Source organism: Neltuma alba, unplaced genomic scaffold, assembly GCF_004799145.2.
Source record: "Neltuma alba isolate B1F8T4 unplaced genomic scaffold, ASM479914v2 tig00004560_pilon, whole genome shotgun sequence".
Lineage (NCBI taxonomy): Eukaryota > Viridiplantae > Streptophyta > Magnoliopsida > Fabales > Fabaceae > Neltuma > Neltuma alba.
Genome location: NW_021633766.1, coordinates 8,404 through 80,492, shown reverse-complemented (window position 1 = coordinate 80,492; position 72,089 = coordinate 8,404). Strand labels below are relative to the sequence as shown.

At 33.0% G+C, this 72,089-nt stretch overlaps 9 protein-coding genes and 1 pseudogene across 11 annotated transcripts in view; 8 read left to right on the top strand and 2 right to left on the bottom strand.

The window, feature by feature from the left end:
• Positions 1 to 11,078: 11,078 nt before the first annotated feature.
• LOC114745224 (L-type lectin-domain containing receptor kinase IX.1-like) lies at positions 11,079 to 16,583 on the top strand. The gene is made up of 2 exons (XM_028933375.1): positions 11,079 to 11,278; positions 14,708 to 16,583. The coding sequence occupies exons 1-2, from the start codon at positions 11,079 to 11,081 to the stop codon at positions 16,581 to 16,583; spliced, it is 2,076 nt and encodes a 691-aa protein (XP_028789208.1).
• Positions 16,584 to 19,482: 2,899 nt separating this feature from the next.
• Positions 19,483 to 22,910, top strand: LOC114745223 (L-type lectin-domain containing receptor kinase IX.1-like). Its single transcript, XM_028933374.1, has 2 exons — positions 19,483 to 19,539; positions 21,020 to 22,910. Exons 1-2 carry the CDS (start codon positions 19,523 to 19,525, stop codon positions 22,908 to 22,910), a joined length of 1,908 nt encoding a protein of 635 aa, XP_028789207.1. The 5' UTR covers positions 19,483 to 19,522.
• Positions 22,911 to 25,768: 2,858 nt separating this feature from the next.
• LOC114745217 (lectin alpha chain) lies at positions 25,769 to 28,562 on the top strand. 2 transcript variants are annotated; one of them, XM_028933368.1, is made up of 4 exons: positions 26,053 to 26,125; positions 26,998 to 27,140; positions 27,414 to 28,034; positions 28,061 to 28,562. In XM_028933368.1, the coding sequence occupies exons 2-3, from the start codon at positions 27,061 to 27,063 to the stop codon at positions 28,030 to 28,032; spliced, it is 699 nt and encodes a 232-aa protein (XP_028789201.1). In that variant the 5' UTR covers positions 26,053 to 26,125; positions 26,998 to 27,060; the 3' UTR covers positions 28,033 to 28,034; positions 28,061 to 28,562. The 2 variants fall into 2 exon arrangements, with proteins under 2 accessions (XP_028789200.1, XP_028789201.1); XM_028933367.1 differs by lacking the exon at positions 26,998 to 27,140 and having other exon boundaries at positions 25,769 to 26,125; positions 27,414 to 28,035; positions 28,063 to 28,562.
• Positions 28,563 to 29,430: 868 nt separating this feature from the next.
• On the top strand, positions 29,431 to 38,754 carry LOC114745222 (L-type lectin-domain containing receptor kinase IX.2-like). The gene is made up of 2 exons (XM_028933373.1): positions 29,431 to 31,170; positions 36,823 to 38,754. Exons 1-2 carry the CDS (start codon positions 29,431 to 29,433, stop codon positions 38,752 to 38,754), a joined length of 3,672 nt encoding a protein of 1,223 aa, XP_028789206.1.
• Positions 38,755 to 48,578: 9,824 nt separating this feature from the next.
• LOC114745221 (L-type lectin-domain containing receptor kinase IX.1-like) lies at positions 48,579 to 50,367 on the top strand (annotated as a pseudogene).
• Positions 50,368 to 53,409: 3,042 nt separating this feature from the next.
• LOC114745220 (L-type lectin-domain containing receptor kinase IX.1-like) lies at positions 53,410 to 55,579 on the top strand. The gene has a single exon (XM_028933372.1). It carries the CDS (start codon positions 53,492 to 53,494, stop codon positions 55,577 to 55,579), a length of 2,088 nt encoding a protein of 695 aa, XP_028789205.1. The 5' UTR covers positions 53,410 to 53,491.
• Positions 55,580 to 60,240: 4,661 nt separating this feature from the next.
• On the top strand, positions 60,241 to 61,411 carry LOC114745228 (protein FLOURY 1-like). The gene has a single exon (XM_028933379.1). The coding sequence runs from the start codon at positions 60,308 to 60,310 to the stop codon at positions 61,250 to 61,252; it is 945 nt and encodes a 314-aa protein (XP_028789212.1). The 5' UTR covers positions 60,241 to 60,307; the 3' UTR covers positions 61,253 to 61,411.
• A 1,757-nt stretch (positions 61,412 to 63,168) lies between these two features.
• Positions 63,169 to 64,986, bottom strand: LOC114745219 (pentatricopeptide repeat-containing protein At4g31070, mitochondrial-like). Its single transcript, XM_028933371.1, has one exon. It carries the CDS (start codon positions 64,984 to 64,986, stop codon positions 63,169 to 63,171), a length of 1,818 nt encoding a protein of 605 aa, XP_028789204.1.
• A 630-nt stretch (positions 64,987 to 65,616) lies between these two features.
• On the top strand, positions 65,617 to 67,362 carry LOC114745227 (uncharacterized). 2 transcript variants are annotated; one of them, XM_028933377.1, is made up of 3 exons: positions 65,617 to 65,703; positions 66,751 to 66,959; positions 67,069 to 67,362. In XM_028933377.1, exons 2-3 carry the CDS (start codon positions 66,771 to 66,773, stop codon positions 67,162 to 67,164), a joined length of 285 nt encoding a protein of 94 aa, XP_028789210.1. In that variant the 5' UTR covers positions 65,617 to 65,703; positions 66,751 to 66,770; the 3' UTR covers positions 67,165 to 67,362. The 2 variants fall into 2 exon arrangements, with proteins under 2 accessions (XP_028789210.1, XP_028789211.1); XM_028933378.1 differs by having other exon boundaries at positions 65,634 to 65,703; positions 66,739 to 66,959.
• A 3,338-nt stretch (positions 67,363 to 70,700) lies between these two features.
• Positions 70,701 to 72,089, bottom strand: part of LOC114745218 (RAP domain-containing protein, chloroplastic) — a 5,255-nt gene continuing 3,866 nt past the window's right edge. Inside the window, exons 3-4 of the mRNA XM_028933369.1 lie at positions 72,020 to 72,089; positions 70,701 to 71,124 (exon numbers count right to left, since the gene is read on the bottom strand). The exon at positions 72,020 to 72,089 is cut by the window's right edge and continues 13 nt beyond it. Of these exons, the coding sequence (XP_028789202.1) occupies positions 71,029 to 71,124; positions 72,020 to 72,089 (166 nt within the window). The 3' untranslated portion in view covers positions 70,701 to 71,028. The remainder of the gene's footprint in view (positions 71,125 to 72,019) is intronic.

Genomic DNA, 72,089 nt, shown 5'->3' with positions numbered 1-72,089 from the left:
CATTTGCTACTTGAAATAATTCATTTCCTCTTTTAATTGTGAAATCTCATTTCTGCTGTAGCGCTTTTGAGATCCAAAATAAGATGTCAGTGTCTCTCCAAAACCAACACCCCGAACACGACCAGGAACTTCAGGGACATTTAATGCTCTACTAAGCAAATCATCACGTCTAATATGTTGGGCTTCATCTGGTGATTCTTGTGTGATTGATTGCTAGCACAAAAAGAATGATAAAATTATTTCTTATAAAATAGAATCATATAAATAAAAAACTACTCAATGGAACATATAATACTTACACAATACTCTGTAACACTTCTAACTTCATCATGAACAATTTCACCTTTCTTGTTAGTGCAGCCAGCCAGCCACAACACATGCTGTGATAATTGTGTAGCATCTAAGTTTGATTCCTTTATCTACATATTAGAATTATTTAAAGTTAAAAATTATTGTAACAAATGTTACACATATGAAGTAATTATTAGTGCATATACCAGTCTTTGCTCTATTTGTTCATATGCTATTCATCCTTGTCTATAGCGATATTTCATGTTTATCGCTCGGGACCCATTTTTTGTCACTTAATTCCTATTTAGATAAAAATTATTAATATTAACAAATGTGAATTATATATAAATTATAGTTGAAAAAGTCTATTATTACCTGAAATTACTTAGTTGTATGTGACTCCAAAAACATATCCTATTGTTCTTGATTGATGATACCATCATATAAACTAGGTGGTGTTAGGATGATGTTCTCATCATTATCTCTCATGTAGTATTTGACTAGATCAGCCTGAAACTTTCTTAGAAGATTGCCAGTTTTCATTAGCACATACCTCTTTTGAGTCTCATCAATAACAAAACAGGACTACAAGAAAAAACCATATTTAATTAGTTGAAATTTGATCTTATAAGAAAAATAATAAGAATGTTAGAGTAATTAATATTTTACCTGCACTTCATTCCAAACTAAGTTCTTATACTGTTCCAGGACTCCTCTCCAATTGTGAAATGTATAAGGGACTCTATCTCGAACTGCAGTACCAATGAAACTAGTAAATTTGCTACAATTGACTCCAATTAGTTGCTCCTTGGAATTCCACTCAATTAATAACTTGATTCCTTTATTTCTCAACTTGATCAATTTAGCCATAATGGTCCTGCTACGGGCTACATCGTACTCATATCTCTCTCTTTCAATATGCAAAGGAATTGGGACATTATCCTCATTCTCCTCAGGAATATCAATATCATCTTTAATTGGAGAATCCATTTTCTTACAAAATAATTGAAGTAGACAAAACATTAGTTAATAATGAGAAAGTTGAGAAAAGTAAGTAAAATAATTTAAAACTAAAATGAAACATACAAGTAAATTTAACAAACTCATGTTCTTTTTCTCTTTCTTGTTTGATTTAAAATTGTGTTTCTCTTAAATCTTCTAGTTCTTTGAATTGATATATTGACCCAACTACCCTCTTTATGATCATGTCTAACATATAAGGGTTCGCTCTAATCTTCATCTTCATCAACATCAAAATCTTCTAATCCTAATGTCTCAAACATAGGATTATCCTCATCTTTTGATTCATTCTCATCTATATTCATGTATTCATTACCTTCAGTACCATCTTCTTTTTTATGATTTTTGTTTGACGGAAGTACAATGAACCAATTCTTCTTAGCAGGATCTGTAATGAAAAACACTTGTTCTGCTTGAGAGGCTAAAATGAAAGGATCATCTTTATATCCTACTTTGGAAAGATCCACCTAAATAAACCCTAGCTCATCTATCTGTAATCTATGGTTGTTATTAACCCACTTGCATATGAAAATAGGGATCCTGAACATTGAGTAATCTAACTCCCATATGCGTTCAATGACGCCAAAATCTGACACGTGAGCATAGATAGGGTTTATGTCTTTAGCACTAGATATATGCCACGACCTAGCAACAAGTGTTACACCACTATTTTACATTGTGCTATGTTCATCCTGGTCTTGTGTATAGAATGTGTACTTTTGATTGCATAACCAGTGTAAGATAATACATGAAAGCTTGGTCCTTTTGATAACCATATTAATTTTTTAGAAATTGAATTAGGATTCTTGTTCAACTCATCAGTGATGTGTCTTTTCAACCACTTGGCAAAATATTGATTGTGTTCTTTTGTTACCAAATTTTCATTTCTATAAGCAAACATACCACGAAGAATATTCTTATGTTCTTCAACAAATGGTTCAACTTCGTCAATGTTATGCAATATATATAAGTGAGCTTGCTTCTATTCAATCACTGATATGCTTATCACATGACTCCTACTTGTTCCTTTCCCTAATCTCTACCCATCATGATGAGACTTTGAGATCCCTACAAGTTCAATATTGGAAAGATAATCAGCACATAAGTCACTTGCTTCCTCAACCATATACCCTTTTACAATACAACCCTCTGGTCAATATCTAACTTTTGACATATCCTTTTAAAACTTTCATAAAATGCTCAATTGGATACATCCATCTCAAATAAACTAGGCTGCATATTTGAATCTCTTTGACCAAGTGTACGGTTAGATGAACCATAATGTCAAAAAATGAAGGTGGAAAATACATTTCAAGTTCACACAAAGTATAAATAATTTGTCTTTGTAAGTCTCGCAACTTTGTTGAATCAACTACTTTACTGCAAATTAACTTAAAGAACATGCAGAGTTTAGTGATGGTGTTTCGCACTTTTTTGAGTAAAATAGACCATATACCAACTGGTAAGAAATTCTGTATGAGCACATGACAATCATAAGACTTAAGATTCTTTAACTTTAACTCTTTCACTGATATAAGGTTTTTTACATTTGATGAGGAGTAGCTTTCTGGAACTTGAATTCCATGTAGAAACTCACAAAAGGCCTTGTTTTTTTCCTTCTTTAAAAGTGTGTGAGCTGCAAGAGGTAAATACATATGGTATCTGTTCTCAATTGGTGCTAACTTTTCTCTTATTCCCAGGGTAACCAAATCTAACCTCGCATTGACACTATCCTTACTTTTTCCCTACATATTGAGCAATATGCCAATTAAACTATCACAAATATTTTTTTCTATATGTATCACATCAAGAAAATGTCTCACATGTAAAAACTTCCAATATGGAAGTTCAAAGAAAATTGACTTTTTCTTCCAACCAGTTTTGACAACCTGTTTTGTAAAATACTTGCCAAAATTGTTATCCAAGTTTTTAACCTTCTCAAAAATCTGCTCACCAGTCAACATCTTTGGTAGACTACCTTCTTCTGAGTCCTCATTGAAAGCCTTTTTCTATTTCCTCCAACAATATTTTGAAGGTAAGAATCTCTGATGTCCCATGTAGACATTTTTCTTACAATGATCTAATCGCATAAAATGATTGTTATCTGCACATATAGGACATGCATAATATCCTTTGATACTATATCTAGATAGATTACCATAAGCGGGAAAATCATTAATTGTACCAAACAATATGGCTCTTAAATTAAAACTTTCCTCCCTATAGCCATCATATGCATTCATCCAGTCTCCCACATCAACTTTAGGTCATCAATCAAAGAAGCCAAGTATATATCTATATCATTCCCAGGTTGTCTCGGCCTAGAAATTAACATGGACAAGATCATAAACTTATGTTTCATGATTAATCGTGGTGGAAGGTTATATATCATCAATATCATAGGCCATGTGCCATGAGTACTACTTTGAGCACCATGAGGATTAATTTCATCAGTTGCAAATGCAAGTCGTAGGTTTCTTTCTTCTTCCCTGAAGTTAGGGTACTTATAATCAATTTTTTCCATTATGGAGAATCTGCAGGGTGCCTAAGCTTCGTGTCTTCAATCCTCTCATTTGCATGCCATGTCAACTGCTTAGCACTTTTTGCATTACCGTACATACGCCTAAATCTTGGAATAATGGGAAAATACCAAAGGAACTTTAAAGGATTTTTGCCTTTCTTCCCATATTGTAATGCATTGCATGTATGGCACTTCTCCAACGATGCATATTGATTTCGAAATAAAATACAGTCATTAGGACATGCGTGAATCTTTTCATAACCCATCTCAGTAGAGCAAAGAATTTGCTTAGCCTCATATGTTTTGGTAGGAAGTTCATTTTTCTCTAGAAGCATGCCTTGTAAAAGTGTAAAGAATGTAGTAAAACTTAAATCACTCCATCCATGACGCGCTTTCAAGTTATACAATTTTAATACCACTAGCAATCTTGTATATTTTATGCATCCAGCATACAATGGTTTTTCTGCATCACTTTTCAACTTCTCAAATAAATTAGGATAATCATGAAGATCCTCTTCAACTGTATGTAGCATTACTTCAAGACCATCGTCTTCATCACATATGCTTGTCCCAAACTCATTTGAAGCACCACTTGCACTATGAACTTGATCACTACATGTATCATAAGTCTCACCATGCCTTGTCCATCGTGTGTAAGATTGATCAATTCCATGACACACCAAATGATCTAACAAATCAGATGGGCTAATTCGCTTTCCATAACAACAAGCTAAGCATGGACAAACAATTTTTTCAGGATCTTTTGCATGCCTCATTGCAAAACTAATAAACTCTTTCACCCCATTTATATATTCGATTGAACACTGATTAGATGACATCCATTTTCAATCCATGTCTTCAACCTATTATAAATAAATAGTTAAGTACATAATTATTATTATACCTATTAATAATATAATATATTTTTATTTATCTCAAAATAAAATCGGCAGCATAACATCTTAAAAATGCAAGTTTTTTGGATTCAACTCATCTCTTTTAACTATAGTCAACCAATTAATCCAGCACAACTCAATGATTTTTCACAACTATAAATAAAAACAAAAAATCATATTTGCCAACAACATGTATCAAATTTAAAATAAAAAGCATTAAAAGCTAACAAAAAAATATATTTGCCAACATATGATTCCACCTAAAATAGAAAATAGAAAAATATAACTATCACATATTTCTACATATAATAACCTGATAACAATTAATCCTATCTCATTAATTTTTCCAACATATTTCACGTTTTTACCAAACAACAATTTTACAAAATTTAACCAACTAAAATAAAAATATTAAGCAAATTCACATATTTATCACTAACAAACTTAAATTTGCAAGTTTTTAAATAATTTAGTTGAAAAAAATACTTACAGCGTGTTGAAGACTGACTTAAATTATATTGGTGTCCTACAAAAAAAAATGTTAAATGAAAGTAGGGAGGGGAACAAGCAGCTAAGGGCAATGGGAATGGGAATGGGAATGGGAAGGGTGTGGGGACTGTTGGTGTGGTTGGGGACAGTGGGTTGGAGTTGGGATGAGGGGTGGGGGTGGGGACTGTGGTGGGGACGAAAGGAGGAGGTGGCAACAAAGAAAGAAAAGGGAAATAGGGAGCTTAGGGAAACATGTAGTGGTGGGGACGCATGGAGAAAAGTGTACAGTACGAGCTGTGGGGAAAAGGGGAGCTGAAAATGGCGTCTTAATGAAGCTGAAGGACAAAGAGTTGAAAATGAAAAGCAAAATTTCCCTAATGTATAGAGTTGTTATTATAATGTTTTTAAAAAAATGAATTTAGATTTTTTTTAAGATTAAACTTAACAAGGGAAAATGACAAAAAAATTTTCCTAATCTATAGCGTTATTTTTATAATTTTTTTAAAAAATGAACTTAGACTTTTTTTTAAAATTAACAAGGGAAAATGAAAAGAAAATTTCCCTATAGCGTTATTTTTATAATTTTTTAAAAAAGTAAATTAAATTTTTTTAAGCCTAACAAAAATTATGAATGGAAAATTAGCAGGGGATTTTTATAATTTAAAAATTATGCTTTAAGCTTTTTTTTAAATTTATAGAGGGAAAATGAAAAAAAAAGAGGGAAATGCTGTAATCAAAATGCTATGTATATGCAGCAGGTGATTTTTATAATTTTATTTAAAAAATGATTTTAGCTTCTTTTTTTTTAAACTTATGAATGGAAAATTAAAAAAAAAAAAGGAGAGAAACATGTCATTAATTAGCAAGGGATTTTTATAACTTTAGAAAAAAAATTGCTTTTAGCTTACTTCTTCAAATTTAAATTGGAAAAATGAAAAAAAAAAGGGGAAATGCTATAAACAAATACTACAGCAGGGGATTTTATAATTTTTTTTAAAAAATCATTTTATTTTTTAACTTAAATATATTTGTGAAAATGAAAAAGAACAAGGGAAATATCATTAGCAGGGGACTTTTTTACTTTTTAAAAACAATTCATTTAGCTTTTTTTAATTTAAATAGATAAATAAAAATGGACTTTCTGTAGTGTTTTAAAACAAAACGCTACACTAAGTTTAATAATTATTTTTTTTGAGAAAATGCTCGCCTGTAGCGCTTTTCTCAGAAAGCGCTATAGGAAGTGTTGTATCTTCTGTACCGTTTTATTAGAAAATGCTACAAACTGTTTTTATATTTTTTTTTTAATAAACTAAATGGATGCTGTAGCGCTTTCTTGAGAAAGGGCTACGCTAGAATATGTCTTTTTTTCTTTTGAATAATTTATTGATTACTAGTTGTAGCATTTTTGTTTTAAATGCTACAAAATGGGTGCTACAAATCAAGTATTTTGTAGTAGTGCATATTGAATGAAAATAAAAGTGAATAAACTAGTTTAAAATTTTAAACAAAGAGGATTTAGTTCTTGCATTTTGGAACGCCACAATGAAAGTGATTGTTTCTTTAAAAAAAGATGTAAAGAGTAATATATATTAGTGTTATATAAGAGTATTTTTAGAGAGATCATGTCACATATGTCAAATTTAAATAATTTATTTAGCTTTTTTAATTTAATCATATTAGGTAAGCTCACTACAAAAAAAAAACCAAATCAACGATGGAATTTAGCGAGAAAATTTTCTTCACTAATCAAAATTAATAATGGATTAGTGACGAAATTTAGTTAGCGACAAAAATTTTTCCATCACTAATTCCATCATCACTAAATAATTAGTAACGGAATTCAAAATTTCGTCACTAATTAGCAACAGATTAGTGATAAAAATTAGTGACAAAAATTTTTCATTACTAATCCATCACTAATCAGTGACAGATATCCCACTAACACGAAATAGTGATAGAAAATTCCGTCACAAATTGTTGACGAAAATTTTCGTAACTAATCCATTGCTAAATTTTTTTTATTTTGTAAATTTAAAATACCACATGGCAAAAATTGATTACCGCCACGTGTCATGTATATGACCGCCACCTCATCACTAGTTGCCGCTTCACATTCTCCTCTCACCCATGCAGCTATATCATCCCCTCATCTGTATCATGGCCACGTGTCCATCACTTGAGTCGCTACATCATCAATGGCTGCCACTGCTACGTGTCCATCATTATAAGCCGCGATGTCATTACCTTGTCCACATTATCACCACGTCACAAATTGGCTCAATTTTATGAAGGAGTGTTGGTTCGATCCTGAGACCTTCTAGACACGTGTTGAAACCTTTGCCAGTTGAGCTGAGAAGCACCTACGAAATTGTTATGCAGAAATAAATATACATAATATTTCTAATAACGAATACGAATATATATTTAGTATATTATTATTTATTTGAAGTTAATTTTTGTATTTTAGTAAAAAATTTTCTAATAATTTATATTTTTGTTCATATATTTAACAAAATAATAAGTATATTGTATATTTTTATTTTTATTTTCTTTTATAATATTTTTATTTTTTTAATTTTTATATGATATATTATTTAAAATTTATGATATATTTTATTTTTATTTCTGTTAATAAGTTTAAAAAATAATTATTATATATTTATATTATATGTTTTTGCAAATGTTTAGAGATAGAATTGAGACGAAAATTAGTGATGGAAAAATTCCGTCACTAATTTCCGTCACAAAAATGTTTTGTGATGGGAGTTAGTAACAGAATTTTTCCGTGTCTTCTTCACAGTATACATATTATGACTTTCTAGTACTACGGTGAATTCTCTAAATATGATAGAAAAAGAATAGAAATAAGCAAGGGGCTTTTCATAATCTTTTGATTATATAGAATTACATAATTATCAACAAAATTTTTTGTTATTTTTATGAACTTAATCCGTCACCAATCATTTAAAACAAAATCAGTTATGGACTTGTGATAGAATTTAGTGACGAAATAAAATTCCGTCACTAATCTATCACTGCTTTAGCAACGGAAATATTCCGTCGCTAATTTTAGTGATGGAATTTATGAAGTATTAGTAACGGATTAATGACGGAATAAAATTCCGTCACTAATTCCCTATTTTTTTTGTAGTGAAATAGCTCTTACATTAAGAATCAAATAATATGTAAGTGTTATGCACATTTAATAAATAAAATATCACCACACTACTGTAGTTATTTCAAGTCTATGATAATGACAAGATGCATAAAATCGACAGTCTCCAAACAAATCATATTCAGGATCAAATTGAGACTCTATCAAGTTTCTCAGACCTCCAGGTACTATTCATTGCACTAAGAATTAGTTACATTTCCGATCTCCTTGTTGATTTCCAAGCTGACTAATAATTAACCCCATCTATCTGACATTTTCAAAAGAAAATAGGGAGACTTATTATAAGGTTATAAAAAAGAAATGTAATCACAAAAAAATCTCATAACAATTGAGTAATAAGCAATGAAAATGACAAGATATTCATGCTATTTTCTCGTTATTAGGATTTCTTAGCGATTTTTTTTTTTAGACCTCACCGTAATTTTCCTAACAAAATATCTTTGATTGGATGTACCTTTGTCAACATCAACCATGCATTTATCTTGCAATTTCGCACTCCATCTTCATCGTACACAAGAGTTGGCCTATTCTAAGACTATACTATACTATACTATACTATACTATAATATAATAAGGGGTATATTTGTACATGAGATAAAGTTTAGGTACCTATATCGTGTATAACTCAAAAATATTTTGCCCCAGATAACTAATTTTTCTGGTTCCAAGCGCATGAGTTTCTCTAAGCAACCAATATAATCTATGTATTGATTAGTTTCATTGAATTCTAACCAGAAACGAGGGCCTTAAAATCTTCAGCCAAATTTTCCAACGATGACTCCCAATAGTTCAATCCATCCACATCATCACTAGATGTTGAAAATTTGCAAGATACGTACGATACTGAAGAGGCATTGCATTTTCCATTGGGAAAGCATCCGATCAGTCACAATCCATGTGTGAACAGTCATTTTGTTTTCTGGACTTTGGAGAAGTTTGAAAGCAACATTTAGGAATCAACCTGAGACACATACCATCGGACGAAACAGCCGTGTTGATCTTCTTGGCTTTCCATCCGTACGAAGAAAATGAGGTCAAACAAGTTTCCGCTTTGCTTGATTCATTAAGGGTATATTAGTTCCTAAATTTCATGAAATATGCAATGTTATTTTTTAAAATATATGGATTAAAGTTTTACATAATTAAAATTTTAAAGATTGAATTGCAATGAATAGTCAAACCTATATGATTGAGATACAACAGAAAGGATTAATTTTCCTTTTATTAAATTCAATCCTATTTGATGCATCGGCTAGATCAATCCATGCCACTTGTCCATCGTAGAAGAAGTCAGTGGACTGGTTAAATTCCCAAGCACTTACTTGAATAACGACCATAAAAAAATAAAAAAAAATTAAGTCAAGTCAAGCAGACCCCTGAAGTCGCGTAATTTAAAAAAAAAAAAAAAAATTTAAGTCAAGTCAAGTAGATCCATAAAGTCACATCAAATGATTTGGATTGCTGCCTAAGTGCTAGGTGAAAATTAAAGGTAAAGATGGCTTTCAAAGTACTATTTCCGGCTATCATATTGTATTGATAACCCATTTAGTTAGATTATAAAAATCAATTTAAAAACACTTTTAAAGGATTTTTTATATAATTGAAACAAAATTTTTCTTACATACTCACTTTATATATCATAAAATTATTTTTAAAAATATTATTTAATTTTCACTCAAAGACATCCCATAAAACGTAAAAAACTATAAACTTGAAGCTAATTTCAAAATCAAAATCTAACCAGGGATACGCAAGAAAACTTGAAAGGAGTGAAGGAACGTCAGGATGGGCCGTGAGAGTATCGAACATGAAGGGCGGCAACAAATTGATTAAAAAATTAACAACCAAACTGAAATTATTGTGGAAAATAATAATGAGGAAAAGAAGAAGGAAAGCAAGGATCACGGATTCAAGGCAGGAAAAACGGTGCAGGGTGAATAAGGAGAAAGGGTTATTTTAGTCTTTTTAACTTGTGCTATTATTGAATTAAATATAAAAAATTATATTCAATTTTCTCATTCCCAACATCATACCAAACAAACTTATCTAATCCTAATTACATTCCCTTCCATTCCCCATCAGTGCATTCCAGGGAGGGAAAGCCTGAACTGGAATTCTGAAAGTATGAAGAAAATGACCAATATGCCTTTATGTGATACTTAGAAAAGAATATTGTATTCTGTATTCCAAACTTGTTAATTTATGTTTCAGCTTGTCATTTTGATATCAAATTTAGTCATTTTTCTGAATGGACAAATGCTTTCAGTTGAGAAAAGCGTGTTGTTATTATGTATTGTAAACTTGTTAGTTTACGTTGCTATCTTGTTATTTTCAGATCAAATCTAGTCATTTTCCCAAATTGACAGAAGCGCGTGTTGGTCATTTCCCTACATTGTCATACTTTCAGTTCAAGTTTTCCCTTCTTTCCCACCATGTGCAAGTATTAGTTGCCTTCTTCGAAATTTCCTGTTTTTAAGGTTCTTTTCGGTTCATTTTTTTTTTCCTAATACATAAAAATCAAAGAAAAAAAATTAAATAAATTTTTAACTCAATTTATTCATTTTTGGCAGATCGATTTTAATTTGAATATGCCTTCCTGAAGCAAAACCGGTGGTTCTTTATATAAACCGAGTCATCTTTAAACTGCCTCCAATTTGAACAAACAAGTCTTTATTATATCAGCTATATGGAGATATCTCTGCACAAGAGTAAAACCCATCTGCTTTCTCTTTTGTTCATAACCAAAATTTTCTTGTTTCTCACAAACAATGCTAGTGCGACCTCAATAACCTTCAATTATGAGCAATTTCGTGATGTGGATCATCAGAACTTGAACCTTCAAGGAGATGTTTTCCAAGAAAATGGGATGCACATCAACCTCACCAGGTAATTAATGTATACATCATCAGTATACAAGTAATTGTAGTTTCTTTCATTACATTCTGATGGCCTGATCATTTTAGAAATATGCTTTTATCATATATATTATAGCTTCTTCTGGCCCCAAAAAAAAAATTGTATTCCTTCGGTCCTTAATATAGAAGAGGGTTGATATTGGTCCTATATATAAGACCTATTTCATATACTTATCAAATTAACCTTATTATCATTCTTTCAACAATAATCAAGAAAGAGAGAAAGGAAGGAAATCAAAAAAGATGCTTGGAATATTCTAAAAAAATATCATATTGACTGATTTAATTAATTAACATCCTCAATTTACTGAAATTAGTTAATTAAGTCTTATATTAAAGACGAGAAGAGTAGTTATTTCTTTTGGATTTCTTAAAAATATATATATTTAATTTTGTCTTATGATACACACACTCAGTTCTTATTTATAAATCATGCAATCTATAAATACTTTATATGTTTCTGTTTATAAGTTATCTTGCAAAATCCATTTACAAGTTGAATATGGAATTTATACAATCCCTCTTTTAAAAGAGTACTAACCTCACTTGAAAATTGGTCTATTTCAAACTTTAAGTGAACAAATTGTTCTTGGTGGTTGAATAAATAAAATTACTAAAATGGTGTAAGGTGGGTATGAAATTTGCTATCACTTGGCTCATGAGCACCAAATCTCAACGATATGTCTAGATTAAATTGAATGGTCTGAACTTAATATATATATATATATATATATATATATAATATAAAATAAAGATTATCTCTAAATTATAAATTGAAAAAATGATTTTTTTTAAAACAATGATCATTTAAAAATTTTAAATTTAAATTATTAAAACTGTATTTAGACAATATGGATATCACCGCAACAACTCATCATTACACGAGCACTATAATACTCATCATTACAATTCACAAGTACCAAAACTTTTTCCCTTCCTGTTAAAGAATACCAAACCGAACTTATTTCAGTACTCATGGCAATAATAAACGCAATAAGATCTGTACTGTTTAAATACAATTTTAATGATCTAGCTTTAAAATTATTAAGTAATCAATTTTAAATAAAAAGACAATTAAAAAATTATTTTTTGTTTAGATCATACACATTAAAACCCTTTTTTTCTAGAAAGAATAGAAGTAAAAAAAAGAAGAACATTTAATATAAAAATTCAAATTCAAATTAATCTATACGAGGTTAACGGGTTACGTTATCGCATAACACCCCATTGCTGGAAACCGAAAAGGGTTCTACCGAGAGAGTACAAGGCGGGTATGAAATTGGCGCATCTCCTATACTGGAGGGTACCAACTTCAGCTAATTAAAACCTATTTTTAATTTCGACTTGTTCTCTAGGACTGAGAATAAAACTATTGAAACCAACATACTGTTTGTTAAGATGATAAGTGATTTCAACCCGTAAAGAGTAATCTTAAATCCAAAATAACTTAAGGATATTTTGAGTTATACCCGGAAAAAAAAAAACTACTGAAAATGTACTGGTATGAAATTTGCGCAGAACCAGCACTATAAACAGCACTAACTTCACTTAAAATTCTCTTGTTCCAGTCTTGAACTATAGAAGAAGTGTCGAGTGGGTATTAAATTTACACAACTATGCTATTTATAAATCACCAACCTGACTTGAAAATTCAACTATTTTACTCGAGCTAAATTATTTTAAAATAGGGTAATGGCTTTGGAGAAAAAAAAAGTGACCCCACTGCTAGCAGGTCTCCGATGACCAAATGAGAGGCAAAAGGCATTTCTATCAACATGTGATCTTTTTTTTTTGTTTTGGGTAAAAATTTTAGCCAAGGATCTCGTTGATTCCTTTGGATTTCACTAATTTGAGGTAATCAACTGTAATTGTTTGTCTTACAAGTTCCATAATTATTTTTAATATAAGAGCTCAAATAACTAATTTAGGAGGATTAAAAAACTTAGTAAAATTAATTATTTGTAATAAATATGTGTTAATTTTTCTAAATTATCTTATTTAATCATGTACCTCCTTGGTGAAAACCCTTTACAATCAAAAGAGATATTTTACAAACAATATTATAAATTAAGGAGACAAAATAAATCGAGATCTTATATTAAATCCAACCTTGACTAGCTTTTGTATTTAGGGTTGGAGTTAGTATTTAGATGGAATCGTCTATTAAAATGAATCCTATGTATTAATCTTTGTGATTGTCAAGAAACAAAAAGACAAATCAATCGTACTTGATTCTTTTAAGCTAATTTTCGAGTCTTGGGAATAAAATAAATTACTTAAAGAGAGTTGACCATATTTGGTGGTCTAAAAACTTAAATTTTGATTAGTTGATGGTATTACATAGGAGATGGTTAATTGTGAAGGAGAACAGAGAAATAGAGTTCAAAAAGGTCAAGTGGGATCTAACAACTGAAATTATTTTCTGATGTGCATCTAATATCTTGATCTTTTTTTATGGTATATTTATCACCCTAGTCTTATTTTTCTGGTGCATCCATTTTTATATACCAGAAAAATAAGATCAAAATGCTAAATGCACATAGAAAATAAGATTAGGGTGTTGGACACACCTTTTATTCTTAAAAAAATAGGTAGCTCTATTTATTGCTCCCTCTGGTCCTAAATATAAAAGTTAGTTATGGGTTAAACTTTGATACTAAATATAAGACTTAATCCACTTTCTTTTTCAAATTTATAAATTTATTTCTCCAAATTATCTAATTGATTGCACATATCAAGGGTTTTCAGTGTAGATGATTAAAGATGATATACTAGAAAAACCAACACATATTTTTAACAAATAACTTAACTAATTTTTTTTTAATACCCACATATTACTTTTGGTCCTCAATATAAAAGTTAGTTGATTAATTTTAGTATGTTAAGAAAGTTTGTTAAATTAATTATTTGTAATAAATAGATGTTATTTTCCTTAAAATATCCTTACTAATCATATGTAGCTAAAACTACCAATTGATGAAACTTCTAATATGTGTAACTATTACAAGCACTACTTTGAAAAAAATGGATTAATATGACGGAGAAAATGGATTAGCATATTATATTTAGAACTAAATTAAAAGTTAAACTAGTTTTTATGTTAAGCACTTGAGATAGTATTAGTTATCTAGCTATCTAAGCCACACAACTTCATCAAAAGCTGATGCATGCAAAGACTACCTAATGGCCACCAACACAAGGTCAAAACGTATGTAAGCTTAGCTTACTCGAATCATAGATTTTGGTGTCATTTCCCACGCACACGCTTAGTCATATAATTTGATGTTATCTCAATCGCTACAGTTCAGTTGAAATGAAAGATATATATATAATACATAAAAATAAAAATGCCTATTATAAATTTGTCATGAACCTGACAATGTGATTCTTGTCGACTCAGATACAAGAAAGAAAGTGCAGGGAGGGTAACAGACAACAACTCATTGCAACTTTGGGACAATAAGACAAGAACACTCGCAAACTTCACTACTCGTTTCACCTTCATCATCCACGTACTAAATGAAACTCGTGATGGGAAGGGAGATGGCATCACATTCTTCTTGGCAGAGCCTGGTTTTCCGTTTCCATCTCCCCCATATGGCACAGGTATTGGCCTTGTGAGTGGCGCACAGATGCAGGATCAAAATTATCTCGACGAACATCCATTCGTAGCAGTGGAATTTGACACCTTTCCCAATACGGATGTGGGTGATCCACCCTATGATCACGTAGGAATCCTTGCAAAAACAATGCAGACTAATCATAGAACGCAAGGGTACACTATGAATGATGGTAGAAAGTATGATGCTGAGATTACCTATGAGTCTAGCTCTTTCCAGTTAAGTGTCATGTTTACAGGATATAAGGATAACATCAACATAAGACAAAATCATTCCCGTACGATTGATTTGGGAGACTACCTACCAGAAGAAGTTCAATTTGGAGTCTCTTCAGCCACAGGGTTACGGTTTGAGTTACATACACTGTGTTCATGGTCCTTTAATTCAAGTCTTGGAGTGGCCGGAGTGATGCAAAGGGGTGAAAACAATAATAAGCGTTCGGTCATTGGATTGAGCATTGGATCAGTTTTAGTGATTGGCGTGTTATGCATGGCTTGGTTTCTGATATGGAGGTCAAATTGTAGAGTGGAAGGACGTGATCGCTTGGATCTTTCCTTGGACGAAGATTTTGAATGTGTCGGACCAAAGAAGTTTTCCTATAACGAACTTGTAAGAGCCACAAATAACTTCTCAGAGGAACATAAACTCGGAGAAGGAGGTTTTGGTGGGGTCTACAAAGGATTTATCAGAGGCTTGAATTCTTATGTTGCAGTAAAGAAGGGTTCCCATGAATCTAGACAAGGAGTGAAGGAGTATGCCGCTGAAGTAAAGATCATCGGTCAACTGAGGCACAAGAATTTGGTGCAACTCATGGGTTGGTGCCACGAGAAGAATGATTTTCTACTTATTTATGAGTTCATGCCAAGTGGAAGCTTAGATTATCATCTATATCGAAGCAGAAACCTTTTGACATGGCCAGTCAGATACAGTATTGCTAAAGGCTTAGCCTCAGCAGTACTATACCTTCATGAAGAGTGGGAGCAGTGTGTGGTTCACAGGGACATAAAATCAAGCAATATTATGTTAGATTCAAACTTCGATGCAAAGCTTGGAGATTTTGGGTTAGCAAGGCTCGTAGAACATGGAAAGCGCTCAGAAATAACAATTGTTGCAAGAACAAAAGGGTACATGGCTCCTGAATGTGCAACCATAAGCAAGGCAATAAAGGAGTCTGATATATACAGTTTTGGAATTGTTGCTCTAGAAATAGCTTGTGGGAGAAAGCCAATTGACCACTATGCTCCCAATGACCAAGTCATGATGGTGGAATGGGTATGGGAACTATATGGCAAAGGTGAGCTTCTTGAAGCAGCTGATAAGAGGTTTGATGGAGATTTTGATGAGCAAGAACTTGAAAGGCTAACGATTCTTTGGCTATCGTGTGCTCACCCAGATTATACTATGAGGCCTACAGTTAGACAAGCACTTTATGTACTTAACTTTGAAGCTTCACTGCCTACTCTCCCACCTACAATGCCCAAACCAACATATGTTGGTCCATCCTTTTCTGATATTGGTTCTTCAATTTATTCATCTGCATATGCTAGTTCTTCTGCAACCAATGACTCTAGGCCTTCAACCAATTGGAGGTCATACACTAAATCCTCACAATATTCATCCAATTCAGGCCACTCATCTGCAAAGGAAAAATTCTGACTGAATTAGATTTTCCAAGTTACAATTTCAAACTTGGACTAATGCTGGTTTCACTCGCAATTGATTTCCTTTCAATTACTCATTAGTAGTTCTGCAGGTAAGCAATTGAGAGGATTTAAAGTTATTCCTTCAATTTCTCTTTTATGGTCTCTAGTCTTTATGTGATCTCAGCTTATTATATATAATAATTTCCAACAGGCGAACTTCAATCATCTAAGAAACTTTTGTATCTTTTGGTAATATGAATGTTATTTGACCAAAAACGTGTGATTTGTTTATTGCTTTAATTTACCTAATTTCGTTTTTAGCCTTTTGTTTACTGGAAACTTTAACATGGTTGCATTGTCTGAGTTTGTATCTCATTGGAGTGTGGGTGTGTGAGAATCAAGTTTTGCATAACCTTTTTTCCCGTTTAATAAGCATTTCGAGTTTGAACCAATCAGCATTGATGATGCATGGAAAACCATTGGAACGTTTTTCTTTTCTTTTTATTTTTATTTTGTTCAATTTGCAAAAAATAATTTCTGTCAAATATTCTCATATTAGAACTTGGCCAATTAAAATATCCACCCTCTGAAGAATTCTCAAGTAGACCATGGATATAGGCCAGTTCATTGTTATCGGAAATTGGCCTCGTTTGTCCTATCAGTGCCTAAAATCTGAGCTTATAATCGTTCCAACATGTTCATTATTGAGTGTCATGTAACCACTAATATAAAAAGTAGTTTTCTTGTTAGTCTTCTATGTCGGTTTAGGAAGAAAGCAATAATAAATGCAGTGGCATTTTCATAATAAATTTATGGCTTTTAAATTGATTGTTTAATTGATATAAAATGTGAATAAATTTATGGCATTTTCACTGGAGTAATGAACTTTTAAATATATTCTAATCATTCGCAGTAAACATATTTCCGTTAAATATTATCAACTGCTTTACAAGAAATTAAAGCTTTAAGTACAATTTGTTACTGTTTTAACTGCTATGATAATTTCCTTTTTTTTTTTTATATGTGTTGGCAATCAAACCAAGGTAAGAAAAATGACAAAATAGTCTCTGTCTACTGTTCTTATTCTCAACACCTCCCTACTACTCTGTACTACTCTTGACAAAGCAGTCCATGAACCTCTTTCTGGAAAAGACTCCTTGGCTAAGAAGCCATCAACACTACAAAAAAACAGACTTTAAGCGATGACTTTCGGCGGCGACAAAAAAAGTCGCCGCTGAAGACTTTCAGCAGCGACTTTTTTTGTCGCCGCTAAAACTGAACTTTTAGCGGCGACTTTTTTGTCGCCGCTGAAAGTGAACCTTCAGCAGCAACTTTTTTGTTGCCACCGAAGGTTCTTTCAGCAGTGACAAAAGGTCGCCGCTGAAAGTGGACCTTCAGCGGTGACTTTTTATGTCGTCGCTGAAAGTTTACTGCTAAAACTAAGACTTTAGACTTTCAGCGGCAATAAAAGTGTCGTCGCTGAAAGTCCACTTTCAGTGGCGACTTTTTTTGTCGCCGCTAAAAGTGTAATATAATAATATATATTTTATTTTATAATATTAATAAACAAATTCAATCTGGCTCAGCACTAAGAAGATTGGACACGAAAGGAAGCGGTCATGAGTTCGAACCCTGAAGAAGACACATTTAAGATGAAAATATTTGGATGATGACGTGGCGGGGAGGAGTGATGTGACAATGATGTGGAGGTGGCTAGTGATGATGTTGCGGTCGGCAGTGATGACGTGGTCGCCGGCCACGATGACGTGGCACTAGCGATGATGACGTGGCACCGGTAGTGATGACGTGGCGAGCGGAGATGATGATATGGCACCAACGGTAATGACGTGGCGTTGGTAAAGCCAACTCTTCTTAGGCATTACTTTCAGCGGCGACAAAAAAGTCGCCGCTAAACATACCTTTGTCGCCGCTGAAAAGTCTTTTAGCAGTGACATTCTGAAAAGCCTTTCAGTGGCGACAAATGTCGCCGCCGAAAGTGTTTTCAACGACGACAAATGTCGCTGCCGAAACTTCTAAAAGTCTACTTTCAGCGGCAACCTTTTTAGTCGCCACTGAAAGTTTTCAGCCACGGCTGTTACGGCAACGACTTTTTAGCGATGACTTGTCGCCGCTGAAAGTCAATTTTTTTGTAGTGCAAGGAGTCAACAATCCCAAATGACTCTGCATGCTTTGTTTTTTTTCCTTTTCTGAAATGGAAAAAAATTCCATTAAAGAATGAAATTACAAGAAGTTAATACAAAACCCAGACTAATTACAATAAAGGAGGAGACTTTGCATGCTTTTTCTTTTGGGGAAAAAAAAGAGAAAAATTAAATTCTAAAAATTGAAATTGCAAAGGCACCGTGTACCACCGGTTAAGTGTGAATACTTTGCCCCACCTCATGTGGTTAGCAAATGGTTAGTGTCAACCAAATGGGGTCACTGATTGCTATATCAACAAATTTCTACAAGAATTTACTTCCGTGGCCCATAGGGAATCCATTTTTAAGCCAAGTGTGAACAGGTGGAATAACGTATAAAATGTGAGAGACACATGGGTCATAGGGTGTTTTGAAAATTAAAAAATTATAGAGATCAAAGTATCAATTATTGTAAATCATAGGGATCAAGTGAAGAATTTTCTCCGTGATTCATTAATGGCTAAAGAATTATATGCTTTTACGGAACAAAACCCAGTCTCTTTATATAATACGAGTCATTATTTCTCAAACCACCTCCAAACATAAGTCTCACTTCTATGTGATATGCTATATGGCGATATCTCTCCACAGGAGGAAAACTAACCTGCTTCCTTGTTTGTTCATAACCAAAATTTTCTTGTTTCTCATAATCCCTGCTCGTGTCACCTCGATAACCTTCAACTATGGGAAATTTCTTGACGTCGATCATCAGAACTTGAACCTTCAAGGAGATGCTTTCCAGGAAAATGGGATGCTCAACCTCACCAGGTAATCTGTACATCAGGAGACAATACTGGTGCTTCTAGTTTCTTTTATTACATTTTGATGGTTTCATCTAAATGATATTTTGTGTGTCCATGTAAATTATAGCTGCTTGCGTTGGATTTGTTAAAAACATTTTTTTCACTTCTGTCTTATGATATACACGCAGAGTCCTTGTTTATAAGTCAGTGCATAAATGTTTTATATATGTTTCCATTTAAAAGTGATTTCAAACTTGGACTAAATTGCTGTCTCGAACGGAAAGTAAAGCTACTGTATGAAACTTGCAGAAAACCAGTAAAGATTCTCCTATTTCAGTATTGAACAAAATTATTGTAAGGAACTGGAAGTAAAACTACTGAAAAAGTTTGGAGTGCGTAAAATATAGGTTAAAAAGCACCAACCTGACTTGAAATTTCTCCTATTTTACTCGAACTAAATTCTTTGAAAATAGGTTAACGACCTTGTTTTTAAAAAACACAAAAAGAGACCTCACCGCTAGCGGATCTCCGTTAACCAAGTTGTCATTGCCATTAGGTTCTTAGTGACCAACAGGACAGCATATGGGCAGGGGAAAGGCATTTCTATCCTCGTGTCTTTGGGTGAAAAAATTTAGACAATGATCTCGGTCCTTCCATTGGGTTTCACTAATTTGAGGTATTCAAATGTTAATTGTTGTCCTCACAAGGTCTGTAATTATGATTTCTCTGTTTACTATAAAGACAAGCTTGTATATCAATTATGCATTATTTCTTTATGGTTGCCAAGAAATAGAGATAAAGCAATAGTAGTTAGATCAAGTGAAACGTACTTGATTCTCTCTGGATAATTTCCAAGTCTTGCGGATAAAATAAATCACTTGGAAAGAGCTAACCTTATTTGATGCTTAAGAAAAAAACACAAATTTGGATTAGTCGATGGTACAAAATAGCAAATTGTTAATTAAGGACAGCAAAGAAATAGAGTTAAAGAAAGGAGTCTGAGGTCTCTCAATTACAATCTAAGCCACACAAATTAATTAAAAGATAATGCATGCGAAGACTTGCTAGAGACCACCACTTAGGGTCAAAACGTGCGTTTACTCAAAGTTTTTGGTATCCTTTCCCAGCCACCCGTCCAGTCATATAATTTGGCGTTATCTCATATCCCTAAAATTCAACTGATGTTAAAGATATATGATAAAAAAAATTCGGGTTAATACAGATTTTGGTCTTTTAAGTTTATTCGCAATTTGATTTTAGTCTCTCAAATTTTAAACCATAGGTTTTGTCTTTCGAGTTCTTTTTTTTTTTTAATATTAGTCCCTATAATCTAATAAAAACTTAAACCATTTTGCCTCTTAAGGGACTAAAAGCTATGGTTTGAAACTTGAGGTATCAAAACCAAAATGAAGACAAACTTGAGGGACTAAAGATTACATTAACCCAAAAAATTCCTATAAATGTATAAATTTGTTATGAATCTAACAATCTGATTTTTAACTCAGATACAAAAAAGACAGTGCAGGGAGAGTAACGTACAAGAACCTGTTGCAACTGGGGGACAAAGAGACAAGAACACTTGTAAACTTCATTACCCGTTTCAGCTTCATCATCAATGTACTAAATGAAACTCATGATGGGCATGGAGATGGCATCACATTCTTCTTGGCACACCCGGATTTTCCATTTCCAGTGCCCCCAGATGGCACTGGTATTGGTCTTGTGGGTCGTAGAGAAATGGGAGATCCAACTTATGCTGATGCACATCCATTTGTAGCAGTCGAGTTTGACACCATGCTTAATGCAAGAGATCCACCTTATGATCATGTGGGAATCAATGTAAAACAAATGTGGTCTCCTTACACAACACAATGGTACACTATGAATGACGGTAGAAAGTATGATGCTGAGATTACCTACAATTCTAGCTCATTGCAGTTAAGTGTCATGTTCACAGGATATAAGAATAACATCAAAATCAGACAAAATTATTCCCATCAGATTGATCTGAGAGACTACCTACCAGAACAAGTTCAGTTTGGGTTCTCCTCAGCCACAGGACTTCAGTTTGAGTTACATACGCTATGCTCATGGGCCTTCAATTCAAGTCTTAATAAAGTGTGGGGAGGAGTGGTGCAAAAGAGTAAAAGCAATAATGAGCGTTTGGTCATTGGATTGAGCATTGGATCGGTTGTAGGGGTTGGTGGGTTATGCATAGCTTGGTTCCTGATATGGAAGTTAAATTGCAGGGCAAAAAAAGATGATCGCTTGGATGTTTCTTTGGACAGAGACTTTGAAAGTGTTGGACCAAAGAAGTTTTCCTATAATGAACTTGCGAGAGCCACAAACAACTTTGCAGAGGAACACAAACTTGGAGAAGGAGGTTTTGGTGGTGTCTACAAAGGATTCATGAGAGGCTTAAATACTTTTGTTGCAATTAAGAAGGTGTCCAAAGAATCTAGACAAGGGGTAAAGGAGTATGCCTCTGAAGTAAAGATCATCAGTCAATTAAGGCACAAGAATTTGGTGCAATTGATGGGTTGGTGCCACCAGAAAAATGATCTTCTACTCATCTATGAGTTCATGCCAAATGGAAGCTTAGATTATCATTTATTTAAAAGCAAAGACCTCTTGACATGGCCAACTCGATACAATATTGCTCAAGGTTTAGCCTCAGCAGTGCTCTACTTGCATGAAGAGTGGGAGCAATGCGTAGTCCACAGAGACATAAAATCAAGCAATATTATGTTGGACTCAAATTTCAACACTAAGCTTGGAGATTTTGGATTAGCAAGACTCGTAGAACATGGCAAAGGGTTAACATCAACAATTGCAGCAGGAACAAAAGGATACATGGCTCCTGAATGTTTGGCGAGGGGCAAGGCCACAAGAGAATCTGACATGTACAGTTTTGGAGTTGTTGCTTTAGAAATAGCATGTGGGCGAAAACCAATTGACCCTAATGCTAGTGATGAACGAGTCATGATGGTGGAATGGGTGTGGGAACTCTATGGCAGAGGGGAGCTTCTTGAAGCAGTTGACAAAAGGCTTGATAATGGAGATTTTGATGAGCAAGAAGTTGAAAGGTTAATGATTATTGGGCTTTGGTCTGCTCATCCAGATTGCACTATGAGGCCTACAATTAGACAAGCACTTCGTGTGCTTAACTTTGAAGCTCCATTGCCCACTCTCCCACCAACAATGCCCAAACCAATGTACGCTGCTCCAACTTTTCCTGATATTGGTTCTTTAAACTTTTCATCTGCTTATGCTAGTTCTTCTGCAACCTATCAAGCTAGGCCTTCATCAAGTAATAGGTCATACACTGGATCCTCACAATCATCCACATCAGGCACAAATCAAGGAAGGAAAATAGTCGAGGAAGTTTCTCTCTAGTAACAAGTTTCTTGCTTGGAAGGCTATATCTCAAGTCAGATTTCCTTTTTATGGTATTTAGTTATCTGACCTTCTAGCTTAGAACAGTAAGCATACTTTAGTACTAGTTGACGTATAATAAAAAAATACTTTTGAATCAATACAATAAGATATATTATTAATTCATACTGAGAATAAACGTTTAATTTGTTATAGAGGAGATTTTCTTTGTTTGGTCCATGGCGGATCTGTTTTCGTGTATGAAATAATTTAGGTTAATTTTTATAGAAAAGTTATTTACCTCACATTCCAATATTCTTATACTAGTTGTTACCCCCTCATATGTAAACTGTATGACTTTGATATTTGCAACATGCAAACATTTTTTTTAGGACTTTTCAAAGACCGTCTCTTATACATTATCATATGTTTTCTTCCAAATCAATTAAAACCATATGCAAGCCTTTTTCTTTGCTTTGATACTTTTTCATCAACCCCTTTAATAAATAAATCATTCTATTGTAAATCTTCCTAGCATGAACCCGAATTGATTCTCGAAACTATAAATCTCCAATTTCAACTTGTGTTTTAAAACTTTATTGGTCATACATAAATATTTTTGTATATTCTAATTAATTAAATCATAGTATTTGAATCATGATTGGGTTTATTCCAATCACTACTTCAACTGATTCAAAAACAGCTTTTATTTTCAATATCTTGGTGGGAATACTCAGCTTCTCTGTCATGCCTTCAAATCCACAAAATCGGGTCAACAAATGCATAATGTGGGGGTTGAAAATTCAATTATATGATCAGCGACGGGACAATGTAGTGATTCCAAACACAATTAATGCAAGCTTTTGTCTTCAGGGGGAAAGTCAACATTCAATACAAGTGGGCGTTGATTTTTTAATATTGACTCAGTCAACTCAACTCCTCCCCCTCACAATTATTATCCATTTTCATTGATCATTTTCTGGGCATTTTTTATGGTCATTGATGAAACCCAAAATTTATTATCCATTTCAAATTAAATCCAATCATATTTCATGAAATTTTTTCCCATTAATAAAATGAATGTAGATAGTATACTATTTAAAAAGGAAAATAACATAAAACACTGAAGTTATGCAAAAAGATGAAGTCATATCTTGTAAAAGGGTCCACTAATTTCTTTTTTTCCCCCCTCTTCCCAAATACACATTGTACATTTATTTTGTTAAGGACTTAAAGTAGAAGAACCAAACACATTACTAACTTTTGAACAAAAAAACCAATTCCGAACCACTAGTATAACATCATAAATACATAATAATCTGGTGAGATGTGTTGTATTGGCTCTATTTTAATTATTTTGAAAAGAACAAAGATTTTTTTATTATATACTCCTCCAATCCTAAACAAAAGACTTTTATACTACTGTGTATAAGGATCTTATATTTAAGATCGAAGGAGTAATATATTGATAAAATATCACTCCAATCAATCACTTCACTGAAGAAGCAACTCTCGTCCTCCTTAAACAGGAGATTGTGCAATATGGGCATGTGGTGGGTGTGTATATGTGTGCGTATCTCTTTTCGCTATGAGATAGGATTAAGTTATGGGTAAAATTCATCGATCTTATCTATAAAAGCTAGTTATAGATCATAGATGCCACCTCAAGTCACAATATCTCTGGAAATTATAATTTTTAAAAATTATTCCTGTTAATTGCACACACACACATATAGATTGGATTTCATATCAAGAGGTAGTTTAGTTTCAATATAGATAATTAAAAAGAGTATTTAAAGAAACTAACAAACTGTTTTTAAAAAAAACTAATTTAACTAATTTATTTACCTCAAGAACATAGTTTTGTAATTTCTACATTTAGTGTTGAATTGAGTATTAAATTAAGAAAATAATTACTTATTGTACTCCATCTATTCTCAGTTAACTACTCAATTTTAAGTGTAATTAATTGCATATTTATAATGGTGCCATCATTCAAAATTAGAAGAGGACTTGTCAGAAATGTTGCAATAGATGACCAATTTGTTAATAGGGCTTATTCCCCATTTGGAGGGAAAAATATCAAGCCTGACCCTCATAATTTCAGAGTCTAAACGGGCCGGCCCGATGGGCTCGGCCCATTTTCCCGACTCTACTCTTCCGGTCCTTAATATAGGACCCAATTACTGAGTTAGTTTTAATCCTCAATATAAGACTCATTTCTTTTATCTATCAATTTTCTCTAAATTACCCCTATGAATACTCCCTCAACTATAATCAAGTAAAAGAGGAAGAAGGAGTATTAAGAAAAATAATTATGGTATTTTAGAAAAAACATGTCACATTTCTTATAATTAACTAACTTAACTAACTTTTTTAATCTAATCAAATTAATTAAATGGGTCTTGTATTAAGGGCCGGAGGAGTTTTTTTTTTTTTTAAATAAAAGTCTTGTTAATAATACTCTTTTTGATTAAAGAATATATCTAGTTTAAAAATATCAACGCATATAATATAAATCAAATCATTACTAAAGTCCAAATTAACCCATTTTTTAAAAATTTAATTGGATAAAGTATTGTCTAACATTAAATTTAATTTTAAAATGATAATAATAACTAAATATTTGAAATATTATTAATAATGTAAAAAATTAATAACATTAGAATTATATAAAAAATTTAAAAAACAAAAAAAATTATAAAAGGGTTTAAAAAGGCTGGGCTGGCCTTGATTCCCACTTCTACATAAGAGTACCTATATTTTGGACTCTCTTTTTCTTTATTCTCTTTCATCCTTTGTCTCAACCTGGGACCAAATTAGGCACAAGAGTGGAAATCAAAAGCAGAGAGTTGAAAAAAGGCTTAATGATTGAGCTCATTCATCAATACTTTTCAAATTCATCAAATAAAAAAAAATGATGAAAAGAATTCCTATTACTGCTTTCCAAATTCCAACATAAAACAGTGCGTCTCAATCATTAAGAACTTCATATAAAGCAAGTTGATCCATCCACAAACTCAACGTCTCATATTAACCATGGAGGCGTCTCAATACAGGAAGAGAACTCATATCCTTCCTGGTTTAGTCATAACCAAAGTATTCCTGCTTCTGATAATTCCTGCTGCTGCTTCCTCTATACGCTTCGACTATCAGCAGTTTCTTGAGACGAGTTATGAGGACTTGACGTTTGATGGAGATGTTTATCAGCAAGATGAGGTCCTCCAACTCACCAGGTATTATTATTATTTAATTTTTAATAATTTATCATTTCTGGTTTAGAATTTAGTAACATATGATTGGTATTAGTACTGAGATTACCTGGTTTAATTTCTTGTCATTGATTCATAATACAGTGAGTCTAATTTTTGAACATTTGGTGAAAGATCAGGTCACTTGAGTCAGTGAAAGACCAATAAAGAGCACTTCTCAAGTAGTTATTAGTTAGGAAAGGGTGATAATGATGGGTAGTGAAAGATTAATAAATTGTTAGAAAGGAGTAAATTATTCATCTTGAAGTGATGGCCAAAAAAAAAAATCATCTTCAAGATTATGGTGAAATATTTTCTCTGTCTCTCTTATGTCACTCTTATGTCAGAAAGGTTTTAATGAAATATTCTTATATATCTCATACATGATTAAATCATACATAGTTTAAATGTGCTTTGATGTTATATTCTTTTAGGATCTACTGCTCACTGATCTGATTTTATGGCTCAACTTTGTTCTTAAATTTCACTTCATTTTAATTAAAAAAAGCAGAGGAAGAACAAAGGAATGGAATTCTAACAATCAATATGTCAGTAATCACTTCGATTAAGTTTAATAAAAAAAAAATGATGAAATATGAATAAATCTGTAATAAATTACGCATGCTTCTCCAATATTTCAATGAAATTACACAAACTTTTGCTACATTTTCAAGCCATTTGAAAAAAAAAACAGAGTAGGTTACACCTAATTTTTTACTTAGGAGTTAAAAAACTTTCTCCTCTATTTTTCAAATATTCAAGCTCCAATTGAAAGTAAAAGAGACATTAGAATAATTTCAATTAGGATCAAAAGGAAATATATTGAATGATTCAGGCTTACCTGGAATCTGATGCAGTAATCTGATTTGGCCAAACAAAAGGGAATCACATAATCGGACTTCGTTTATGCCACACAGCAAATGCACGTGAGAGGAAGAGAAGAGAATTTCCAGTTTGAGAAGAAAACTGTTTTTCCATCCATTCTCAGCCACCCAAGCATGTATGTGTAAAAGAGACTTCTTTAATGGTTTATATATCACAAGTCTATTCATGGTTTTCCTTGTTCTCCTTTGTGCCCCAGTTATATTGGGTTTAGGCTCTAATCCATCAAGATGGAATCGGTATAACCCAATATATATGACAAAGACATCTGTATTGATTCAAAAGAAATGTTCATTTAGTTTTAGCAAAACTCAAAAAAAAAAAAAAAAAAAAACTGTCAAATTTAGTCCTAAATTTGCCAAATCTCTAACACTTGGACTATGTGACTCAGATATAGAAAAGACAGTGCTGGGAGAGTAACATACAGCAAATTGTTGCAACTCTGGGACAAGGAGACAGGAAAAATTGCAGATTTCACTACCCGTTTCACCTTCATCATTGATTCACCAGATATAAATCATCGAGGAGATGGAATCACATTCTTCCTAGCACACCCCAACTTCTCACTTCCAGTGCCACCAGATGGGTCTGGGATTGGCCTTGTGGGTCGTAAACAAGTAATGGATGATCCAAATTACACACTGGAGCATCCATTTGTAGCAGTGGAATTTGATACCCTTCCAAATGATGATGATCCGCCTTATGATCATGTTGGTGTTGATATAAACAAAATGTGGACTCCCTACACAACAGAATGGTTCAGTATTAAAGATGGCAGAAAGTATGATGCTGAGATTACCTACAATTCCAGCTCGTATCAGTTAAATGTGTTCTTTACTGGATATAAGGATGATATGAGAGTTCAACAAGATTATTCCCATGGGATTAATTTGAGAGAGATCCTGCCAGATCAGGTTCAGTTTGGTTTCTCTTCAGCCACAGGACTTCTCTGGGAGATACATACACTATGCGCATGGTCTTTTGATTCAAGTCTGTTGGGAGAAAACTAGAGGAAACAAGACAGAGTTAATCCTAGAGGAAACAAGACAGAGTTAATCATTGGATTATATATATATATAGTAATTTGTGGGCTCTCCTAATCTTGGGTTACGAGATTGAAGCTGAATAAAAGAGCCAAGAAAGATGTTTAGATCTTTTCTGAGACAATGATTTTGAAAGAAGCATTGGACAGAATAAAGTTTCCTACAGTAAAATAGGTCTTCCTATAGAGAGTCTCTATAGGTGAATCAGTTTATTCGAGTAACTCCGTACTACTAAGAAAATGGGATTCTATGTGGGGGGAAATCTTTCACAGGAATACGTCATCTTCTTTTTTTCTTTTTTTTTTTTGGGCATAGGAATAAGTCATCTTCCTAAAGTGAGAAACTTTACGCTATCAATATCTGTGCTTCTATTGGAATGTTGTTGAATGCAGAACTAGTTAATTCTTATGAAGACATTCTCTTGCAATTAATGTGTAATATAAATGAAGCCACTGAAAGTAGCACAAACCATGCAAATGTGCAGAAATGTTAACCAATTAATCTGTCTTGAATATTTTGTGTAGCATTAATCAACTTTTTTCCAGAATAGAAAAATCTCAATCAAGTATTCCACTACAAGTTTCATTGTATTGAATGACTGAACATTTATATCAGCAAACAGGTGGTTTTGTATCAGTACATCAAATAACGTTAGAAATCTTTCTTTCGGCTGGAAAGTTATAGAATGGAAGGAATACTGAACAAGACATCTGTGCCGTTTAGGAACAAAAATACAACAAATCGGGGACAGTTTTGAATACTTTACAGACAAAATGGAATCGGGAATCTTCACAGAAGAACCCAGCATACTATGGTCACATTTGAAGAGGTTGAACGATATCTGGTGAAGAATACCATAAGTACTGTACATCAAAGTTTGGCTCAGGCCCAGCAGAAACAGAATTTAGTTGAAATATTGTCGTGTTAGTACTATGTAATGGCTATTTGCTTAACTATATAATATAAGTTTTTTTTCCAACTGTTTGTTTATAATTCCAACGAATTCATTAGAAATTATGTAATTTCACTTCAGATGAGAATTTTGTATTATTTTGACTCAAAGAAATTCCACGTAAAAAGGTTGCTTGCTTAAAAAATTATTTCTTTTTCATGGGATAACACGGAGGTATTTTCTTGATCGTGACGTTAATTATGTGTCAAAGTCAAATTTACCTGCCTTTGGTATTCTGACAAGTGTATGCAAAAGAGAATAAGATAAACTTTTCACCCAAAAAGTCCCAATTTTTCTCAGAACGACCTTGAGTTGCAACAGAAAGCCTCGTTCCTTAATAAACCACTCAACCTAAAATTCTCCTCCAATATTACTCTTCCACGCCATTTTAAAATTTCTCAGCCTCCTCAGCTATGGCAGCTAGCCAATACTGTAACAAGCCTCATTCTCATCATCATCATCTTCTTCTTCTTCTTCCTTCTCTGCAATTCATTACCCCCATAACGCTATTATTCTTTCTTACATGCCCTTCTACTCTCTCTTCACTTTCCTTCAGCTACGACCAGTTCAAGCAGAATGATCCAACCTTAAAATTGGAGGGAGATGTTTACCATGATAATGGATCTCTGCAGCTCACAAGGTTTGAAAGAGACAGTCTTGGTAGAGTCATTTACTACAAAAATCTCCATCTGTGGGACAAAACAACAGGAAAAGTCACAGATTTTTCTTCCCATTTCTCTTTCATCATCAATTCACCAAACAAAACCTTCAATCTTGGAGATGGAATCACCTTCTTCCTTGCAGCACCAAACTTTCCTCTTCCTGTTCCCAGAGATGGCTCAGGGATCGGCCTTGTGAGTCGTTATCAGTTGAAAGATCAAAACTATACAGACCTGAATCCTTTTGTGGCTGTGGAGTTTGATACCATGAAAAATGATTGGGATCCTCCATATGATCATGTGGGGATTGATGTTAAGTCTATAAGCACAGCTTATACTACACCGTGGTTCAGTGTTAAAGATGGAAGAATTTATGATGCTGTTATCAGTTACAATTCAAGTTCATTCAATTTGACTGTGAGTTTTGATGGTTATCAGAATAACAACACCAAGGTTGAACAGAGTTACAATGGAATTGTGAATCTGACTGATGTTCTTCCAGAGTGGGTTGAGTTTGGATTCTCTTCTGCAACTGGGGATTACTTTGAGATCCATACACTTTGCTCTTGGTCCTTCAATTCAAGTTTGGACATGCAAGATCAGAACAATGAGAATAATACTCAGAACAGTAAGAGCAAGAAGGGACTAATAGCAGGATTGAGCATAGGAGGAGGTGTTTTATTAATCTGTGGAATAGGGTTAACTATTTGTCTTATGACTTGGAATATCAGAAGAAGAAGGAGAAGAAGAGAAAGAAGGAGAAGCATGGATGGTTTTGACTTTGAGCTAAGCATGGAGATTGAGTTTCAGAACAGCACAGGGCCTAAGAAGTTTCCATACAAGCAACTTGTTAAAGCAACATACAAGTTTGCAAAAGAAAATAAGCTTGGAGAGGGAGGATTTGGTGGGGTATACAAAGGGTTTGTTGAAGAATTGAATAGCTATGTTGCTATTAAGAAGATATCACAAGGATCTAAACAAGGGGTTAAGGAGTATGCATCAGAGGTAAAGATTATCAGTCAATTGAGGCATAAGAATCTGGTTTGGCTAATTGGGTGGTGCCATGAGTACAATGATTTAATTCTAGTTTATGAGTTCATGCAAAATGGAAGCTTAGATTCTCATCTCTTCAAAGGCAAAAGTCTCCTGGCATGGGGACAAAGATATAACATTGCTCAAGGTCTAGCCTCAGCATTACTATATTTGCACGAAGAGTGGGAACAATGCGTGGTTCATAGGGATATAAAAGCCAGCAATGTCATGTTAGACTCAAACTTCAATGCAAAGCTTGGAGATTTCGGGTTGGCCAGACTTGTGGACCACGGAAAAGGGTCAAAAACAACCATCCTAGCAGGAACTTTCGGATACATGGCTCCTGAATATGCTGCTAAAGGAAAGGCAAGTAGAGAGACTGATGTTTACAGTTTTGGACTCGTGGCTTTGGAAATAGCATGCGGTAGAAAATCAATAGAACAAAATGCCAATGAAGAACAGGTTTTACTTGTGGACTGGGTTTGGGAACTGCATAGCAGAAAAAGTGTTCTTGAGGCAACTGATCAAAGATTATGTGGGGACTTCAATGAGCAAGAAATGCTGAGATTAATAATGACTGGACTATGGTGTGCTCATCCAGATCATATTCAAAGGCCTACAATAAGACAAGTGGTTCAAGTTCTTAATTTTGAAGCTTCTTTGCCTGATCTACAGTTACAGAAGCCTGCAGTTTCATACAAACCTGTTAATGTCAGTGACTTTACATCTGCAAGATTTTCTTCCTCAGGAATTAGTAATGCTTCTAGGATTAACCATATCTCATTGCCTGTAACTGTAAGTGATGGCCTTTTCACTGGCTCATCACAATCAAGCACATCATCTCAAGTCATTTCACCATCAGCTTCCCTTCTGCATACCTGCTAAATTGGGAGTCTGAGCTGTATTGCTTTTTGCATTTAATATATTGAACTTGAAATGAAAATTCAGTTGTAATTTTGTTTTTTGTCCCCAACATTCCATCTCAATGGAAACGGCCACTGATTGTTGTGAAAAAGTAACCCGTTAAGTGAATGAACCTTAAGGCCTGTTTGGTTCAATTCTTAAAATGGATGTATTTTCAGTACCACAGGTATGCAGTATAACAATTAGTATCATCTGAGGAATGTGGTGATATAATATTCTTGTTTTTGTGTTAACTCTCCAAATTTAGCCCTGTTTTTGGTTACTCTGGTTCTCAATGTGTAAACAAATCAAAGAATATGGTCACATAATTTTAGTCGGATTGTAAGATACTCCTCCGGTCCTTAATATAAAACCTATTTAACTAATTTGATTAGGTTAAAGAAGTTAGGTAAGTTAGTTAATTATAAAAAATATGACATATTTTTTCTAAAACACTATAATGATCTTTCTTAATATCCTCTCTCCTTCTTTTATTTGATTATAGTTGAGGGAGTATCCATAAGAGTAATTTAGGAAAAATTAATAAATATGAGAAATAGCTCTTATATTTATAAGCAAAATTAATTTAACAATTAGGTCGAGGAGTAACTTACTACAGTACATAAATATAAATAAAATCAATTTGTAGAAGTGTTTTTGAAAAGTCGAAGCTTCTTGGACGCCTTCTTAACCAGGTCCGTATCAGCGAAGGTGAGAAAGGTTTAGAGAAAAGGAGCTTGTTCCCACCTGTTGCTGTTGGAATTTTCATTTTGAAAAATAATAATTTCTCACATTGTTTGTAGTGCGAAACTTAATTAGTTTAAAACAAAACATTAAAAATTCAGTAAAAACTCACTATTTTAAAATTTTATAGGCAAGGACAATATGATATTTATATTTTTTGATGACACAATATGATATGTCTTCATATAACGACAGTATCGATGTTCAAATTGTTTTATTCTGGCAATCCAAACCTGGCCATATCAGGACAGGATAAATGTAGGATTGCACAAAATATATATATTCTTTCAGTTCTAAATATAAGATTTTTTTTTTATAGTATGTAAAAGGATTTTATACTTAGAACCGAACGAGTACCATGGAATGGGACATGGAAATGGTACTTTATAAGATTTCATATTTTGAAAATATTGGTATTCAAAATTAAGTCATTTTGATCAATAAAATTTTCAAATTGAGACTTTTTACTGACTTTCTTTCAAAAACAAAACTAATTACGTTAGCCTTAAAATGAATACTAAAAAAGCAAACCATTTAGGGTCCCAAGTCAATACATTATGTATAACTAGAGTGAAAAAATGGCTTTTGAATATTTCAAAGGATATGATGAACGCATTTTGAGAATCGTTGCTTGAGACGCATTGACCCTATTGCAAAGTCGAAGTCATTTAAAAATGAGAGAAAGAAAGGGGGAAAAAAAAAGGCAACAGATAGAAAAGGAAGTAAATATATACTCCTCCGGTCTTTAATATAGAACCCAATATGGAGTTAGTTTTGATCCTAAATATAAGACCCATCTATTATATTTATCAATTTTCTCTAAATTACCTCTATGGATACTCCCTTAACCATAATCAAATAGAAGGAGGAGAGGGGGTATTAAAAAAGATGATTATAATATTTTAGGAAAAATGTGTCATTTTTCTTATAATTAACAAACTTATCTAACTTCCTTAATCTAATTAAATTAGTTAAATGAGTCTTTTATTAAGGACCGAAGGAGTATTTATATATATATAGACACATTATTTGATCACTCATAGTTTGCGTATTAAGGTTCCGTTTGATACGCGGAAAATCTGCTAATGGAATTTGGCTTGACTTGTTTGGCAGGCGGAAAAGAATTTTCCTGAGAACCCATTTTCATTCATAAAAGCTAGGGAAGACTCTCTCCAGTTGACAAATCCCTATTTTATCATGAAATTTTGCATCTTGTCTGGGGATTTTGTTATGTTGAAGAGAGCTTAAGTGCCGCCTTTATGATTAATCATACTTGATTGCATGAGATTAGGGGTAAAATGGGCAAAACGAAGACACGTATTATTTTCCCTTAACTCCTAATTTTGGGATGATTGATATTTGATATTCCTTCAATCCTTAACATTGGACCTAATTGTTGAGTTGGTTTTGATCTTAAATATAAGACTCAATTATCATATTTATCAATTTTTTCTAAATTACCCATATAGATACTCCTTTAACCATAATCAAGTAAAAGAGGGAAATGAGATATTAAGAAAGATGATTATGGTGTTTTAAAAAAAATGTGTCACATTTCTTATAATTAACTAACTTACCTAACTTTCTTAATATAATCAACTTAGTTAAATAGGTCTTGTATTAAGGATCGGAAAAATATTGCACAATACCACCACTTCTTATGGTATTGGAAAATCATTAGTAGTATTGAAAATTATTTTTACTAAAGTATCTTATATAATATTTCACAAACTCCTATTTTAATTTATTTTATGAGTATATAAGTCTTCGTATAATTTAATTATAAAATAAAATTAATATAAACATTTGCCCAAATATTACTCATACCAAGTATAATTTTAAAGCCTTGTTCTTACTCCCCTCCCATAAAATTCAATCCTACGTACAAAATACATGGCCGCCGCTTTGTATTCTCCGTCCAAGTTCATCTTCAAAACCTCTTCTGAAAAGAAAGATGACAAACGCATATGCGGGGCATATATATTAAACATGCACTTTTAATAACCTCTACTAAGTCTATGACTCAATCCAAGTAATAGCTAACTTTTTGAACCAGTCATCTCAATTTAATAGTAGCTTGGTATACTAGTAATAATCGGGACATTGTAGTCAAACCTTCATATTTGACCGCAGTTTGGGGCTGAAAAGCAAAACTTGAGTCTTGGTTTCACAGTCTTCTCACTCTAAAGTATTCCTCCCTACTAAATATAAAATTCTTTTTATAATGTAATTTATGTTATAAAAGAAGTCTTATATTTATAATTGAAAGAGTATCTCTTTAAGATCCCGTTTAGTGTAAAACATTAAAAATGAGAGATAAGAATTGAGATTAAAAGTGTAAAACTATAATAAAAGTGTGTTTAATTAATATGAATAATTGTATGATACTTGATATTAGACAAACCTATATATGTGGGATTAGCGAATACTATAACGCTATGTTTGGTACGGGATTTTTGGAGGGGAGGGGAGGGGAGTTGCTCCCCTCCCCTTGTTTGGCTGGTGTAATTTTTTAGGAGGGGAGGGGAGCCCCTCCCCTTCCCTCGTTTGGTTAAGATGTTTTTTAAAGAGGGGAGGGATTCTTCTCCCCTCCCCTTCCCTTCTAGCCTCCCCTCCAAAAGTGGGGTTTTTTGGAGGGGAGATGAGAGATAATATTTCAATTCCTTATATACCCTTTTGATTTGTTAACCTCTAATCAGTCGTAAACATTTCTACATAAGAGAGTTTTTTTGAACATCTAACAAGAGGTTATTAAGATAATTGTCTCCAAAATTAGTGAGCATTTGTAAACTTTTTTTTCTCTTCTTCTAATTCCAAGAGGTTGTTGGTATTTTCTTTCACTTTCAAGGTCTTTTCTCTGATTGAAATCTATCACTCGTGACTTTTTATCTTGATATTCTATCAGTGTGTGACTATGTCTTGTAAATCAAAATTGGTGAATTATATTATATATATAGTTATATCTTAACAAAATAAAAAAAGTGAGAAAATTCATTTAAATTTTATGAGGCTAAAATAGTCAATTTTTTATTAGAACAAAATAAGGTATTATTAAAATTACTCCCTCCCCTCCCCTCCAATCAATCCAAACAGGAGATCATTAAAATCCCTCCCCTCCCTTCCCCCTCCCTCCCCTCCCCTTTGTAGCTCCCCTCCCCTTTCCTCCCCTCCCCTTCCCTTGATTAAAATCCCTCCCCTCCCCTTCCCTCCATCGAGCCAAACACAGCGTAAGGGGAGGCAGTATTCTCCAATCCTATCTATATGGCTGATTTGATTTCTTTAAACCAGTTTTTCTAGTACTACAAAATTATTTATAAAAATATTAATTGGCTTTATAAAAAATAGGGTTAATTAATCTGTAAGTCCTTATAGTTTCAACCAATTTTGAATCAGGTCCTTATAATTTTTTTTCTTTTTATTAGGCCCTTATTCTTTCACATGTTTTTAATTAGGTCCTTGCATTTATTTTTCTTTTTATAAAGTCCTTATAATTTCCCTAAATTCTTAATAAGGTCCATGTTGTTTTAATTTTTATTTATTAGTTAAATATAAACTTAATTAATTAGATTATTGAAATATAAAATATTAATAATTAAGTTAAATTAATATAAGTAATATAATTAATTAATTCAGATAAATTTTTTAGAACAAATAATATTTTCTTGCTGGCAAAAAATAAAATTATTATAATAATTCATTATTTTTAGAATATTATTGTTTATAAACTAATATTAAATAATATATACTATTTTATGATTATAGAATAGTATTATTAGAATTTATAAAATAAAGAGTAAAAAATTCAGAGACTTAATTAAAAATGAGGTGAACTTATAAGGACTTCATAAAAAGAAAAATAAATACAAGGACCTAATTAAAAAGATATGAAAGTATAAGGATCCAATAAAAAGAAATAAAACTATAGGGACTTGATTCAAAATCGGCTAAAACTATAGGGACTTACAGATTAATTATCCCTAAAAAATATATTAAACACATGCAGATATGAGCAATTTATCAAGAAAGGAATAAAAAATGGGTTAATTCAATAAATTTATTTTAAAAAAAAGATATGAGCAATTTATATAAGCAACTCCTCCATTTTAATCCAATTAACGTAAATACGTTTTTGAAGCTCCAACCAATTGAATTTTTGTTTCTCTTCCAATATAACACGTAAGATGCACACTCAAATTCTCTTTCATGCACCCACCTGGTCACTTCCCTGATATAAAATTCAATCTCAAATTATCTTCTGCGACTCTTCCCATTTCCAAGCCATTTGAAGAGAGTGGGGAAAACAAAAGAGCACTATTAGCCTCCTGAACCATGGCAGCTAGCCAATACATTAACAATCCTCCTCCCAATTATCTTCCTTGTTTGGAACTCATTACCACCATAATACTGTTATTCTTTCTCACATACCCTTCTGTTTCTTCACTTTCCTTCAACTACGAGCAATTCAAGAAGGATGATCCAACATTAAAACTTGAAGGAGGTGTTCACTGTGAAAATGGATGCCTGAACCTCACTGAGTTAGAGCAAAACAGCGTTGGGAGAGTCACCTACGGCGAAAATCTCCATCTTTGGGATGAGATGACCGGAAAAGTCACAGATTTTTCTTCCCATTTCTCCTTCATCATCAATACACAAGGCAAGACCACCAATCTTGGAGATGGCATAACCTTCTTCCTTGCCGCACCAGGCTTTCCCCTTCCTGATCCTAGAGATGGAGCCGGAATTGGCCTCGTGAGTCGTCTGCAATTGAAAGATCCAAATTACAGAAAGCAGCATCCTTTTGTGGCTGTGGAGTTTGACACCTTCCCAAATCCTGATTTGGATCCTCCTTATGATCATGTGGGGATTGATATTAATTCTCTGAACCGAACTTACACTAAAAAGTGGTTCACTGTCAAGGATGGAAGAAAATATGATGCCGTGATTAAGTACGATTCAGGTTCTTTCAATTTGAGTGTTAGTTTTATTGGATATGAGAACGGCTCCAGAATTGAACAGAATTTCTTTCATATTGTCAATTTGGCTTTTGTTCTTCCAGAGTGGGTTGAGTTTGGATTCTCTTCTGGAACAGGTTATTTCCGTGATGAGATCCATACTCTTTGCTCTTGGTCCTTCAGTACATGTTTAGACATGGAAGATCAGAACAATCAGAGCAAGATAGGACTTATAAAAGCATTGAGCATAGGAGGAGGTGTTTTAATTTGTGGAATGGGGTTATTTTTCTTTATGATTTGGAGAAGACGAAGAGGAAGAAGAATTGGTGCTTTTGGCTTTGAGCTAATAAGCATGGAAGATGAGTTTCAGAGAATGATAGGGCCGAATAAGTTTCCATATAATCAGCTTGTCAAAGCAACAGACAACTTTACACAAGAGAATAAGCTTGGAGAGGGAGGATTTGGTGGGGTTTACAAAGGGTTCATAGAAGAATTGAATAGCTATGCTGCTATTAAAAGGATATCACAAGGATCTAAGCAAGGGGTGAAGGAGTATGCATCAGAGGTCAAGATCATCAGCCAACTGAGGCATAAGAATCTGGTTCGACTGATCGGTTGGTGCCATGAGCACAATGACTTAATGCTGGTTTACGAGTTCATGCAAAACGGAAGCTTAGATTCTCATCTCTTCAAAGGCAAAAGTCTCTTGACATGGGAACAAAGATACAACATAGCTCAAGGCCTGGCCTTAGCATTATATTACCTCCATGAAGAGTGTGAACAATGTGTGGTTCATAGGGACATAAAAGCAAGCAATGTTATGTTAGATCCAAAATTCAACGCAAAACTCGGAGATTTTGGGTTGGCTAGACTGGTGGACCATGCAAAAGGGTATAAAACAACAGATCTAGCAGGAACCTTCGGATATATGGCTCCCGAATACATCTCCAAAGGAAAGGCCAGTAGAGAGACTGATGTGTATGGTTTTGGAGTCGTCGCTTTGGAAATTGCTTGCGGGAGAAAAGCAATCCAATTTAGTGCCAATGAAGAACGGGTTTTACTTGTGGACTGGGTTTGGGAACTCCATAGCGGAGAAAGTGTTCTTGAAGCAGCTGATCAGAGATTGTGTGGAGACTTCAGTGAGCAGGAAATGCAGAGGTTGATGATGGTGGGATTATGGTGTGCTCATCCGGATCATATTCAAAGGCCTCCTATGAGACAAGTAGTTCAGGTGCTTAATTTTGAAGCTGCTTTACCCAATCTGCCATCCCAGAAGCCTGCTCTTCCAAATGATTCTGTTGGAATCAGTGACTTTATATTTTCAAACTCTTCATCAAGTGCTAGTGCTTCGAGGATCAATCGTACCTTACCTTTAAGTGATGGCTTTTTCACTGACTCATCACAATCAAGCATTTCTCCAGCAGACCCCATTCTGCACACACACTAAATTGAGATGAACTCTGTTTTTATTTATAATCTTTTATGTAGTCTTTTCTGCTGGAAATGAGAATTGAGATTCTTTTTTTTTTTGGTTTCACATTTCATCTGTAGTTCTGGCAAATTGCCAGTAGAGAGCTAATTAACTGAGAGGACTAAGCATATTGATGGGAGATCATGAAAAAGAAGTATATAGAACAAAATATAGCACTTTGGCCTTAAGCCGCCAAGTTCTGTAATTTGACATGAGAAAAATGAGAATTCTGAAAAACTAACTCTGTTGGGCGAATGAATGCCAAGACTTAACTTATGGTCTCTTTTATTGCATAAACAATGGAGGGAATCATGAGATTTGCATAGCCTGATAGTAGCTGAGAAAGAAAGTTAAAAGAAGCTTAGTGGTTTGTTATTATTATTATTTTTCTAACCTCTTGGTGAGGAAGGGGGCTATAAGCTCAGTAAGAATACATGGAGAAAACAAATGAAAACAAGATTAACTAACTCATACCGATACGATAAGCTAAATACAATATCTCATTATATATATATATGTATATTTATATAGACACAAATTATCTGATCACTCATAACATGCGTATTAAGTTTCCGTTTGATACAGGGAAAATCTCCTCATGGAAACAGCCACTGATTGTTGTGAAAAGGTAACCCGTTAAGTGAATGAACCTTAAGGCCTGTTTGGTTCAATACTTAAAATGGATGAATTTTCAGTAACACAGATATGCAGTATAACAATTAGTATCATCTGACCAAGGTGAAACGAGGAATGTGGTACTGTTTGGTTACAGTGCCATGATATACCATTCTTGTTTGTGTTTACTCTCAGAGTTTAGCCCTGCTTTTGTTTACTCTGGTTCTCAATGTGCAAAGAAATAAAAGGATATGGTCAGATAATTTTAGTCAGATGTGAGATAACTTATTACAGTACATAAATATAAACAAAGTCAATTTGTGGAGGTGTTTTTGAAAAGTCGAGGCTTCTTGGACGCCTTCTTAAACCAGTTTCGTATCGGAGAAGGTGAAAAAGGTCCAGAGAAAAGTAGCTCCCACGTGTTACTGATGGAATTTTCATTTTGACCAATAATAATATCTCACATTGTTTGTAGTGCGAAACTTAATTAGTCTAAAACAAAACGTTAAAAAAATTCAGTAAAAACTCTCTCCCTGTTATGAAAAATGACAAAAAGTATAAAGATTGAAATGAGGGAGATGGAGAAAATAAGAGGACATTGGAGGAGAAATTAAGGGGGAGTTCTCATTCACTTCATTGTCTCAAATGTGTGTACATCATCTCCTATTTATAGGACCCCAATATTAAATACTAACCTAAAGAGTTACAAGTACATAAAGAAAGGAATTAAGCAACATAATTGTACAATTGGAGGTTATAGGAAATCAATACTTGAAACCCTTCAATTTAGGAGTTATAAGGTATAATGCCATTAACCATGAGAAAGAATCCCAAGGGACTAAGGAGCTATGAACATCCACACAACACAATGTTTACAACACTCCCCCTTGGATGTTCATAAACAAATATTATGCCTCATTAAAACCTTACTAGGAAAAACCCAATGGGACAAAATCCTAGTGAAGGAAAAAGAGTACACAATATACATTAAAGCTGATTCGTAAAAAAAAACCTTAACAGAAAAACCCCGTGGGACAAAATCTTGGCTAAGGAAAAGAGTACAACATGATCTTTACTCCCCCTAATGACAACATCACTTTTACTCCCCCTGTCAACAGCATCACTCTCTATCATTTTATCATAATAGAGTATACTAATTTCTCAAGTTGTCTAATGCTTTTTCAAGCATATCTTCTTTTTAGCTGAACTATACATAGTACGTCATCATCAAATCATATTGAAATGTATTCCTCTAACATATCTTCTAGATATGTGGAATTATCAATATATTCTTTACTTGCACTGAGAAAATTGCAAAGAAAGTTTATTTTGAAAAATACTATAATATATCTTGTATCGACATAATTAATTTAATTTGAATGATATCATGTAATAGTTTCATAGAACTGCATATCCAATCTCAGTTTCGTTATTCACATGCATACCTGCAGAAACTTATCTTTACCATAATATTGACAATATATATAAATATTATTATAGAATAAATATATGAGACTTCTAATATATTTAGTTGAATATATTTTGCAAACAAAATTATCAATATCATAACAAAATCAATCATTTTGCAATCATTGATGCATTCAATAACTTGATCTACGGTTCAAGTAAAATACGAAATTATTTATTTTCTAATACATTTTTCTAAGCCAGATATGTATACTCAGATTATCTTATTCAGCATAATATTTTAAGCATTGGATGATTTTCTTCTATAAATGCTTCTGGCATTTTAAATCCCTCAAGAATTCTCATGTAAACTTCATTATTTAATGAGCCACATGTATAGGCTATAACGATATCTAACAGACGCATATTTCATTTTTCATATACTGCCAAACTAGTAATATATGCAAAAATTATTGCATCCATCACAAAATATTATGCCTAATCATAATTACTGGACCTTTGTGAAATTCTTTATTTTCACAAAAATATTCATATGTCACATAATAACTTCGTATTTGATGTGTTTAGACTGCAGGTCCATAATTTTCACATATTAAAATAATAATTATGTTTCCATTGCATCTTTTCTCTTTTCCTTTTGCTTTTGGCCAAATTTCTATTTTCATATAAGATCCTCTTTAAAATCACCTGATATTATTATAAAAAATGTTGTCAACAACTTTATCTTTTTGGTTCCATTTTTCCTCTTGTGACATAACTTATTGAGATCTCTTCATTACTTTTCAGGTACCTGAACCTCTTCTGGGGCTTTTTTTTTTTCAACTAGTCATGTCTTAGTACTCTTCTAGAGCACATGCCTCCTTAATATAACTTTTAAATTTCATGCTCCTTTTTGTTCAATATAATTATATTGGAACCGATTATTCTCTCATGCTTCAGGCATGTCTCACTTTTATTTATACTAATTGGAGCATTTTCAGCTGGAATATGAGATTTAGTAATACTCACTTAGGTCAATAATAGCATGTGGCACATATTTTGTAATATCTCATGGATGCATTCTTTGATGAACTTCTAGTTCATACTATGATATATCTGAGGATCTATACTTGATAATAATAATGCATTCTATATGTTATCTTTTCCAGCTACTCAATTTCTCCCCCTCATGTTGGGAAAATTTTGTCGAATGATAATCAATTAAGCATGTAGTATGAGTCTCCTCAATTCATTTGCTTCTTTTAGAAACATCTCTTTTGTTTCTTTTAGATACAAACAAAAAGAAGGAGATTCTTACCCAACATTCATTCCAATTTTTTATATCCATCTATATGTATATTGTGGTGGATCAATAGACATAAGCATTGCACATTTAAACTTTTAAGATGGAAAGTATTTGGCTCCTAACCAAAAGCCAATTTCATTAGGAGAATTTTATTGGCTGGCTTGATTTGCATAAATGTTGCAACATATCAAACTAAACAAGCCAACCTTGAGATGAAGATCTTGTTCTCAAAAGTATTGATCTAGCCATTCATGGAGGCTAATAATTCTGCCAGATCATTCTGTTAAGTAGACTTTTCAATTATTTTTCTAACAAATGCATGTTGATCACTGAAATTCTGGGATATAAATTCACAATCTTTTTCAATAGAAATTTTCTGAATCTCATAGTCTGGAACTTGTGCACTCAACATTATGATTACTCAAATAATTTTGCAAATTTCAGGTTGCAAATTAATAATAATACATGTAACCATCTTATAGATGCATCTATCAAATTTATTAAATACTTGTATGGTTTACATGCTATTGGTATGGGCCCATATATCTGAATTTGATATATTTCCAGAAATGTAGAGATCCATTTTACATCATAACTAGTGATATCAATGTAATCAATTTTTATTGAGAATAAGCAGCATATGAATTCTTGAATCATATAATATGTTGGCTATTCATGAAGAATCTTCTAGTTCTTCAATGAATGTCGATACAGAATCATCAATAATTTGTTACATCATATATATTATTTATGATAATCAGACAAGCCACCCCAACTATACATTAATTAGGCGAGTAAACTTCTGGTTTAATGTAACAAGTTTCAAGTAAAACTCTATCCAACATCAACTCACACTTGTATTTCAACGGTCTCCCCTTCAAGTGTGAGTCATAAAAACATGTTTTCCTTATTCATGTATTTCAAAAACAGTAACTAGCATATAATAGGCTAATAACCTCTATCACTTGGAAGTCCAAGTACTTCCTAGTTCATATATAATTATGGATTTTAATTCGATTAGGCTATTACTTTTCATACTCTTTCGAAACTGAAGTTCTAATATAGATCAATGGATCATTTTTTTTTACCATTAATTCTTTATCTGCCCATAAAGAAAAATATGTATTAGTTCTTTAGGAACTATATTAATATTTTTACACATAATTCTTCAGGAACTTAGTAATTTGAGAAGAATAAGGAGACAAATTCATCTTAATAATATCGTAATACATAATAATAAATAGTTATAAGTATCATAATTTTAACTTGTAATATATATAGAATTTACACATACTGCAAAGATGATTTTGTCCAACCAATCGAAATTAATATCAACTATTTATAATAATTTTCTCATAAAGTTAAATAAATTTCCATTTTTTCAATTCAAATGTGACATAAATATATGATTTTTTCTCTCAAATGTCACAGTAAAAACTAATTTAATTGTAAATATACAATTTTCTTTTATACTTTTTCAAAATGTATGAACTTAAAGAATTAAATAATGTTTGAATTAATCCAATAATCATAATTTTTTAAATTATAATTATCATTTGCACATGCTTAATTTATTCTCATAAGCAAACTCATATAATTAAAAAGAACACAAATATAGAATATCTTTTAAAATAAACTTTCTGAGAATAAAGTGTAAATTGAACTTATTGTCAAAACTTTTAACATTAATATATATTATTTATTTAATTTGTAATACTCAAAATATATTTTTGAAAAATTACTTACACATTGTATGAATACTTAACTATTCTTTCTCAACTAATTTCTTGTTTAGTTAAACTCAAAACAATTTCAAATGCTCACAATAAAATTTATTGTCAATAAATCACAATAAATCATTCAAACTAAGATCATACAAATAGCATATAAATAAACAAAATATGAACAATATATCATCTCTTTAATTTGCGCACAAATATCACAATAAAGTACCAATATCATAATATGACCTTTTTTTTTTGGCTATTCTATTGATATGAAAATAAATTATATTCACAATTCATATTCATAAATATGCAAGTAAATTGGCACAATAAATTAACATTTCAAAGTGACCAATAACTACTTTTAATGTTTATCAATATCTTAATATCAAATACTTAGAATAATATATTTCTACCAATCAATCACAAGAAATTTAAAATAATATTATATAACCTTCTGGATATAGCCTTCTAGGCTAATGATTATATTTTTCAACTTTGACTAATTTGAACATATTTCTCTATAAGACATTATCTTGGGCATTATAACTACATTTTTATACTTTTCATAATATCTCTTAATCTTTTGATTTCATAACCAATTTTAACATTTACTTGCAATAGATTGGTACATATATTTGTCTATATGACTTCTGGTCATATTATGATATTTACTCATAATTGCTTTTTACTATAGAGGTATCAATATCTCCTCAATTATGGTTTAATAGCTAAAACCAAATATTATTGCCCTTTAATTATTAATTCCAACGGTACAATGTGGGCATGCTCTTTATCACTCTTATAGACATGTTCTTTACTTTCAGCAACACATAATCAATTTATTCAAATATTAGTCTTCAGGACTATAGTAAAAATCTTTCAAATAAAGCTCTTTTATGCCATTTGATATTTGAACTATTAGCCTTCAAGGCTTTGATACTTGTCACAATGTAGCCTTCAGGGCTTCAATACTTGTCACCATGTAGCTTTCAAGGGTTTGATATTTGTCATTATCAAATCATCAAAGTGCCGTAGATTTTTCTTATCATTCCATTTAAAAGCATCCATAGTGTTCTTTCACAAAAAACAATTGCAAAAGTGATATGACTTCTGGTCATCTAATCACATATGGCTTCTAGCCATTTAATAAAATGAAATTAAATAATATCGTAATGAAATAAACTAAATAAATTAAAATTCATAATCAAATATAAATAACATTATATAATCATATATATATATATAATACTACGACATAACATAAACCAAACAGATATATATAAACAAACAATAGAACAAGAAGTATGGAAAAATAAATAAAATAAACAACACAATATCATAATGGGGAGATAATAGAATTAAAATGTATAAAAAGAATAAATTAATAAATAACATAAAAGAACAACATAATATATAGCAAATATATAGAAAATTAAAATTAAACGTGATAATAAGATAAAAAGAATAATTGGGTAAGGAGAAATTAGTAGAAAGTATTATCATATACTATAAGAGTATATTAATTTACAAAGGGCTCATACCTCAAATCTTCATAGCAAACTCGTGCTGATAACGTGTTATGAAAAATGAGAAAAGTACAAAGATTGAAATGAGGGAGATGGAGAAAATAAGAGGAAATTGGAGGAGAAATTAAGGAGGAGTTCTCATTCACTTCATTGTCTCAAATATGTGTACATCATCTTCTATTTATAGGACCCCAATATTGAAGACTAACCTAAAGAGTTACAAGTACATAAAGAAAGGAATTAAGCAACATAATTGTACAATTGGAGGTTATAGGAAATCAATACTTGAAACCCTTCAATTTAGGAGTTATAAGGTATAATGCCATTAACCATGAGAAGGAATCCCAAGGGGCTAAAGAGTTATGAACATCCACACAACATAATGTTTACAACACTCTCTGTTTTTTTTTTTACCAGCCAAAACTCTCTATTTAAAAATTTTATGAGCCAGAACAATATGATATTTATATTTTTTGATGACATAATATGATATGTCTTTATATAAAGATAGTACGGATGTTCAAATTGTTCGATTCTGACCATCCAACCCCAGCCATATTAGGACAGGATAAATACGATATTAGAAAAAATGTGTTTGGGATGACCAATAAGAGATGGGTCTAGTGGAACATGCTAATCCCTCACAACGTGATGAACTAATGTTTGAATCTCTGTTAGGAGATGTGCCCATATTTAGTACTCGATAACGTCTTGAATAGGATTACCTCCAATAAGATTATCTCTAATAGGAGGATATCTATGATTTAGCAAAATAAAATGTGTTTGGGATGGAATGGGATACAGGGAAGGGTACTTTATAAGATTTCACACTTAGGAAATATTAGTATTCAAAATTAAGTCATTTTGATCAATACTATTTTCAAATTGAGACTTTTACTGACTTTCTTATATAAAAAAAAAAACTAATTACGCTAGCATTAAAGTGAATATTAAAAGAGCCTTGGTCAAAAAAAAAAAAGTGAATATTAAAAGAGCAAACCATTTACAAGGATCCCAAGTCAATACATTATGTATGACCAGAGTTAAAAAGTGGCTTTTGAATATTTCAAAAGATATGATGAACGCATTTCGAGAATCGTTGATTCGTTGTACGAGACACATACCCTATTGACAGGTCGAAGCCATTTTAAAATGTTCAAGAGAAAGGAAAAAAAGTAACTGATGCCCGCTTTCAGCCGCCAAGGAAAATTGGTTAAGTTATTCCTCTAGTCTTGTTGACAAGCCATTTTAATATATTTTATACAGATAAAAAAATCTTAAAATGTATTAATTTTTTATTAAAATATAATATTTTTAACCTTATCCATATTTAATATATACATATTTTAAAAATGATAACTACCTATATTATAATAAATAAATAACAAAATAGTACATTTACGCTAAAAATTTAATGAAATAACTTTAAATAGGATAAAAAAACATTTTCCCTCAGCCCTATAAATAAGACCACAAGAGTACTTTTCTAGTCCTATTTATAAGGCACTTCTAGCACATTTCACACAGACCAAGGAAAACATTAAACTTCATTAACTCTCATTTAAAATTAATGACTTTCTAATTTATCCCTATTTAGTATACATTATACCTCATATAAACAAAGTTAACACAATACTCCCTCCGTTCCTTATTATAAGAGACATTTGATGCTTATGACATGTTCCCATATATAAGAGACACTTAAAATTTGTCTCTATTTTTTTGTATTGATTTCCTATTTTACCCCTATTTATTTTGTCTCCAACTCATACTCTCTCTCCCTCCCACTTCTCTTTCTTTTAATAATTTAATTGTTCTCTCTCATACTCTCTCTCCTTATTAATGGGGGCATTGTTGAAAAAAATTATACTTTTTACACATTAATTATCCTCAACTAATTTTAATTGTTTTTTTTTATCAATGTAATTTGGTTATTTGTCTCTTATAATAAGGAACGGAGGGACTAATAAATAAGGGGTAAAATTGTATATCCATACAATGTCCTATAAATAGGAGCAAAAAATATATTGTCTTTGCCCTATAAAGAAGAGTAATAATTAGGATACAACGAACAAAATTTTTTGGGAGTTAAAATTTATTATAAATAATTATTTCTATTTTAAGAATTTACTAAATTAAGATAATTATAGATATGAAAATCAAAAGTTTAAAAATATAATAATAAATATTAAAATATATGATAAAAAAAATTATGACTACTCCTATGTTAAGAAAACAAAGAGATGCAAATATGATGAATCCTTAATTACATAATGAGCACCTAGCTCTATGTTATGATTTTCAATATGCTCCTTTCATCCTATTTATAAGATAAAGAGAGAAGATTTTTCTTAATCTTATTTATAAGTCACTTTATTAAATTTTTAATATGAATAGATACTTGTTTAAAAGATGTATATATCAAATATGGATAAATTTAAGAAGTTGTTATATTTTAATGAAGAGTTAGTGTAGTTTAAAAATTTTATATGAAATATATTAAAAGTGTTTTATAAATTGAACAAAAGAAGTAATATAAAGGGTGCAAAAAAGGAGTCATCGGTGTTTATTAAACAAATGTACATTACTTTCTAATGGTAAGCCTCGTGTCTGTTTATAATCTAAAAATTAACGGATACTCCCTTCATCCCCTTTCATGAGAAACAAATATTATTTTTATCTTGTCCCTTTTACTAAAAACATTGCAAGATATCTCAATGTTCTTGATTAGTTTCTTATTATACTCTCGTTAATTACTCATTTTAATATTCAATATATTTATTATCTCATATTTCAAAGTATCCTTCTCTGTATTTTAGTAATTTTTTTGTTCTCTCCCTTATATTCTCTCACGGTCTCAAACCGTAAATAAGGATATTTTGAGAAACAATTTACAATTTTTACTGATTTATTATATTTAACCAGTTTTATCTATCTTTTTAATCTCCGTAATTTGGTCAACTATTTTTTATAAAAAATAGATGGAGGAAGCGCTTGTTAAAATGAATGATCTCTCTTTTTGTACCACTTAGAAATCTTCACAAGCACTTTACACGTAAGTGAACATTATGATGTCAGATGCCTCTTCCCGAATATTCCGTGGTTTGATTGGCACGGCCAAGCCAGTAGTACGCACTTAAAATTGAGTTCAAGTCCTTTGGCTGCCATTACCCAAAAGGCCTTCATCTTCCTTAAAAGTGAGTCCAAATCTTAAAGTTAATGATGTTCTTGTCCATTATCATCCCACAAGCATTTTCCTTATCCTTCAACTTCACTAGCTTCAGTCCTACTGATGGCATCATAATCTATGAAGGTTCAGCGGCCCCTGAAAATTTTGTCATTCTTCTCACTCCCAACCCACATAGGGATTAACAAAACCGGTCGAGCCGTTTATTACAAACCCATGAACCTCACATATTTCACTGCCCATTTCTCCTTCAAGATTGATTCACTGAACAACGGTAAATATGGAGATGGGCTTGCTTTTTTCCTTGCAGATTCTGGTTCTAAGCTTCCACATGACACACAGGTGGTGCAATTGTCCTTGGCGATTCCCATTTGAACTCAATAGACCATCCTTTTGTTGCTGTTGAGATTGATATTCACACAAATTTCTGGGATCCTCCCAATGAACATGTGGGTGTGCATGTTAATTCTTTGAGTTCTATTGCCGCTGTGACTTGGTTGGCTGATATTAAAAGAAGCAAACTCAACGAGGCTTGGTTTCGTTACAATTCAAGTTCCAGAAATATGAGTGTTGTGTTCACTGGTTTTGGGAATGGCACCATTCTCTGCAACACCTTTCTTCCATTGTTGATTTTAGATGTTATCTTCCCGAATGGGGGAACTTTTGGTTTCTCAGCTGCTACAGGAAATGCATCTGCTATACATAGTTTATATTCATGGGATTTTAGCTCAAATCTAGATGACAGCATAAAAATGACTGACAGTCAGAGAAGAAAAGGCAAGTAGAACTATTGATTAGTGACTTTTGGCTTGTGGAAGAAGTGGAAGAAGGACAATGAAGAGTTAGAGGACAGTCATGGATTTAATGAGTACATGGATGAAGAATTTGAGATAGGAACAGGTCCCAAAAAGTTTAAATATGCTGAATTGGCGAGTGCTACAAATAATTTCAAAGATGATAAGAAACCAGGACAAGGAGGATTTGGGGCTGTTTATAGAGGTCTCTCAAAGACTTGAATTCCCATGTGGCCATTAAGAAGATATCGGAGAGTTCTAAACAAGGGACGAAGGAGTTTGCTTCAGAAGTGAGAATTGTAAGTCAACCGAGGCACAAAAACTTAGTCCAACTAATAGTTTGGTGTGACAGAAGAAAAGAACTCTTGCTTGTTTATGAGTACATGCCAAATGGAAGCCTAGATTTTCATCTCTTCAACAGTTAAAAGCTTGTTGAATTGAGAAATAAGATATAAAATAGCTCAAGGCTTGGCATCAGCATTACTGTACCTACATGAATAACAGGAGCAATCTGTAATTTATAGAGACATGAAATCAAATAACATCATGCTAGACTAAAATTTCAATCCAAAAGTTGGGAATTTCGGGTTAGCTAGGCTGGAAGATCATGCAAAAAGGTCTCAAACCGCTTCGCCTTTGGCTGGAACCAGGGGCTACATGGCTTCTGAATATCTTAACTTTTGCAGGGCTAGTAAGGAATCCGATGTATACAGTTTTGGGACTGTCATTTTGGAGATAGCTTGTGGAAGAAACCCATTGACCCCACGGCTTCAGAAGATGAAATTTTTATGGTGAAATGGGGGTGGGGTCTTTATGGAAGTGGGAGATTCTTGACGCTGCTGGTTCAAGACTAAATGGGGATTTTGAGACATCACAGATTCATCGCTTGATGGTTACTGGTCTCTGGTGTGCTCGTCCTGATCATTATAGTAGACCTTCAATAAGACAAGATCGACTTCCCTGTCTTCCAACAAGTTTGCCTGTTCCAACATATATTCAACATTCAATGAAGCAATCTGAATTGTAAAACCAAGACATAAATTTTCGTTCCTCTGATTTTTCAACTTTGTACCCCCGCTAGAAGCTGATTCCTGAGTTTTCTGTGTAATTCACATTTGTTGGATGATGGCCATTTCTCATTTGAGTAAATAACATCTGAATTAGTTCATGCTTCTTGCTTGACCAAATCATCAGAGAGATTTAGAGCTTATTTCAGGTGGAAATCTTTCCATTGTTGACCAGAAAAGCAACTTTCATATTAGCCCAATTTTACATGTTTCAAATTCTGCTTCCATAAATTGTAATGATAGAGCCTAACAACATACACTCTGAGATCAGTGGCCTCACTGGCAGTTAAATTCATTAGGCATCAAATTAATGTCAGTAAACTAATGAAACTATTGCAGACATGGAAACTGTAATATTCTAGATACATAATAAGTATTCCTGGATATTCAAGAATCTTCCTCACTTCAATAACTGGTTTTGAGCTTCTTAATTACTGGGTCACATAAATAAATATATACGTGCAGACACACATTATCTGATCACTCATAATATGCGTATTAATATTCCGTTTGATACAAGGAAAATCTGCTAATGGAAAAGGAAAATAGCATATTTTCCTTTGGCTTGACATGTTTGGCAGGCGGAAAAGAAATTCCTGAGAACCCATTTTCATTCGTACAAGCTGGGGAAGCCTCTATCCAGTTGACAAGTCCCTATTTTATCGTGAAATTTTGCATCTTGTTTGGGGATTTCGTTATGTTGAAGAGAGCTTAAGTTCTGCCTTTATGATTAATCATACTCGGGGTCGACTGCATGAGATTAGGGGTAAAATGGGCAAAACGAAGACATATATTATTTTCCCTTAACACATAATTTTGGGATGATTGATATTTGATCTTTCATTCAATTGGATTGCATTTTATGTACTTTGGAGAAAAAATGATGATTGGAAGCTAAAATATGAAACACTACCTCCGATCCTAATTATAAGATCCGGTTGACTAATTTGAGGAGATTAAGAAAAGAAGTTAAGTTAGTTATTTGTAATAAATAAGTGTTGTCTTTCCTAAAATATTCTTACTAATCAACTATATTGACCAGAAGTATAATTATTAGAACGACTATCTTGGAAAAAGATGTATAAATATAAGAGATAAAGTAGATTGAGGTCTTATATTTAAGATCAAAATAAAAGTCAAACAAGGTCTTATATTAAGGATCGGAGGTAATAGCAAGCAAGGACTTGAATTTAAAAAAAAAAAAAAAAAAAAAGGTCTCCAGCCTTGATACTTGATAGACATTTGGCTTCGTTCGGCATAAAGTATTAAGGTGGTTGGGATTGGCATTGGTATTGGCATTTATTATTTTAACATATTTGGTACGGAGCATTAAACAGTTTTTGGAAATACATAATACTCTCTAGATGGGATTGCACAATACTACCACCTTTTAAGGCATTGGAAAGTTGTTTATGGGGTCGAGCATTATTTCTACTAAATTATCCTATATAATATTTCACAAACTCCTATTTTGATTTATTAAAGGGTTATAAGTCTTCATATAATCTATGAATAATTATAAAATAAAACTAATATAAACATTCTCCTGAATTTTTTTTTAAAGTATAAGTATTCTTCTATCGAAAATAATCATATTCAAAATACTGTCAGGTATTAAATATAGACACATCTCCTGAGGGGTTTTCTCAAATGTTACTTGTACCAAATGTAATTTTAAAGTCTCACTCTTATTCCCACCTCCATAAAATTCAAGCCTACGTACGAAATACATGGCCCGCACTTTGCGATCTCCGTCCAAGTTCATCATCAAAAAGTCTTTTGAAAAGAAACATGTGAAACGCATATGTGGGGCATGTATATTTAATATGCACTTTTAGTAAGTCCACGTCTCAATCCAGGCAATCGCAACATTTTGAGCCAGTCATCTCAATTTAATAGCTTGGTATGGTAGTTATCGGGACATTTTAGTCAAACCCTGATATTTGATCACATTTTTGGGTTGAAAAGCAAACCATGGGTCTTGGTTCTTTAAGGTGTGTTTGGTATGAGAGATTTGGGAGTGAGGGGAGGGAAGGGGAGGGATTTTAATCATTTTTTCTTGTTTGGCAACACACAAATTTTAGGAGGGGAGGGAAAATTTTTTAAAATTTCCCCTCCCCTCCCCTCCCTAACCTCCCCTCCAAAATTGAGAGGATTTGGAGGGAAAGGGCAATATTTTGTCATATTATGACCATTATGCTCATATTTTGTCATGTTATAACCATTATGTCTATATTTTGTCATGTTGTGACCATTATGCCCACACTTTAAATAAAATAAGAACAAAATTATCCATATTAAAATGTTTTTCCCTCCCCTCCCCTCTTTTTTTATAAATCCAAACAAGATAATATTAAAATCCTTCCACTCCCCTTCCCTCCCCTTCCTTCCATTAAAATCCCTCCCCTCCCCTTCCTCTCATTGAGCCAAACATACCCTAAAACTTTTTCTGAATCCAAAATATGAGTCCCATTTATCCAAACTATGAATTATTTTCCTTATTTACTCTTACTATTAAATGTGAAAGACTTAATTCATGTGAGAGAGTTATCATAAAATTTAATAAGAGTATTAGTAGAGACTACAATAATTTTATATTTTGATAAATTTATTGAGTTAACTCATTTTTAATTCCCTTTTTTATGCTTAAAACAACGGTTGATTTGAATTTTTTTAAAACCAATTTTTCTAGTACTTCAAAATTATTTATAAAAATATTAATTTTGCGTTATAGATAATATATTAAACACATAGAGATGCGAGCAGTTTATCAAGAAAGCAAATAAAAATGGGTTAATTCAATAAATTTATTTTTTTTAAAAAAAGATATGAGCAATTTATATAAGCAACTCCTCCATTTTAATCCAATTAACGTAAATACGTTTTTGAAGCTTAACAAATTGAATTTTTATTTCTCTTCCAACGTAACACGTAAGATGCACACTCAAATTCTCTTTCATGCACCCACCTGGCCACTTCCCTGATATACAATTCAATCTCAAATTCTCTTCTGCAGCTCTTCCCATTTCCAAGCTATTTGAAGAGAGTGGGGAAAACAAAAGAACACTGTTAGCCTCCTGAACCATGGCAGCTAGCCAATACATTAACAATCCTCCTCCCAATTATCTTCCTTGTTTGGAACTCATTACCACCATAACCCTGTTATTCTTTCTCACATACCCTTCTGTTTCTTCACTTTCCTTCAACTATGAACAATTCAAGAACAGTGATCCAACATTGGAACTTAAAGGAGATGTTCACTGGGAAAGTGGATGCCTGAACCTCACTAAGTTAGAGAAAGACAGCGTTGGGAGAGTCACCTCCGGCGGAAATCTCCATCTTTGGGATGAGATGACAACAAGGGATGAGATGACAAGAAAAGTCACAGATTTTTCCTCCCATTTCTCCTTCATCATCAATACACAAGGCAAGACCACCAATCTTGGAGATGGCATAACCTTCTTCCTTGCCGCACCAGGCTTTCCCCTTCCTGATCCTAGAGATGGAGCCGGAATTGGCCTCGTGAGTCGTCTGCAATTGAAAGATCCAAATTACAGAAAGCAGCATCCTTTTGTGGCTGTGGAGTTTGACACCTTCCCAAATCTCGATTTGGATCCTCCTTATGATCATGTGGGGATTGATATTAATTCTCTGAACCCAAGTTATACTAAAAAGTGGTTCACTGTCAAGGATGGAAGAAAATATGATGCCATGATCAAGTACAATTCAAGTTCTTTCAATTTGAGTGTAAGTTTTATTGGGTATGAGAATGGGTCCAGAATTGAACAGAATTTCTTTCATATTGTCAACTTGGCTTATGTTCTTCCAGAGTGGGTTGAGTTTGGATTCTCTTCTGCAACAGGTTATTTACATGATGAGATCCATACTCTTTGCTCTTGGTCCTTCAGTTCAAGGTTAGACATGGCAGATCAGAACAATCAGAGCAAGATAGGACTTATAGAAGCATTGAGCATAGGAGGAGGTGTTTTAATTTGTGGAATGGGGTTATTTTGGTTTATGATTTGGAGAAGACGAAGAGGAAGAAGAATTGGTGCTTTTGGCTTTGAGCTAATAAGAATGGAAGATGAGTTCCAGAGAATGATAGGGCCGAATAAGTTTCCATATAATCAGCTTGTTAAAGCAACAGACAACTTTACACAAGAGAATAAGCTTGGAGAGGGAGGATTCGGTGGCGTTTACAAAGGGTTCATAGAAGAATTGAATAGCTATGCTGCTATTAAAAGGATATCACAAGGATCTAAGCAAGGGGTGAAGGAGTATGCATCAGAGGTCAAGATCATCAGCCAACTGAGGCATAAGAATCTGGTTCGACTGATCGGTTGGTGCCATGAGCACAATGACTTAATGCTGGTTTACGAGTTCATGCAAAACGGAAGCTTAGATTCTCATCTCTTCAAAGGCAAAAGTCTCTTGACATGGGAACAAAGATACAACATAGCTCAAGGCCTGGCCTTAGCATTATATTACCTCCATGAAGAGTGTGAACAATGTGTGGTTCATAGGGACATAAAAGCAAGCAATGTTATGTTAGATCCAAAATTCAACGCAAAACTCGGAGATTTTGGGTTGGCTAGACTGGTGGACCATGCAAAAGGGTATAAAACAACAGATCTAGCGGGAACCTTTGGATATATGGCTCCCGAATACATCTCAAAAGGAAAGGCCAGTAGAGAGACTGATGTGTATGGTTTTGGAGTCGTCGCTTTGGAAATTGCTTGCGGGAGAAAAGCAATCCAATTTAGTGCCAATGAAGAACGGGTTTTACTTGTGGATTGGACTTGGGAACTCCATGGCAGAGAAAGTGTTCTTGAAGCAGCTGATCAGAGATTGTGTGGAGACTTCAATGAGCAGGAAATGCAGAGGTTGATGATGGTGGGATTATGGTGTGCTCATCCGGATCATATTCAAAGGCCTCCTATGAGACAAGTAGTTCAGGTGCTTAATTTTGAAGCTCCTTTACCCAATCTGCCATCCCAGAAGCCTGCACTTCCAAATGATTCTGTTGGAATCAGTGACTTTATATCTTCAAACTCTTCGTCAAGTGCTAGTGCTTCGAGGATCAATCGTACCTTCCCTTTAAGTGATGGCTTTTTCACTGGCTCATCACAGTCAAGCATTTCTCCAGCAGACCCCATTCTGCACACACACTAAATTGAGATGAACTCTGTTTTTTGTATAATCTTTTATGCAGTCTTTTCTGCTGGAAACGAGAATTGAGATTCTTTTTTTTTTTTTTTGGGATTCACATTTCACCTGTAGTTCTGGCAAATTGCAGGTAGAGAGCTAATTAACTGAGAGGAAACTATTAGAACCTATTTTAGGACTAAAAATATTCATGGGAGATCATGAAAAAGAAGTATATAGAACAAAATATAGCACTTGGGCCTTAATGAGGACGGCCACCAAGTTCTGTAATTTGACATGAGAAAAATGAGAATTCTGAAAAGCTAACTGTGTTAGGCGAATGAATGCCAAGACTTAAGTATCACTTATGATCTCTTTTATTGCATAAACAATGGAGGGAATTATAAGATTCGGATAGCCTGATAGTAGCTGAGAAAGAGAGTTCAAGAAGCTTAGCGGTTTATTATTATTATTTTTCTAACCTTTCAGTGAGGAAGCGGGTTATAAGCTCAGTAAGAATATAAGGAGAAAACAGATGAAAACAAGATTAACTGACTAGTAGCGATGCAATAAACTACTACAATATCTCAACCCTCCTCACCACTTGTTTCCTTCTCTTGTTATGCAGGAAGCAACAAGATGCCAGCCTCCGGAACACCAATTCAATTTCCACGGCTATTTTTGTAATTGTAAATATGGAGAAGGACCTTAGAACCAGAGGGTTTCCGTCTGAGTAGGAGTAATATAAAGTATATGGACTGTAAATTTGATAGAAGGCAAGTTGGAAATGATTTGAAAGTAAAAATGAGAAATCAAATCGTACCATAAGTGACAACATCCAGGTATTTGAGATCGATTATACAAAATAGTTGTGAACTAATGAGAATGTTATAATATTGGATAAGAGCTGTGTGTTTCAATTGGAAAAACGTTATAAGAGTTATTTGTGAGTGAAAAGTACTTAATAAGTTTTAAAAGTTTTATCTGACTATTTTAAAACTAATTATGCAGTATGTCTCCAAATATTTGGTAATTGACAAAGCATAGGTCGTTTGATCTATGTAGCCAATCTCATCTAGTGGGGTAAAACTTATAATGGTAAACTCAAATTAGAGTAGCCTCAAGCAAATTTCAGTTCAGTTTGGCAAACTTTGAACCAAAGGCACACTATACTTCTGAAACTACTTTCCCAATACAGTTTCAGTTCTTCCATAACTCACCATAGGTTCAGTTTCTACTTCATTACAGGTAAGGACATTGAACAGTATCTCAAAAGAAGGCGTACAATAGATATCAACCAACATTCAAAATGCTCATCCATTCTTAGAGAGAAGTACAGAAAATCAGAACGGGTTTAGCAGTAAATATTTAAGATATTCTAAAAATTTTCTTTTTACAAATTTCATGTGAACTTAGTGCCTGTTTGGCATCACTTATTTTGAGCTTATAAGTAGCTTATAAGCTCTATAAGCTCTATAAGCTCAATTGGCACAATTGGGTCTGTTTGGATCAGCTTTTCTGCAATCGGGCTTTTGTCTGAAAAGCTACAATAAGCTATAAGCTAAAATTAACAGCTTATGGCTTATAGCTTTTGAAATATGGAGAGAAAAAAAGTTAAGAAATTTATTACCTCTTTTCGTTCTTATTATAAGTTTCAAATAACTAATTTGTAGATAATAAAAAATCAGTTAAAATTAGTTGAAAGTAATGAATAAGTTAGAAATATATTTTTATTTTTAAATATGCTCCTAAAAATATACTTTTATTTTTTCATGTTTCACTTTATATTTAAAATATTTTTTATGACTTCTTCATATTAAATTATTTTAATTTCATTGTATTATGTGAAATTATTTTTTTAATCATGTTTCATTATTTATTAAAACTCATATCTATTTTGGTCATTTTATAACCAAACTTACTTTTACTAAATCATAATCTAAACAACCTTTTACTAATCTCACTTTTGCAATCTAGCTTTTCTGAACTCTAATCCAAACACAATTCAGCTTATCCAATTTAGCTTTTATCCAATTTCACTTCTCTATAAGTTACTTTTTTAATAAGCTACTTTTTCAATCGCTGATCCAAACGGACCCTTAAAGGGAAGTCTTAGAGCAACTGGTTAAGCTGCGGTATCAGCCTTTAAGATCCGGCCCTTCCCTGGGACGACCTTGTGCACCTGGCTGTCCTTTAATAAATTTCATATGAACCTGTTTATGAAAAACCCATCTTTTTTTTTTGAATTGGAAAAAAAAAAACCATACTTTACCTCACTCAATGAGGAGTAGTTGAGATTTTAGGTGGGTAGCTTCGATTATTGTTTTCTTCTTCTCCTTCTTCTTCCCACATCACCTATACCTAACCGCCGTCTTCAATTTTTATCTGTATAATATACTACCTCCAGTCCTAACTTTACTAATTTGAAAAGATTAAAGAAAGAAGTCAAGTTATTTGTAATAAATATATGTTATCTTTCCTAAAATATTTTTACTAGTCAAGTGTATTAATTAGAGCTACCATTATTAAAAGAACTATCTTGAAAAAAATGCATAAATATGAGAGACAAAATATATTAGGGTCTTATATTTAAGACCAAAATAAAAGTCAAACGACATCTTATATTAAAAACCAGAGGTAGTACTCTTTCGATCTTTAATATAGGATTCAATTGTTGAGTTGATTTTGGTCCTAAATATAAAACTCATTTCTCATATTTTTATCAATTTTCTCTAAATTACCTCTATGGATACTCGCTCAACCATAATCAAGTAGAAGAGGAAGAGGGGTATTAAGAAAGATGATTATGGTATTTTAGGAAAAACATATCACATTTCTTATAATTAACTAACTTACCTAATTTTATTAATCTAATCAAATTAGTTAAATAAGTTTTATATTGAGGACCGAAGGAGTATCTTACAAGACTTGAGATTTATTTTTTTTAAAATTTTCTTCTCTTGGTTACGTAATGCGTATATTTGAGTTTAAAATAAGAAAAATCCCAAAAAAAAGTCCTTAGAATATGGGAAATTTTAGATTGGGTCTTGGAATTTCGGAAATGACAGAATGGGTCAGTGACCCAATGTGTCATTTGTCAAATTAAGAGGAATTGACAACTTTACCCTCATTTGCATTCATTCACTACAATGATTTAAGGAATTACTATAAGGGTTTAGGTGTTATCTAGATTCGTGTAGCGAATAACTACTCACTTTTTTATAGTCAGGTGTCTTGTTATTAACTACAACTAATTTTGTAATTATTAGAACAATGTAAGCATTACCTAGATTTGTGTAGAGAATAACTACTCATTTTTTATAGTCAGGTATCTTATTATTGTCATGTACCTTATTATTAACTACAACTAATCTTGTAATCACTAGAACAGTGTAAGCGTTACCTAGATTTGTTTAGAGAATAACTACTCACTTTTGCTTAGCCAGAGGCAAAATTGTCAATTCGTCTTAATTTCACAAATGACAGATTGGGTCAATAACCCATTCTGTCATTTTCGAAATTTAAGGACCCAATCTGAGATTTAGTATATTTCAAGGGCTTTTTCTGGAATTTTCCCTTTAAAATACCCATATTTGTGGTCTTAGAAAAGGAAAACATGCGTTGTTATTACTTATGACACCAGTAATAATTTTCTTACAACTGGTTTAAAAAAAAAATTCTTACAAGGTCAACATAATAATGATTTTTCTTAAAAGATTACGTCCATAGTTTGTGACGATTTGTTTTGAATTTTAAACCTTTTATAATATGGAAAAAATTAGCAGAATGTTATTAAAAAAAAAAGATTGCGCATCACTTATGCAGTTATGCTCTCAAATGTCATTGCAGAAGATACCAGTGAACCCCTTAGTCGTTTAAAACAGGGGTTTATCATGGTGTATTCTTTTACTATTGTTGTTGTTATTTATTCCCCAAAAAAAATGTGGAGACAAATTAGACAAATCAAAAGAATAAAAAAGATCAGTAAAGCTTTACATTTTTTTATTTATGAATATTGTGATTTCCTTTTTTTTATATTTGTTATTATTGATTATTAATGTTGATTTATCAATTAAAAATAAAAAACAAAATGTATACCAAATTACAGAATTCACATTGATTTGTTGATACTATTATACTTTTAAATGGTCGTGCTTATAACAAATTTATAAACTTAAATAGCACACTTTGGCAAATAGTTATATCACAATATGCAAATATTTGATACTCATTCCATGATAATTTTGGCCCTGAAAATAAAAAAACAAGATCATGGTTATTCAACTATAATTAATGATATGATTTCATAATTTTGGCGAAAAATTATAACTACAATTTTTCTGTAACTGCAAGCATTAGGAATATTGAAATTCTCGTAGAAATTACCTTTAATTGATTATAAAAGAAAATAATAAAGAGAATCTATCTATTATATTTAAAAGAAGCAATTTAAAACGTTATTACCTACTTCTTATTATCAGTATTATTACGGCCATTTAATTTTAATAATTTGACGTAACGGTAATACAGTAGTACATATCATGTGTACCCCACCTCTGTTTGTCCGCCTCTGAACTCGCCATTCCGCTCACTCTTCTTTATCTATTCCCTCTCTCTAGTCATAAGCCTCACCACTCCATGCTGATCGCTTATCCATTTTTTGCCTTAAAAAGCTGAGATTTTTTTCCTGCCTTTTTTGGGAGATTAGTTCCTTTCCTCTTTCACTCTATATTTGTCGGAATTTCCTGCCTCCAGATGCAGATTCCGGGTCGTTACTGTGTGTTGGTTTCTGTATGCTCTGTTATTGAGTTGTATGTTCTCCGAATTTTGGTGGGGTTTTGGGTGATGGATGTTGCTTCGATTCTGAAGTTTTTGAATAAGGCGAGTGAAACTGGATTTGGGTTTTTCCTTCGAGTAAGTTTCTTCCGGGTTCTTAATGGATTGGCGATGCTCTTGATTTTTGTGCTGTGTATGAAGTTTTTGCATTTTGGTTGGCATTTCAAGGGTTTGATGCGTTTTCTTAGTGAATTCGGATCGAAACCCAGAAATGGGTTTTGTTTTAAGGATGGTGTCGTTGAAGTTTGTGCCTCGATGATCACACATTTGAAGTTTGGCCCACTGGAATCTTCTCTGAATCCGAATGTACTGAACAAAAACCAATCAATCTCTGGCAAAGAGAACGCGAAATCCAACGATGATGCTGACACAGATTTCGATATCTCTGAAGAGAAACACCATAATGAAAGTGAAGTTCATGATGAGGATCAGGAAATCGATGTAATAACATTAAGAAAACTGGTGAAGATTGAAAGGAAGCGCGCAGACTCAGCCAATGCAGAGCTTGAGAGAGAAAGGAGAGCCTCTGCAACAGCGACAGAGGAAGCAATGGCGATGATTCTTCGTCTTCAGAGTGAGAAAAGTTCAGTAGAAATGGAAGCAAATCAATTCCGCAGAATAGCAGAGAAGAAGCAACAATATGCCCAAGAAGTGATTGAATCATTACAGTGGATTATTATGCAAAACGAATCTCAGATTAGTCTGTTGGAAGATAAAATGATGCTGTATAGAGAAAAAATGAGACAATACGTGAATGACGATGAAATGGAACAGTTTGAAGAGCCTCATGATGATGATGATGCCCATAAGGCCTTTCCAGATTTCTCTGTGGATGATGATCAATATGACCCACTAATTAGCTGACTTGAAATGTAATAACAGAACTTGTAAGTACTGAAGTTTTCTTGCTATACAGAATATATTCAGCTTCCTTTTCTTCTGACCTGTTTCTGTTCACAAATGTATATTGTACTTATAACAGCGATCATTAATAATAGAGGAGGCTTATATAAATTTGTCATATACTTTTTTCTTTTGGGACAACTTTTTCATTTGCTTCTCCTTTCATCAGTAATTGCTCTCAACTTTGTAAATGGATTTCACTGAAGCACTTTACACAGCAAGTATACTAGTCACTTATGTTTTGATTTTTGAGATTCCCCATCAAGCAATATATAAGCCTTCGCTGCTTTCTATGACTGTGTGTCTACAAGTTAACGTTCAAAACAAATGAAAGCTAGGAGAAGAATTGGAATTCTTATAGCGGGATATACTCCGTCAGTGACTGTGAAGCGGTGAGATAATGAATTACAACGTCTTTATCATGTATTCAATAAAAGACCATCATGAACAAACATGACAATATGCTACCACAATTTTATTCTGCGAGACTCATTTAACAGATGTTTATGCATTGGTTTGAAGGTTGGCTTGATACGTAATGAATTTTTTTCATCTCTCTTGCAAGAAACGTGGTCTCAGTTTATTGTTAAAAGGACATGTCATCTTGAACTCCGGCAAACAAGGCTAGATTCAATTCTAGAAAGGAGTAAAGCAAGTTTAAAGCAAAGTGAGGTATCAATATTAATACTATAACAACAAGCTTTATGTCATCTGGTGGAATAAGACTACATAGATAGCACAACGCTATTGAATTATATCAACAATCAAATCTTTAAATGTATTATTGACTAAAAAGTCTTGTTCAATAACCTAATTGACTGTTCTCCTTGATCTTCCTCCGTCTCTTATAAATCAATATTAATACATAAATGTAAAATATATGATAGAACATCAAACTACTTATAAGTCACAACTCATTTTAAATTTGTTTTGAAACATGGGGCCCAACATCTAATTGATTGAAAAAAGAAATATACCGAATAGATAGAGCACCATCTCGTTTTTTTCCTGATAAACATAAACTAATCAACTTTTGCTATTAGAAAAAGTTAAAAGACCACGATAACATCAGAACCAATTGTCTCAAGATTCCAAAAATTATTGACGTTACCATTAGACTTGAATTATTTTTAACACTTGTGAATCTCCTTTCAAGACTGGTCTTCTCCTTCCGAGACTTATTTAAGTAAGTGAGGAACCACTTGTTGAAGCACGCAATATTCAGGTCTGAACTGCCAACATCCAAAAGATCCTGTTCCTCACAGATCCCACCATAGAGCTTTCCAGATAGCGGCATTAACGCTTATCTTTCCTTGTATATTGGAATCTGGCAGCCACCCAAGTGACCTGACGAAACTATCATTGAATCTGACCCCTATAAATTACCCAAAAAAGGGACCTCAATGAGTAACTTGCTTCGCTTCTTAACCTCATTTTTTTCAAACTCTTACGGTCCAGCCTCCTGTTCCTGTCGCAGGACTATAATTATGAATAGCCACCTTGGTCTGCTTGTCAGTACACCTACATCAGACCGGTCTCTAATATGGCCACAAGATCACTAAAGTAGTTGCTTGAATCTCTTTAATGTACAATTTGTTTTCCAGCTTTCCAGATACAGAGAATTAGAATAATATGGGACTTTACCTGGCACACCTGTTTTCGGTAGTTTCAGCTTCTATAACTCCATCCATAGTAACTCCGTGGGCCACTGCAGATAGTGATGAATTTTACATAGGGCCACCACAGATGGTGATGAGAGTCTTTTGCATCGCTAAAGCACCATTTCTTGCTATCCTTAATACGGGCATTTTATAGTCTGATCCAGCCTGCTGCATGAAAGAATTCAGAGCCGTTCCACAACATCGTTTTCATAACATCTAATTTCCTGTCTCAATTTGGCTGAATCCATAGCATTTCTTTAATCTTCGGAGTTTCATAAATTCTCTCCCTTGTTTTATATCATGCCAACGACCATGTTCCGCATAAATCATATTCAACAAGGTATAATTGGCAGCATTTTCTGGTTCAGATCTTATAAGGTGTGGGGCCAGCATTTCTGCAATATCCAGTCTTCCATGAAGCTTACAAGAAGATACCAGAGAGCTCCAAATTCGTGCACTAGGTTTCATTGGCATCATTGTCACTATCTCCAAAGCATCTTCAATCATCCCTGACCTTCCTAGAAGGTCAATTTGGCATGCATAATGCTCTATCGTTAAAGGTAATTTGAAATCTTCACTTATTTGTTTGAATAACTTCTTTCCCTCAGCTACAAGGCCAGAATGATTACAGGCAGATAAAATAGCAAGGAAACAGATGGAATCTGGCTTCACTCCTTTGTTTTTCATATCATAGAAAAGTTTTAAAGCTTCTTCACCACATCCATGCAGGCCATAGGCACTGATCAAAGTACTCCATGAAACTGAATCTTGCTTCGGCATCTCTTGGAATATCTTGTGTGAACCATGAAAGCAACCACACTTAGCATACATATCTATGAGTGCATTGCCGAGGCAGATATCAGAATCTAAGCCAAGTTTCAAGATATAGCCATGGATTCGACAACCATGCCTTAGAGAAGATAAGATAGTGCAAGCAGAAACTACAGCCAGCATTGTCACAGAGCTTGGTTCAATTCCCTCCAACATCATCTGTCTGAAAAGCTTCAAGGCACTATAACCATCCCCTCTTTGAGAATAGCCGCCGATCATTGAACTCCATAAAACCACATCTCGATAACTTGACTTTTTGAAAATTAACTCAGCAAGATGAAATGATACCTCAAATTTAGAATACATATTCATAAGAGCTGATGAAAAACTATGGTCTGATTCAAACCCACTACGGAGTGCATAACCATGAATCTCCTTTCCATGCTTGACAAGGCCTTGCTCTGCACAAGCTTGTAATAAAGAAATGAATGTTACTCTATTTGGTTCAACTCCCTCACGCTGCATTGCTCTGAAAAATGCAAAAGCTTCCTCATAATCTTGATCACAACTGTACCCAGATATCATAGCTGTCCATGAGACCTCATTTTTCACCTTCATTCCATTGAATACACGCGAAGCCATTAAAGAATCATTGCTTTTAAAATAGAAATCCATCAAAGACGTTGACAGAAAAACTGACTCTTTTTCTTCCATTCTCTCATCAGCAATAACAAGACCGTGAATCTGTCTTCCTATTCTTAAACCTATTTTTCCGCACATGGATAACAAACCCGCTAACAACTCTGGTTTGGGAACAAGATCAAACGAGTACATCTCCTTTAACGTTTCCAAAGCTTCTATGACATATCCATTTTGTAAATAACAATTTATCATGGAATTCCAAGTGATGGGGTCTCTGTGAGGCATCTTGTCGAACACTTTACGTGCCGATTGAGCATCTGAGAACTTGGCGTACATAGAGATGATGGAATTGGTCAAAACAGTCTCTGAATCCAAGCCTGTCTTGATAAACCCACAGTGAAGCTGGGAACCGAAACCGTGACACTGCGCGAAAGAGCATGCCTTTACGACTGATGGAAGAACAGAGAAAATGGCGTAGAAGCCATGGACATGAAGTTCCTTGTAGAACTCAAGCGTTTGGTCATAAAGACCCTTTGAAACCAAACTTTTAATATGGTTTGATGATGAAGAAACTGCCGCTGAGGAAGTTACAAGTTGCGCAGGTGGCAATGTTAGTTTCATCGGCGAAGATTCAGTGTATGCATAGCCGTTAGCTGCTCCAATTTCTGATCAGGTGTCCTAATAATTCTTGCTCTAGTTGCATTATTGGTTTTTCCGTTTTACCTGATGATATTTGAAAGATGATATAATTTTCAGAGATTAAAGGACATTAATTTCATAATTCATAGTTTTATAATCACGTAAAAGGTAACATCCATGCTTTCGAAATATTTTTTCATATATATCTAGCACCCTAAAATATTTTATAGTATATCTAACATTCTGAAACATTTTTTAAGTGCATCTAACACTCTTAAATATCTATTTTGTCTTAGTGTTAGATATACCAAAAAAATATTTTTTTCTGCACCTAAAATATTTTGGGTGTTGAATGTATTAAAAAATATTTTAAAATGCTTATAATCTTAAAAAAAAATATTTTAAAATACTATATACATAGTAAAATATTTTAAAATAATTACTTCCAACTGCTGTGTGCATACCTTTATTCTTGCGTAAATGCTGCTTAAAATTCATAATTAATTGGTCAACAGGCGGCCCAGGCCCAATATTTGAGGGAGAACGACTAATGAAGTTCGGTTTCGGGGCAGAATTGTCGCCATTGACAGATACTTGACGGAGAAGTGGGATTCGTCGCCGGAGGTGAGCGTGGATACAGAAGCGATTCAATACCGGTGCGTTAGTGTGCGTAGGAAGGGAAATTATTTGCTTTCTAAGGTTCGCCTTTCATATATCTGAATCTCTCTTGTCATGGAACCTTTCAACAATGCGATTATAGCTGCTGCCTTTGGCTATTACATCTGTGAGCAAAGATTTTCTTAAGAGAGGACAATTTGCTGATTTCGGCTGCACAAATTTGTTCTTCTTCTTCTTTGCAAATAATTTCTTTCTATCAATCTGTGTAACCATTTTAATGTTCCATGTATGCAAATTAATTTTCAATGCGTTCAACTTCTTCGATGCATCATACTGCAACCTTCTTCTCCTTTCGACGAAATTAATTTTAAGTTGGGTCTATTTAACACAACCATAATCCTTCTTGGGTTACTGGACAGAAGGACATACCAGCTGCTTCATATTTTGTAAGGCCAAAAAAAGACACTTAGTGAAGTTTTTGAAATAGGTCTTGCTAACAATACATCCAACGGTTGCTGACAATATAACCAATGTAGCCGACTCCACCTAATCAGATAAAGCTTCTTGTTGTTATCGTCATTATAAGTTCATTGTTATATTGTATATGCCATCTGTGATTTCATCCTTTTTATATGAGAACTCCGTTTTGTCACCTGTGGATGTGGATGTAAGAAATTACAGAACTACATTTGATTGCTTGAGCTGGATATCAGCATATGCATTAGAATAAGCATGAACTATTTTACAGGGATGCTGTTTTCTTTTCTTGCTTGATTGGTGCTCTTTTGTTCCATGGATTGATCTGACTAAGGTTTTGTTTTAATCAAATAAACTTGTTAAACTATTTTACAGGAACGCTGTTTTCATTTCTTGCTTGATTGGTGCTCTTTTGTTCCTTTGATTGGTCTGACTAAGTTTTTGTTTTAATCAAATAAACTTGTTAATTAGCAGGTACATGCTTGATTTTACTGAGCTTATTATTCACCCTTCTGTTGCACATGAATTCTAAAATTGAAATGATGATCAAGAATCATGATTTCCCAGAAATTTTTCCTTTATAAAAGGTGTTGCTGTCTTACATTGTCTCTACTTCTTGATGATCATTCCGTTGCTGAGATAACTTTTCAGGTATTGAGTCTTTTAGAGGCATGGATACTCCGAAGAACCAACAGGAGAGGCAGACTTCATCGGCTGGTACAGCCTCACCTGTTCCCTCGTGTCGAAAGAAGAAGAATGAGCAAGCTACTTTTTGGGAAGATGTGAAGGATCACATTGATGAGTTTGTCAATGCTTCTATGGAAGAACACAAGACTTGCTTTCAGAAAACCATTCAAAAGGTTTGACTCTAGAAAGCTTTTTTCCTCAGGAACTCTCGTATATTTGCATTACCTTCTGGTTTTGCCTTTGAACTGTCTTATGATATTGTGTGGTTATGGATCGTTGCAGATGTTTGGTTTGTCCAAAGTTGTTGCACAAAGGAACTCTGATGCTGCCAAAGAAGTTGAAAGCTCTCTGCCTCTTCAGACAACCGTCCAAGAGTAAAATCCAAGACTTTTGACCCTTTCGTTTGGACTATATATAAATATCCTACTTCTGGACAAATTAGAAACAAATAATCGTTAAACTTTAATTATAAGTTGGAGAGATTATATTAAAAGAATTCATAGAGAGCAATACTATTCATTAGACATGAGTGGTACCATTCATTTTTAGACTTTATGCAATGTATAAGTCTCTTAATCTAGTACAGTTAAATGCTGGGAAGCTGTTTAAAACCAAAGAGTAAATTGAAGCAGCTTCATCTTTGGGTTTGCCAGCTATGTGCTCCTTCCCTGCTTGCTTTTATATTTACATTTCTCAATATGCCAAATGTTGAATTGGGTGCTAGGTTTTTACAAAAGGAAAAAAAAAAAAGGGGGGATTGGAGGTTTGCTTAGTTTGGTAGTATAGTTTAATTTCAACAAGCCGGTGTCTTGCTATTGAGAAGTGAGCAGTTTCATGACACGGTGCTTTATGACTAGTTGACTAGTTGTTCAGTTGGGTGTTATGAATGTCCTAAATAGTGCCATGTCGAATTCAGCTTATGCATCTTTGTGGAAAAGAAGCCAATTGTTAGCAAGGCTTGTTTGGATTAATATGTTGTGCAAAAGTGAGTTTAATTATCGTAATGTGATTTACATGAAGATACTTTTTGGTCAGTTTAATATAAACTTAATTCGACAATATATTAAAGTGAAAGGCCACTTTTATGAGAAAGTCAAAAGCTCCAAAAATCGGTTTTGGTTTTAACTTATTTTGGCCAAAGGGCTATTTAATCTCAAAGCCATTCAAACATCATTAGGGCTCAATTGGCTTTTTGGATTCGAAAGTCGGTTAAAATAACCAAAGGTCATCCAAAATAAAGCCAACTGACCCGTAATACATTAAATTTAATTTTGGCTTTGGAGTGTCAGATGAATGAATTCAATAATTACAACACAAACACAAACTTAAACGATTCATGAGAAGGAGAAAAGAGTGAAACGCTAATGACCTTCGGTTCTAGTGGCACCAACCTACCAAGGTCATGGATCCAAACATGTGCTATTATGTAGAAGCGTGTTTTATGTGTTAATATATCTGTGTGTTCCCTAAATCAAAATGCTCCCTAAACGCAAGTTATTAAATATAAAGCAATGCAAATTATTGCGATACACTTGTTCCCAAAATTTAGACATGGCTTCAAATGTTTGAATTTCACATGATTTGAAATCTAAATTAATGTAATTGGGGAGTTACCACCCCAACAAATTAATAACTAATTAATTTGCAAAAATGAGGAGTAAAAGACGTTGAGTTTTTTTTGGCATTTTCAATTCATTGCACAACTTTTCCCAAAAATTTTACGCTTCTTACGTGGTGAAGTCTGCCAATTTTATGGCTTTAGAATTATAGGATGCACCTAATTTCATCTTTGCACCCCTGTTTTTATATATTATATAGACATCATATGCCGCCTAAATAATATATCAACATCCAAATTAACTAAGAAATATGAGATATATGACAGATAACCAATGATATTTCATGTTTGAATAAAATCTTTAATTTTTTTAACATATATGATACATTTTATGTTTTGTTATTTCAAATCCCTTTTATTGTTTAACAATTTTTAAGATAAATGATTGACCAAATTCGAATTCAATGTTTTGTTTTTGTTTTGGTTTCGCCAGCAAAAGGTGGATATATATATTTATATATATATATATATATATATATATATATTGTTCAACCAAAAGGTGGATATAAGAAATGTGAGATATATGAAAGATAACCAATAATATTTAATGTTTGAATAAAATCTTTAATTTTTTTTCTTGCATATATGATGCATTTTAATGTTTTATTATTTCAAATCCTTTTTATTGTTAAACAATTTTTAAGATAAGTGATTGACCAAATTCGAATTCAATGTTTTGTTTTTGTTTTGGTTTTGCCAGCAAAGGGTGGGGGCGCGCGCATTGTTCACCCAAAAGGTGGATATAATTTCAACGAAATAAAAAACCAAACAGTAGCGTGAGTCAAAACAGAAAACAGCATATTCTTAACTTCAATATTTAATATTAAACAAGAAAACGATTTTTTAAATTAAAGAGTCAATTTTCATTACAACGGGAAGAAATAGAAGAAACAATACTCAACAAACGTGAATTAAAAAAAAAAAAAACGTATGCTGACTTGACTTCTAGTTCGGTGGTTATTTTGAATTTAACTAAGAGATATCATAACTTTCCAATCAAATAAATCAACAGAAAAATTTAAATTCTTACAATAAATAATCTCAGATAATATAACATTGCCAACTATATACGCTAACTATAATGATTTCTACATACTATTCTATTCTAATAATTTTCAAAGAAATATGTTAATTTAATTCTATTTAAGTATAAAACAGGCCTAATAACGTCATTTGCTTTTTAAAAAAATTAAATAAATTATTCTTTTACCTTTAATTAGTAAATTAGTTTTTAATTATATTTTATTATAACAGTCAGGATCATGCAACAGTAACGATAATGACAAATCCTCATATTGACACATTCATTTGTATTCTTATATATTCAATTAAGTAATTACTACAAAATCCCTAAGATATGCAAACGGAAAAGAATTCAACTTCATATATTCAACTTTATATCAAAAAAATCCAAATATCAAATCCTAACATTCCCATATCTTTATATATATATATATATATATATATATTGGCTCTCATGATTCATAGATCAAAAGCTCTCACACAGGAAATTCATCAATACATTAAGACCTTTCAACCACAAATGAAAATCCTCTATAAGTTTTATCAAGTGATGTTAAAGCCATGGTTATCATTGTTGAAGAACAAGAGGAAGAAGATTGAAAAAGGTTTCGTCCCAATCAATGTGGGTGAAAAGGAGGAAGAAATGGTTCGTTTTATGGTTCCAATATCTTGTTTTTCATCAAACATGTTTCAGATATTCTTGGATGAATATAAGGATTACGTTCAAAGCATAAGCCAAGGTCCTATACGCTTGCCCTGCTGTGTAATAAGGTTCGAGAAAATGCTTTACACTATTATCAAAGACGATAATGTCATTACTAGAAAATAGTGACAAGTTTTACCCTACTAGATAAAGTTGGCTAAGTCATTAATCAATTCTTTATATTTATCATTTATTACTATATATAATTGATAACTTTCTTAGGTGTTCTCTTTATTGATGTTTATATATATTGTATTTTAGCATATTCTAAATTCAAATTTCTATTATTTTTCTTAATTATTTATGCCATATTCTTTTGAGTTTATGTATATCATCCCTGTTTCAGATCCGCACTTATTCTTACTGACAGCAATTTTATCATATTTGGAGTTCAAGAGAAAATTGTATTGTATAGGATATAACACAATTTCAATTCCTTGTATATTTTAGTTCAATTTATGGTAATCTGAAAAAAAAATTTTAAATTATTATCTTCCATTCTTTCTCACATATCGCTTAAGACGTTTAGTTCATGTCAATATATAGACAAACGAGCTTTCCGAGGAGACGTTGCCCAACAATAGCTAAGATAAATGAATTACTTTACTTAATTTTAAATTATATACAAAAACAATTTTTGAGCAAAAAGATTATATACAAAGACTACATCGAATTAAAATTATAAGGAACACATGATTAATTTCTCCAACATGGCGGTACAAAGGCTAAAAGCAAACGAGGCATTCATTTCCTAATGAGGGTAGACATAAATGCGTGATTTCATGGACACTTTTACAAAATATACATGCCCCTTCACAAAATTTTTCATGGGAGCATAATTAAGTCAACTCGAGATACTTATCTTACAATGATTGGCAGAAAGATCTAGATTATCATTTTAGCTCTGTAAATGTGGGGTTTGCACGTCTATATGTTTACTCAGAATTTCTGTGAGATACTCAGCTTGTTCGAATGACCCTTGAAGTTCCTCCCACTACAAGGAAACAAAAACAATGTTACCTTATTTTTCTCAGACAAAAATGATTATCACCGTTAAATATCAAGTTCTTCAACTTGTCAAGTTGACAACCAAACAACTACATTGCCATATAATGCATATGGAGCTGCTAAAACTTTATCTCATCATGAAATAGAATGATTGGTGTTATTTAATAAGCAAGAAATCTAGCATGGAGCATCGCAACATAACATACAAAAAACTGAATTGTTCGTGTAATGATAGGGAAATGATATGGGAAGCTGAGTGGTTAAGCTGGTTATTATCACCTACCAAGCTAGGAATGGAAGTTAGTTGATGAACCTAATCATAAAAGGGTCAAGCATTGGCAGGACAGGCAGTTTAATTGATTGATTAAGTTTTCTTCTCGAATCTCTTCCTCTCTTTCTTCTCTTTTCTATCTTTCTTTATAACATGTAATTTCATGTCATCTTCTATTTAAATGTCTGGAATGAGTTGAGCATAGGCATTTCTTTGTTTTTGAAGCGTCCCAGCTGGTCAGCTTTCGTACTCGTTAACAAAGATAAAATGGGACAGATGCAAATAAAGGATTATGATAGTCAATCTCTAATCACATAATATCATAAATTTGCAAAGAAACTTTGGTTTGGGTTCTGTATACAGACTGTGTTAACACAATACAAACTAATCTAGTGTATGGTAGCAACTAGCAAGCAAGCAATTCAGTAATAGAAGCATATTAACATATAGATTCAGGACCACAGAACCCAAAAAATGGTGTTATACATTCTACTTCATTTCTGTTCTCTAGATTATATTGATCCCAATTCTCAATTTTCTACTAAAAAACTATCAGTATGGTAGAAGTAAGATAAATAATTACCAAGAAATATAATATGTAAGAAATTACCTCTTGAAGAGACAATGATATAACTTTCCAGCCAGCAGCAGTAATGTATCGACGTTTCAGCATGGCATGT

Bases quoted from the DNA above. Each gene is read 5' to 3' on its own strand.
- LOC114745224 (XM_028933375.1), top strand. From the start codon at position 11,079: ATGGAGATATCTCTGCACAAGAGTAAAACCCATCTGCTTTCTCTTTTG. The intron at 11,279-14,707 runs GTAATTAATGTA...TTGTCGACTCAG, and splicing joins ATGCACATCAACCTCACCAG to ATACAAGAAAGAAAGTGCAG.
- LOC114745217 (XM_028933367.1), top strand. From the start codon at position 25,929: ATGGAGGCGTCTCAATACAGGAAGAGAACTCATATCCTTCCTGGTTTA. The intron at 26,126-27,413 runs GTATTATTATTA...TATGTGACTCAG, and splicing joins GAGGTCCTCCAACTCACCAG to ATATAGAAAAGACAGTGCTG.
- LOC114745222 (XM_028933373.1), top strand. From the start codon at position 29,431: ATGGCAGCTAGCCAATACTGTAACAAGCCTCATTCTCATCATCATCAT. The intron at 31,171-36,822 runs GTTTTACTTGTG...GAGCAATTCAAG, and splicing joins AAAATGCCAATGAAGAACAG to AAGGATGATCCAACATTAAA.
- LOC114745220 (XM_028933372.1), top strand. From the start codon at position 53,492: ATGGCAGCTAGCCAATACATTAACAATCCTCCTCCCAATTATCTTCCT.
- LOC114745228 (XM_028933379.1), top strand. From the start codon at position 60,308: ATGCAGATTCCGGGTCGTTACTGTGTGTTGGTTTCTGTATGCTCTGTT.
- LOC114745219 (XM_028933371.1), bottom strand. From the start codon at position 64,986: ATGAAACTAACATTGCCACCTGCGCAACTTGTAACTTCCTCAGCGGCA.
- LOC114745227 (XM_028933377.1), top strand. From the start codon at position 66,771: ATGGATACTCCGAAGAACCAACAGGAGAGGCAGACTTCATCGGCTGGT. The intron at 66,960-67,068 runs GTTTGACTCTAG...GGATCGTTGCAG, and splicing joins TTCAGAAAACCATTCAAAAG to ATGTTTGGTTTGTCCAAAGT.